The 72,089-nt window shown below is 36.8% G+C and overlaps 1 protein-coding gene and 1 long non-coding RNA gene across 2 annotated transcripts in view; both read left to right on the top strand.

The window, feature by feature from the left end:
• LOC140145946 (uncharacterized) overlaps nucleotides 1-7,872 on the top strand; it is a 40,024-nt gene extending 32,152 nt beyond the window's left edge. The window contains exons 2-3 of the long non-coding RNA XR_011858154.1: nucleotides 6,055-6,243; nucleotides 7,738-7,872. This is a non-coding gene — a long non-coding RNA (uncharacterized lncRNA). The remainder of the gene's footprint in view (nucleotides 1-6,054; nucleotides 6,244-7,737) is intronic.
• A 5,413-nt stretch (nucleotides 7,873-13,285) lies between these two features.
• On the top strand, nucleotides 13,286-63,824 carry LOC140138548 (gamma-aminobutyric acid type B receptor subunit 2-like). Its single transcript, XM_072160376.1, has 19 exons — nucleotides 13,286-13,642; nucleotides 33,501-33,638; nucleotides 35,489-35,659; nucleotides 38,166-38,270; nucleotides 39,940-40,005; nucleotides 41,325-41,522; nucleotides 42,873-43,118; nucleotides 43,531-43,591; nucleotides 44,928-45,126; nucleotides 47,412-47,605; nucleotides 48,275-48,358; nucleotides 51,635-51,800; nucleotides 60,399-60,531; nucleotides 60,760-60,867; nucleotides 61,757-61,879; nucleotides 62,083-62,229; nucleotides 62,892-63,080; nucleotides 63,394-63,537; nucleotides 63,684-63,824. Exons 1-19 carry the CDS (start codon nucleotides 13,286-13,288, stop codon nucleotides 63,822-63,824), a joined length of 2,970 nt encoding a protein of 989 aa, XP_072016477.1.
• Nucleotides 63,825-72,089: the final 8,265 nt, after the last annotated feature.

The following is a 72,089-nucleotide window of genomic DNA, read 5'->3' as shown; positions in this document are numbered from 1 at the left end:
GAAAAACTAGAAGGGGATAAATAATCGGATTTGTCAGCTGTCGTGTGTGTGCTTCATTATAAACGTTTACCGACCTTCTGAGTAATTGGAGTCCAAATTGATTTATTCGAAGGTAACTTTTAACGTTTTCGCCAAGGTTACCTACGAATACCATTGACGAAAACGACTGTTCTCACTGTCTCATCTAGACAACACCGTGATAGACCCTGGTATAATGCCCTAAAACGAAAGGCTACAAGACGCAACCGACTCCAAGATGGACTTCACATGTCTGTAATAACGATATAAAGCGATTTGTGTGTAATCAAGCAATTAGATTTGATTCTACCAAAAGTCTAATTGTTACCTTCACATACTGAAATGTTACTTACGAATACAGCATAAATACACGGCATTGTGTAATGAAGTGTCCCTACGAATGGAAATTAATTGTCAAAAACTTTAAGTGGTACCTCGGACAATATTATTCCCCATATACGGATTCATTCAACAATTATTTATTACGTAAATTTGCTGCTTGACTATTTGTATATACAAAATCTTGCTAAATGCATCAACATTTTTGTGACCTACGGTAATAACATTGAATCATTTGGACGTACCATCTAAAACAGATCTAAAACTTACCATTTTATCAATTCAGTAACATAATAGCAAAATTTGAACCTCTAAACTCAATATAGATATTGTTAAATCGATCATGTTACCTACGAATAGCTTAGTAGTTTCTACACTTATCATTGTATAAAGCGTTAGGTGTATGCTTATAGTTCCTAATATTCCAGAAAACAGATATCCCACTCTTTCTTATATACAACATGTAAATTGCTTCATACATGTTGATTACCTCAATTTCATTTTCAAAAATAAACTAGCATGAATTGAATAAGATGATATTGTTCGCGTTATAAAAATGAAAACAATTATTTTCTGGTTGAGCTAGCATTTTCCTGATACTCAGTAGTCTACAATACACGAAAAAAGCATCAATGGAAATATACCATTTGTTTTAGATTCATTAGTATTGCGATTGTTAAAGCATCCTATTGGTACTCATAAGTAACATTCATTCATTCATTCATTCATTCATTCACTCATTCATTCATTCATTCATTCATTCATTCATTCATTCATTCATTCATTCATTTATTCATTTATTCATTCATATAAAATTATACAACTACATCAAAATATATAAATTACAATAAAGTACAAAAGAAACACAATATGGCGGAAAAAGCAGGAAGGCCAATAAGTCATGAGAATTGCCTTTCCCTGACGAAAAAAACAAAACAAAGATTATGAATTCAACAAATATAAATAAAAATGACTAACAGACATGACAAATTACAGTGCTCGACTCGAGAATGGCCTAATTGTACTTAGAGATAAGATTTTGTTTCAGCTGTTTGTTCAGCTATCTAGAGAGTTCCAAAGCATGGGTCCGCTCGTTCGAATGGAATGGTCGAAAAAAAACTCTTTTATTTTTTGTTAACTGGAGATCATTATTTCGTCTTGTCCGGTAGTCATGGATGTCAGAACGTTTTGTAAAATACTCATACTCAATGAATTAACATTGGGTTATGATGTCATATTTAAGGGCGTGTGCAATAATTATGGGAGTCAAATTTCCAATTTACCAAAAAATGCGTGCCCCTCCCTCCTCTTGGCCTGGCAAATATATGAACCACCAGGGTTCATATTTATTGCACAGTCCCTAAAAAATAAGCGCGTGAAGAGTGTCTCGTAGCAGCCTGCACAATGCCGCTCGCGGATTATTTTCGGGGCCACCTTTCTAACCATTTCCTTACACTATTCTATATACGTCGTATATGATTCTCTGAACGTTGAACAATTTAATATATTTCGATATATTATTTAATCATAATAGCTGATCTTTTTGCTCACCGGTAGACAATCGACTTATTTTTACGTGTATTTCAATGAGTGGTTTATTTAGTAGTGTACCCCTGCTAATGTCCAATCATATTGGGTCGGAGATTTGAGGCTGTTATTTTCTGTCTGATTATGTTTTAAATTATTATGATTATGACTCTCCAGGTAATATAAAACCCGGGAAAGATAACAACAGAAAGGTGGTCCACGGGTCTGAGTGGTATTATTTGCCCTTCGTTCTCTATCGATCACATCACAGACCCTATCAGATACCTTCCACACCGACATCGCCTGGCTAATAATTACTTGGCACAGCAGATATACTAAAATCAATATCCGGGATCGATACGCGTGAATGTGCTATGCACGATTTTGATATTCAGACGAAAATCTTTGGATACCGGGGTAGAAAATGATGAATATCTCCCGTCATTGATTTAGTCTAAAGAAGCCAGGTGTGGTTCCTTGCACTTGAATATATTTGTTGAACAGATATGATAGTCGTTAGCTTGCGTCTTGAACTCAAAAACTGACAATAATTTTGATATTATATGTGCCGAACTATATAGCACAGTATATAGGCCAATCGTGGAGGTAGTCTAAAAGCAGATGACCTATGGCGTACCATGCTCACTCACACACAGCGAGGTCAGTCACCGGACTATTGTCAGTAGCCTTAGTCAGATGTCCTTCGGCCCATTATGCGTCTCAAAACTATTAAACACGTCGGAACAAAATGACCATGCGTGGCGGTGGATTCAACCTACCATGGCGATTTCTGCCATGAAGATATCGGGCGATGACACTGTGCCTTATCATACATGATATTGTATAGGTTACGAGCTGCTAATAGTCGTCAAGGTATTTTTGTGATCTTTCTCCAATTTGCGATAGCGTCCACCACTAATTTTGGTCAATCTTGGACGTGTAAGAAATTCTTACGCGTCTAAAATCTTAGGCTTCTAGGATTTCATTGGTCAATAGTTTAAAATGCTTAATATGATTGGTTGTTTGGGATTTCTGGACTTGTGATTCGTTGACTCGAGTTTACCGCGAAATTCTTAGACGTTTAAGAATGCATCTTAGACGTCTAAGATTATTATTAGAAAGCAAAATTATACTACGCTACTCAAATTTTGTACACTCACCGGAGCGCTTTCACCTGGTCAACCGGCGTCTTCAGCGGATGTTATTGCTCTGATGATTGTCGTTGCTAGTGATGTAGTACTAGGACACCACCGATGACGTCACATATGTTGATGACGTCAAACTTGAAGATGTTGTGCCGCCCCCTTGGTTCCGGGGGGTCAGGAGGTTCTCACAGACAAGGTCGATGTCTAACCCTTTGTCACGGTTCAGTCTGGTTCTTTTAGTTCTAATATGGATTGTTTCCAAGACCCTGCGAGGGAAGTCCATGGATTCCCTCTCTAACACTTTTACGTTCTCCCAGTCAATCTTGTGCCCCTTGCTCCTGTCGATGTGTTTCTTAATCGCTGACTTCGAACTAGCCGCTTTGGATTTATGTTCTGTTAGCCTCTTTTCGAGCTTGCGTCCAGACTCACCAATGTATAGGCCGGGGGGGGGGGGGGGTCACTCTCACACAAAAGTACTACCCACCCGCGTCCGACCACCTCTGAAATGCACCCTTAATGGCGAATTTTCACATAACCAAATTGCACCCAATGGCGAAACACATGCATAATCCTACCCTAAAATGGCGTAGCACATGCAATAACCATACCCTAAACATGCTAAATGGCGTCAACTGACCAATATCTAATTTATACCCTAACCCAGCAAACACAAAACGTTTTCGACATCATTCGCAAAAGGTTATAAAAGGTTGTCAGAAAACGTTTAAATGTCGGGTTATATAAAGGGTATATTCAGAGTATAAAATGTTTTCATAACCTTAAAAACATTTTTGATAATCTACTGCTCAGCAAACAAAAATGTTTTACAGAAAACGTTTAAATGTCGGGTTATATAAAGGGTATAAAAGGTTTTAATAACATTCAAAAAACATTCATGAAAACGTTATACAAAACATTCTAAACAGAATGTTATTTTGGGGTTGAATAAATATTTTGCGAAAAATGTTTGCCCAAAATATTTTCAATAACGTTTTAAAAACGTTTTTATGACCTTTTATAACCCGACATTTAAATGTTATTAAAAGGTTTTGAAAAAAACATTTTAAGAACATTTCTGTGTTTGCTGGATTCAAACATTTTAACATAATGTTATTTAAGTATTGACACAATATTTGGCAAAAATGTTTGTAAAAATAGTTTACAATAACATTTTGTGAAAACATTTAAAAATATTGTCGTAGTGTGTTTTCATACAAAACGTTTTAAAACGTTATCATGACCTTTATATAACCCGACATTTTAATGTTATTAAAACGTTTTTACCTAAACCAAAAGCCAAAATATAACTTATTTAAAACGTTTTTAAAACGTTTTTGTGTTTGCTGGGAAGTGGCATAAACAGGAAAATCAACTAATTTGATACCCAATGTGTCTTTTTGATGTTGCAGACCTATCGATACTAAAGAAAACATGCACAAAGGTAACACGAATCAATTAAAAAGTGGTAATTTTTATCAAATTAGTGCAATCCCACTCAAACATAATATTACTAACCCTAAACGTCTAAGGATTTGGCTGAAAAAAGACCTCTAAATGGCGATACCTTCTGAAAAAGTACCCCTTTTTCAAAAAGACGTCGACGACGCTGTGTGGTGAAAAACATACCCTTTTAGACGTTTTTCTTGGACGCGGGTGCGTAGCAAGTCAAGTAGTGAGTGTTTTGTCCTTTGGGGAGACAAGAGATCTGCGCAGAGTATTCTGAGGTTTGAAAGCAGTGCTAACATCTGCAGAGTTGAAAGCCCTGCACAGCCGTTTCGAAAGTCCTGTTCTTTCTGTTTTGGACGAGCCCTGAACAATGTCCAGTCTTGATAGCAGCTCTCGTGTAGCACCTCCTTTACATGTCTTATCTCCTTAGATTTGTCGTCATGATCAGTAACAACTGTCTCCGCTCTATATAACAGGGTTCTTACAATACTCAGTTTGTGTTCCAGCGGATGGTGCGGTTTTAAGTTCAAATACTGATCCGTCTGAGTAGGCTTACGCTATACTTGGATTTTCACCGATCCGTCTTGTTTTCGTAAGATTGGCGTTTCGAGGAAAGGAGTTACCCGTCTCCCTCTTCCTCACGCGTGAATTTGATATTGGGTTTTGACTGTTTATGTGATCTGTGAACTCTTCCACATGCGCCGATTTATTTACGCAGAAGGTGTCATCCACATAACGATACCACGTACGCGGTGGGTGAGGAGCCGACGCTAGAGCCATACGTTCAAAGTGCTCCATGTACGCATTTGCTGCCAACGAGCTACAAGGGCTGCCCATCGCACACCCATCTTTTTGCTGGTAATTTTGGCCCCTAAACACAAAGTACGTAGTATTAAGACAGAAGCTTAATAGCTGGATAACTTGATCAACACTAAGGTTTTCAGCACTGTCCACTTTCCAGCTTTATCACTTTCAAGCAATTGTTCGATCACATTCAGGGTATCCTTGACTGGGATGGATGTAAACAGCGCAGTGACATCAAAGGATATCAGGGACTCATCCGCACGTACAACCAGATCCCTAACCTGATCAACAAAAGTCTGAGTGTTCTTTATATCATGCACTGTTTGGCCGATAAGAGGCGAAATTATGTCATCGACAAATCGTGCTAATTCATATGTCACCAATCCTATGCTAGAAACGATAGGTCTCAATGGAGCACCGGCTTTATGAACCTTGATCAAGCCATAAAATTTGGGTATGTCACATACTGCTGGATATAATTTCCAGTATATTTTACTGTCAATCGCTCCACAGTCTTTCAGTTCTTCAAGTTTGACGTCATCAACATGTGATGTTATCGGAGGTGTCGTAGTACTACATCAGTAGCAACAACAATCTTCAGAGCAATAACCATGATAACATGCGCTGAAGACGCCGGTTGATCCGGTGAAAGCGCTTCGGTGATTGTACCAAATTTGAGTAGCGTTGAAGTATAATTTTGCTTTCTATTTACGTTTACCGCTACGTATGAACATACATCATTATATCATTATTATTATTATCATTTGCCTACCAGGTGACCATATCTGCACTGAATGACAGCAAACTTATCGGCATTAGTGTGTATAACGTGATAGTTCTATGTACCATTGGGGTATCCGTCAGTTTCGTCATTAATAATGATCCAGCCATACTCTATATCTTTACCAGCTGTGTTCTGCTATTTTGTACAACGATTACGTTAATAATTGTATTTGTCCCAAAGGTAGGTTCTAATGTTGCCTTTCCCTATAAAACAAAAAGAAAAAAAAGCGCAATGATTTTTTTAAATGGTGCATAAGCCCACAGGCCTCCGCACGCTTTACAGGAATTCCGTGGCCCAAGACACACTACAGCCTGTCTACATGGACAGCCCTCTTCCCTAGTAAAAGTGGCACAATTGTGATTTTACCCTTTCGCTGTTAAGTAAGCATATCTCGAGATTAAAACAAGCAAATTGAACAGAGCAAACGGTATTTGAGAGCTAAGACTGGGCCCGTGACGTTGATGTAAGCATTATGTCACAACGGTATTTTCTAATTGCCAAAGAGGGCGCTTTTTACTTGCACAATTTTTTTGACACAGGCTGTATGTTACATGATCAAGGGGAATGAGTCACATGTCGACCCTGGTTGAACATGAATTTTGTTTCTGAAGAGGACATTTAGAGATTTCATAAACTGAAAACCCCGTGTTGCGAAGTTACGTCAATTTATCAATCGCTGAAAATAATATAAAACTAAAGAATTTGAACACTTTCTTTGCCCATATCTCAAAATCAATATTACCGACATCCGACTCATTTCCCTTGATCGTGTCACATATATAAATCATTTAGAAACATTTAAGAACTTACAGCTGAGCAGCGCACACCCTATGTAAACCACGAGCAACCATCGCAGCCAGAATCAGCTACCCGGCCGAGTTCAATAAGTAATTCTATTACCTCCACGACCCATTATTCAAAATCGCGCTCTGTGATTTGTTGAAACGCGTCACGTGAGAGCCCATTATTCTGCAATAATGGGTCAAGCGCCGTAACACATTCTATTCACAGCATTACGCTTGGTTACGCGTGCAATAATTCCGCGATACGCGCTGTCACTTACGCGTACGCGCTCCACCTTGAAGTAAACAACTTAAAATATTTGTGCCAAAAATTGATATTTTCTCTTTAAATCGCACTATTTTCTGGTAATAGAATAGAAATAAAGGGTGCAGCATTATCCTTTACACGCAAATAATGTGTCCTCGGCAGTAAAACGTTTAAATAATGGGTTCAGCTGCGCCTCACCCATTATTTACGTTTTTACTGCCTTGGACACATTATTTGCGTGTAAAGGATAAAGCATTACCCTTTATTTCTTAATTATAGCTCCTTGCCCCGGGGAATTTCAAAACAAAATAACTTCAGGCTATTTTAGCACCCAAAGAAAGTGAATTTTTTGGATTTTTTGATGGACCAGTGAAAAAGCGCAAAATTTTACAATTTTACCATATTTTGGCCCTAAAACAAAGGAAAATTTTTGCTAAAAAAGAATTTGCCAGGGCAATTCATTTGTCTACTATTGTGAAAGTTGGACTCTAATTGGGTGCCCCTATGACACTACGCCACTGGGTTGTGCTACTGACTAATAGTAACACCTCTTGACAGTAAACCTGATTCCCAGCGCAAAAACAATATCATCATTTGATTTGATTTGCTCTTAAATCATTTCAGATCATTTCAGTCTATAAATACCCAGACGGCCCACCAACGCTAACCACGGGTAATACGACCAAATCGTGCAATAAGGTGAACAGCCAGGGTCAGGTAGCAGCTCTCCAGGAAGAAAATAACGCACTTAAGCAGAAATTGGCCGAGGTGAGTATTAACACTTACATCCATACAGCTTTGGGTTGTCTTCTACGAAATACAAAATTGTTTTCAAACAATATAAGTTTGGTCAAAACGTTTTAAAGGCATTTATGTCGGATTATATAAAGGTCAGGAAAACATTCTTGAAACGTTTTATATAAAAAAAACACTACAACAATATTTTTTTTAATGTTGCCATAATGTTATTGTGAAATTTTATTTTTCGGGAATATTTTTTATTTGGCCAACCCTAAGCCTATAATATATCATAACATTATGTTAGAATGTTCTGCAGCTAGGTTTTTAATGTTATTACTACGTTTTTTTTACCCTTTATATATCCCGAGATTTAAACGTTTCATGTAAGACATTTACTGGGATAGTTTGGCTTAAAATAAAAAACCCGAATTTTATTTTAACCCACAATTCTCTTTATGAATCCTTTGGGAATGAACAATTTGCCACAACTTTCACGAAAATCGGATCGACTTTTTTAAAACTATTTTTGAACCTGTGCAACATGGAAATTGACCCTTGACCAGTTGTGGCACATAACTTCTGAGTTATATGCTACATTCAGAAAAAAACCAATATTGAGAGCGAATAATATTTGACCCCTTTGAACCTTATCGGGTAGTTTATTTTAAAAGGGTTAAGGGTGCCACAATGTCATTACACATATTCTTAATCTGTAGGTCTCAGAGATACGAAAAACGCACAAAACATTGTTTGGACTATACTACGAGGGTCATTCAAAAGTGTTACTTCCATTGTCCCATCTCTGTTATCCAGGAAATTACCCATGGTTATACTTTTAAATCTTGGTTACTAAATAAATAGATTTTGTACATCTGAAACGGTCTGAAAAGAAAGGCTAATTTTGATTAAAAGGTCGCCAACATCAATGTGCAAATCATTACAGATTTATTTTACAATAAAACCGATACATGTTCAGAATAGAATTCACATTGAACCCTTTCCATAGGTTGTTAACTTCAATCGGGTGAGCACTTGTTGGTTCAAGTCGTATTAATTGGTTCACAAGTTAAAATCAAATATGTCGTATGCACATTGCACAGTTTTTGTATTCTGTAAGTATATACAAGGTTATTAACAAACATCCATTGCTTAAAGTAAGGACGTAATTACCAATTACCCTTAAACGTAGTCTAGTCGAAATCTGGCAAATTTGTTATTAACTAACTATTCATCTTATTTCCACGTCAAGATGCGTACATTGCCCTTAAAATAAGGACGTAATTACCAATTACCTTTAAACGTAGTCTAGTCGAAATCTGGCAAATTTTACTAACATTTGTGGGTCTGTTAAACCCTTCGATGTTTTTTGTCTCTTATAAAATATGTTTTATTTTGTTTTAAAGTCCCAGTTCATGTCAAGGATCTCCAATAGGAACAAAATATTTACATATTGAAAATACCTTCTCATTTGCCTGTTGCACTTTCCAGTGCTCAACATAGCACGGTACCTGACACAAGAAAACGGGTTCATACTGTGCCAAAATCATTCTTAAATCTTGAGGTAACAATCTGGTACGCTCGATAAATAATAATTATTTTGTTATGTCTACTCTTAGTATTATTACCAAATAGTTACCAGAAAGTTCAAGAGTTGCAAATATGGATTTAAGCACCACACGTATGAAATATTTGCTATGGCAAAGAGAGTCAATAGTAATTTCACCCATTTTTCACTCTTTACCCTTTATCCTGGCACATAAACAGAGATGTGATAATGGAGGTAGAACTTTTTGAATGACAAACGTACCTGTACCTTTTAGGTTTCACGTTCAGAATCTCTCGAAGAACTGTACGGTTGTATAATTATCATTGTAATGTTTATTTTATTCTAGTAATTGGGGAAGGAGTGGGTGTGCTTGGCGTATGCGGGTACAGTGCCCCACCCCGCGAGCGGCATTTGATCACGTCAAGTTATATCAGAATATGTCATATTAAAGATATTGTATATTATATCTTGTGATTACAGGTGGAAGATGAAGTCAAATCTGAAAGAATCACGCCCTCTTTCGGAAGGCGTCATCGATGCTTGTTTAACCAGTCGGTCAGGCCAGACACGGGCTTGGGTCCAGATGGAACCAGGATCAAGCAAAATCACGCCATGCTGAAAAACTTATTTTTGCATGAAAATGGAAAGAAAAAGAATTGAAGAAAAAGAGCAAGAAAAAGAAAGGTCACTCCGAACAAATCAAGTGTACACTATTTTGATTTTATCCTCGGGTCGAGAAATTGATAAATATTGGGATTTTTTCCATGGCCCGATGCAAGGGCTTCAGCAAATAATTGATCCATAAATTATAGTACATAACGTTACGCTCGAAAAATTGAAGCTCTGGGAGATCGATAAGCAGGGAAACGGATGAATGAGCCGAGAAATGAGTCAATGAGCAGTCAACTGAGCACATGAGCAGTGAAGTGAACAAATTAGTAGGGAAATGAGTCAATGAGAGTGAACTGGACAAATGAGTCAATGAAAGTGAACTGAGCAAATGAGCAGGGAAATGCGTCAATGAGCAGTGAATTGCAGAATAAATAATTATATAAACATAAGTATTCATTCTCTTATTTTTGCTAGACACTTCTAGACCCATCCGCCGATACCCAAAAAATACGCGAAATACCGTGTTAGCAAGGTAACAAAGCACATGAGATATGGCAAAATATTCTTTTTTTATTCAATGTTTTTGCAAGCGGAACAATATGAGACCATTTTTATCAAAATCAGATAATTTTTCAATTTGTGTCCCCCTTTAGAATCCAAATTTTGACATTTGACCTTTATCTATAACTCAAGAAGTGTTCATCGGAGATAGGTCAACCTATGCCTTTTAGAAATACATTGGTGTGGTTTTTAGCAAGATTTGACCAATTTTGAAAATTTCACACCCTGCATAAGCGCCCATTTTTGATTTATGCAAATTAGGCACTGTTCCTCTACTTAGATTTTGGGGACTTTTGATATGTTTTTGTGTGAGCCTTTGGTAGATGGACGCATGTAAAATGGACTCTGCTGTAATTAGTGGTGTTTTTTTTTAAAATTATATGACCGGCCTAGAAGTAGTGTGGTTGGTGCTATTGACTACGAGGCCGAGGGTGCCACTGTCCGGAACTTTTCCATATGAGAGTGTTAACTGTCATGGTGGTTAAAGGGTGTCAGGATGGTTAAATGGGTGTCAGAGTGGGTCAAGGAAGGTCAGAGTGATTGGTTCAATGATGTCTACTTTGCATTTGGGGTCATAAACCTAATAGTTTTAAAGTTATAAGAAGACTCATAACTTCTGGGTCCTTATTTTCAAGGTTATCCATTTCTCTAATGCTTTTAAGCAATAAAATAATAGGTCACTCATAGGTCAATTTGAAAACGCCAGTTATTGATAAAAATTCCCTTAAAAGGGAATTGTAACTTTCATCTTAGATCCTAGGTTCTAAAGTGCCATGAAAAGGGGTGCAGGACGTATTACACCAAATCACTGCGCGAAAGGTGATGAGGTCCCAGGCGGCATAGGTCACGCGACACGTGACGTACGAGGCTGACGAAGATACAAGGCTGACAGCCCCATTCAAAATAGACAGTTAGCAGTTACAAATTGAAAAACAACATACTTAGAGTGGGGTACTTTGTCTAACCCCAACGGTTTTAGAATAACATAATTGTTCTTTGACACCACATAACAAATTTAGAATTGTTTGTGAAGATTTCATGATTATGTGTTAATCCAATGGCGACGTCAAAAATTGCGAAAAGTATATGGCTACTGGAGACAATGTGGTGTCCTTATGGACCATGTTCTTCATGAGGTTGACATGTTCTGATTTAAATGAAAGATGCTAACCTATCAATGACTAAAATATATAGATATGAAATTGCAAGAGGATGTCTTGGTGTGTCAAGGGGTGTCGACTATCAGGGTGCGTCAAGTGGTGTCAAACTGGTTCAAGGGATGTCTGAATGGGTCAATGGGGTATCATGGTAGGTGTCATGGTGGGTCAAATGGTGCCATGGTGGGTCAAGTGGTATCACGAAGAGGGAGAGAAAGTAGGTGTCATGGTGCGTCAATGGCTGTCATGAAGGGGTCAAGGGGTGTCATGGTAGGTCAAGGGACATCATGATGGTCATGGGGTGTCATGGTGTGGCAATGGCTAATATGGTTGGTTAAGGGTTTTATGGTGGGTCCGTGGTTTCTAGTTTGACCCACAGGGTGGTATCAAATGAATAAGAATAACATTTGAACACAATAAGAAACAATTGGGGGGAAATACACCTAATAGTTTTAACGTCATAAAAACATATCAATTTGTTTTGCTTAGTGTGGCAGAAAACCCTGATTTTCGTGTATTGGAAAATATCGATAGGTCGAGAAAACTCGTGTCCCGATACCCAATAGCTAAAAACAGTAAACCAACGGACCGATCCTGCTTTGGGGCTCTAAGGGCATTGCAGTTTTTTAGGCCTTAGCAGTAAATAGCACATACATTATTTTAAGAAACAGCAGGTGCTTTTAGCTGTGGTCGGATTCTACCTGTGAGGCACTACGTCTAAGATGTGATTCTTGGGGTCACTCTTCTTTGCCATGCGTTCCAAACATGGCTGTTTGATAGCATGCAAAACTGAGTCATTTTAAAGAAAAGTTGAACAATGATGGCGCTATTTATCTAAAATCTTGTTTGCATCTACAAGGGGTAGACATTAGTAAAATGATATTAGAACATCAGCAAACAGACTACTTAATGACTAGGGAATTATCAAAAAAACTTTTTATCATAAAATGTATATATCATATTATTTGGCTTAATTCAATTAAAAATATATGTAAATAGCGCCCTCAATTTGCACACAGATGTACAGTTTATAGAAATAAAATTACCACAAAAAAGCAGAGATAGATGAATAATTTGATATAATACAAACGAAAGTCTATGTTGAAAGTTGTACAAAATATATGTGTCTATTCAGTTTATTAGTGTGATAGCTGTTGGTATTATTCACTCTAGAATTGAACATTATAATAATGTTTTGTTAGATTAATAAATGATCACATCAAACAACCGTGCAAAGAGGTAGTGCACCCTCAAGGATTTTACCATGTTACTGGCAAATGCATTAGATTCATATGGAGGCGTTTAGTCATGCCATGTCGAATCCTCTGTGTGCATGGCTCTGCATGATCAATGCCCAGATAGTGATATTCATCTCCTAAGTATGATGTTCACTGCGCTTGAAGCACCTTGTTCTTGAATTAACGTTTCAGTACATTTTGATGATACAATAGCAGAAATCATTCTGATGGAAGAAAATTGAGCTGTTTTCACATTGGTACATACAGCATTTTGTTTTCTGATTGATGACATCCTACATAACATAATAACATTGACAATGAAAATTCAAGTACTGTTAGTGTTGGATTGTATCCTCTTTTTATCGGTCAGCTTTACATTCGGTACGAACACTAGCTCTAATACTGCTGTTCCTGGTAGTATACAAGTGACAACGCAGGCGATATCATTCAATGCTTCTCAATCAGAAACAAACAGTGAAACCAATAGAGGAATTGCAAACAACATCACAAGTGATGGCAAAATTCCCATTTATCTTGGCGGGTTCTTTTCACATGGCGGTGTATGGGATTCCAGTGGGATTTTACCAGCAGTGGCGATGGCACTTGATCATATAAATGCCAGACCAGACATTTTACCTGAATACGATCTCAAAATGGTGTGGAATGACACAAAGGTGAGTTAGATGTAAATGAATGAAAGGAGGAAGAAGAATAGTATATGGCCTAGTTAGTGCAGTCCAATTCCACGGTAGTCCGACGAGTAGTACCCTTTTTCTATGTTACCAGACTATATTCAGCTCAAGCTATGATCGCTATAATTCGCACATACGTCACTACCAAACTTAAGATGAACCAAAATATGTGATGCGATCAAGCAAAATCAGTCGGAACTCGGAAATATTAAATTTTCGGTTTCTTATAGGATATTGAAAAAAATTTACAAAGCTGCATTTAGCAGAAACCCGCATTGAAATTGAACAACCAGTTCCAAAGATATGAATAGTTAAAGAGTTTCCAAAACAATAGGAAACAAAAGGAAATATCCCCTTTGTTTGGCTATATCTCAGAATCAATATTTCCGAGTTCCGACTGATTTGGCTTGATCGCATCACATATATCTCTCATGGCGCAAGATAGACGAATCACGAAAATCCAGTGAACGCGCCGCCCGAAAAGAATCTGGTTAGTGGATTTTTGTGGTTAAATCTTTCTTGAGCGATTAGAGTCAGAATATAGTTGGTAACTAAGAAAAACTCGTCGGACTATCCCACGGAAGCAACCAGTAGTCTTGTACTCGGTGTTTATGAAAGATTGGTACCACAACTAGTTGGTTTCCTTGGCTTACATCATGATGCAGTTTTGTCTACAGTAGAATTCACCATGACCTTTGCAGGACTTAAACCCCATTAAAAGCTATTAAACCAAGATAACACTCATGAAAACCGCTCAACTATGTTAAATCAGATCTTCTTTGGTTAAATCCACACTACACATGTTTCTGTTTTACCTGTGCGATATTGCAATGAGCTGGTATTATAGTTTCAGTTGGGTGAACGATTATAAAGCAAACGAAAGGTAACAATACTATGTGGGCGTTTGTTTCCGAAAAGAAACAATAGTCTGCATATTGTTAAGCAAAATTCTTGAAAAAACCCAGGTTAAATAATAAATAAATAAATAAATAAATAAATAAATAAATAAATACTTAGATAAACAAATAAATAAATAAATAAATAAATAAATAAATATACAAAAAATGTCTTGCAGGTTCGTTTAGCAAAAATATCGTGAAATTTGAACTACGTTCTGGTACACCAGACCAAATTACAACACTGGCCTAGCAAACGCAAAGTCTGAATCAAGTGAAATGTTGGGAGTAAGCTTTTTCGTTGATATCTACTGAAAATGTCATAAAAAGAGGATGCTAGGATCACGAAATATTTCTTTAAAAGAAATAATAAAATGAGAAATACAATACCAAATACGCGGTTACATGGATATACATTTTACCCACGAACTCACATGATCCATTGGATACCGAATTACACTTGGCCCCTTTTTAATGTTTTCCTGGCGGAAGAATTGGTGACCATTGTGATTCAAAATCAAACTATATCCATTTTTTGGACCAACATTGACATTTATGCCCTGTATTCGCCGTAGAAGTAATGCAATAATCGGAATAACTACCATAGCAATAGATGAATACAATATATGAATATATTCCATGTTACTACAAGCAAGTTGCACTTATCTCCTGTGTCTGTCTGCAATCTTAGATTGAATACAATCCACTCTTTTTAAAGATACTAATCTTACAGGTGCGAGTGATCAGCATGATATGAATATTCTATATAATTACGATCTAGGTCTTTATCCCTGCTTGTGATATCTATGGTTCAATGCATAGGTACCGCATGAACGTGCAGGGCGATATATTCAAAATTGTATTCATCTATTGCTATGATATAATCCGATTAATTACGTCACTTCTACGGCGAACAAGTACGGTAGCCGTTTTAGTTTTATATAACTTGTTACCCCGCTTCATTTTCTCTCCTTTTTTATTATGTTGTTGGGGATATCCTTTTGAGATACCTACAACAAAAGACATTAAGTTACAAATTGTTTCCAGGTATACCTATTGTTTTCTCTACAATTTAAGAGACTATGATAATTTTTATGAGCGGGGGTAGGGGCTGGACCCTTTTTAAGGCATCCCGTGGAGGGACAGTGAGTCACCCCTCCCCCTTTCCATAGACTTGGGGGGGGGGGCAGTGCCCTGGGCAAGCAATGGGTACCCCTTAGCATCCCTTGCTAGGGTTACGGCAAGGACCAACGGCGGATCTAACGAGCCAGCATTAGTAGTTAGCATCGGTAGTGAAGGCGGATGAGTTACGACCTCCAAAGTCAACGGCAGTCCACTGGCGGATGAACAGAGGAGAAAGGTAATGGTGGTCATCCTTAGTCCACACAAGGTTGTAAGATCATGAGCTTTCTCATTTATCCTCTATCCCACTCATTGCGGCCCTAAACGTGCATAGTGTGCTGTGGTTCGGAGAGTCACGTAAAATGGTTGTACCAGAAGAGCAATATCTGGACATGTAAATATTGCAGGCCTTTTCGTAAAGAGCAAGGGATCAGATCGGGCCTGTTGTCTGTCACACTCAGCATTGAGGTCAACTTGCGCTGCCTTTAGGGGCTTAAAATTATTATTATTATTATTATTATTATTATTATTATATTTAAGGTATGCAATTTCATACCGCGTATTCTTGTTTACATGTGCAACTTTTAAAATCGCATCAAATTCCATTAAACCATGAATTTCTCGAATATTCCGATTTCGTTTACACTTGTGCGTTGATTCCCGAAAATACCAATATTATGCTACTTGATACTTGACCGGGGTGGGGTATTTAATCGTCCAGGGACGATTTTCACATGAATGTTGATCTGAATCAGAAATTCTGCCCGACAACAGATATTTCAAAAGAATGATAAAAACGACTTTCCGATATAAAAGTAAAAAACCGTCTCTGGGGAGACATACTACATAATTAATCCGTGAATCCAATGGACAAAATGAAACCTTTGAAATTTGTCTACCAAAATAATAGATATTAAAATAACATATTTATATAAGACGATGCGAGTTCCATAGAACCATTGTGTAGAGCATTGAGTGATGCTAGTAAGTAATTTATTAAATTCCTTCATGAACAATAACATTGTTGTCACATTCATTAATGTTGAGAATGTTTTGCATGTTACAATGATAACTGGTATTGTTGTTCTCTATTATTATGTCCGATTGGTGAATCTCAAATCTCCGACTCAGACTATGCATCAAACATTGTAATATTGTTAATGTGGGAGTAACTTAACATGACCTTGTCAGTAAGTTTCCCGATAAAATCATTAATTTATTAAAACATGTAAAAGGTGACAAGAAATGTCTTTAAAAAGACAATGCCACGGATGAAGACCATGTTTCATAATTTGCATTGATAGTCCATGATAATGCTGGTAATTTGTTTTATGTGTAAATTAATTTCCGGATGGGACATATGGGTATTTATTGGTAAATACCACCAAGGATATAGGAAATACAAATTTACTCTTAAAATGTGTGCTAAGCATATCTAATTCAGAATTGTATAACAAAAATCTCCATGCATATCAATCCAAGCAAGTTTCCTGACAATCCGACAATCAATATTCAGTTGACCTCAGATAACCTGGAAAATGTTCCCCACTGAAAGATGATAACACCCACCAAGTTTCATTACCGTCCAACAATCCAACAGCAGACCTCAGATGACCTTGACATGACCTTGAATATGTTTGGCGCTTCATGGTGATCACATCCACCACATTTCATGAAATGCTCAATTAACCACATAGATTGTGGGCGCTCCGATTGTAAATACCATCAAGTAAAGTTTCACGACAATATATGACATTTTTCGCGATTTCATCTACCATTTTTCATGACAGTCCAAAAGGTTATCAATAATGGGACAAACATAAACTCCTATCCTAAAAGTTTCTGTCAACTCTCTAATTTATAACTCCAATTTGTTCTGTCTTTTCATTTTTTGTCTTTTACTAATGTTTAATATAGTATTAATGTTAAATTGTATTTTCTATCTTTTATCAATGTTTAATAGTATTAAACATGTTTAAGAAGTACACTGTGACTTTTTCTAGTTTGTATCTAGTTGTATTTTTATAATATAAGTCATAGAAAAATAGGAAAAACTTGATCATGTTTATTTCAAACCCGTTTTAAAAAAAAATAATTATAGAAAAGACAAAATTAATGTTAAAAGTATCATTTGGTTCAATTACATTTTGAGGCTACTTTTAACCAGCCGAATCACATGAATGTTCTATTCTCTGTCGTAGTGCACGTTAGTAACCATTGGTTACTGCTCCAAGCCTGGGCTCATACACCTGTTCCGAATTTTGATATGCCATAGGCTTTGTGTTGTGATCATTTCGATCAGTGGTTCGTAACAAAGAAAGCGTGATCCAGTTGGCCTAGCAACGGTCATATTGTAACGTGCACTACGACAGCGAATTATAAGATGTTTTGCTTAAATCTTGTTGGACCAAGGTCATTTTTAATTAATGAATAAATAAACTATTAAATTAATAAAATAATGCAATAATTTATTTATTTACCTTCCTATCTATAAGTACAAGTCAAATGGGGGTACATTTGTTCAATATTATAGCCTACGTGTATAAATTATGCCCATGTCATAACTATGCCCTAAAAACTTTATTTTGCATGGGATTTTTCCTGTTGAAAAGACAAAACTGATGTTTAAGATATCGATTGTTTTATCAATAACATTTTGAGTCCTTTTTTATCCATAAAACGATAAAGGATAGGAGATTTACTGACTCCCACATGGTCCATACTAAGATTTTAATTCTATATACAATATTAGATCTATTATCAACATGATCACAACCAACATTACTTCAGAAAATATAATATTTTCATCTAAATGTTAACAATTTGAACGTGTTTGGTGTCAATCTGAACTGAAATTAAGTCATGCACCAGATTTTGTTGATTATAGCCAAATTTATCCACAAACAAAACACATATCCAGCACATTTAATAACTGCCTAAATTATTCTTGTTAAACAAAGTTATCGCTACTACTCCTAATCTTCTATGTATACAAAACTGCTGGCGAACATTGTTTATCTGGATCTCATGGCCATCATGCATTAGATAAGATTTAACCCAATAGTCAGTGAATCCCATGGAGTGCTAGACTATGCCATAGTCGAATTTTATTAAAAATATGTTATTATTAGTCATGATGAACCCATTTTGTTGAACTCAAAATTATACTGATGTTTATTAAAATTAAAGTATTCAATAGTAAAATGGTAAAGAGTTAAAAATATAAGATAATTAGTGACAATAAAAGTAACTGAATGCAACATTATCTTGCATAATTATAATGGCTCACTTTAATACTGAACAATTCTGATTTTGGAATCTACCAGTTTATTGATAGCGAACCCCGAAAATCCGACTATGGACTTTGAATTTTAAGCAGAACTTTACCCCGGGACTTTGCTCTCTAAAAACACACAGTCAAGCATACTTGTTTATCAGTCCATTAACCACAAGTACTAAGCATGGTATAGTACAAGACGCGCTAGATGTTTGATGAGAGATTAACTTTCGCGTCAACACAAAAGCGCCGCAAATACCACAGACAGTTGTGAAGATTTAAACAATAGCGATATATGGGCGACCAATCACAAGGCAGATCCATTTAAAGATGCATTACATCATGGCCAATTTTAGTTAGGCCAGAAATTGGCCTAACTCTCAATAGAGTCCCGTGTTAAAAATCTTAACCGCAAGGCAAAGTCAGTAATCCACTTGGGAAGCTAACAAACAGAGGGAGAGCGGTGACTGAAAAGATCAGATACAGATGTGAAAATCTATCAGTTGCACACAAATCAATATAAATCAGAGTTTTATGCTTAAATGTAATGGCCAGAGTATGCAAAATGGGCAAGTGGACTAAGGAGAAGTCTAATGGAGTGCATGCATGTGGTTGAATAGAACTCAGGACGAAGCATATAGGTACAAACATAGGAGCCAAGCTTGTCAACTAACATGAATTCAATTTCATGCATAAGCAAATTAAGCTAATTCCCATGCTAATCTGGCAACATTATAATTCAATAGCAGTATGAGCCCAAATTAAAGACATGAATTCCAACATTGGGTGTAATAAATAAAGTAATTAAAAGATTTAGAGACCTACATAGCACCCAATTGGGCTATTTTTAAGTGGAAATTCCGTATTATAGCCACTGCCGTGGCACAAATCGCAGTTCAACAACAAGTAACATTATAATGAAAGCGATTATGGGGGATTATTGTATCATTATGTCTGACACTTAAGGGGGTACTACACCCCTGGCTAATTGTATGCCTATTTTTGCATTTTTCTCAAAAATTATAGCACATTAGTGACAAGTAAGATATGTATATAGGGGCAAGGACTACAACTCAAAGCAAGTAGTTATTGATTTATTGATCAAATATTGGTTTTCTCTCATTTTTGACTGTTACCCCACAATTGTTGTCTGTACTGAAATGAAATTTACAGTGCAGTATAGTCTTTGCCCCTATTATATACATATCTTACTTGTCCCCAATGCGCTATAATTAATTTTTAAGAAAAATGCAAAAATAGGCACAAATTTGGGCAGGGGTGTAGTACCCCCTTAAACATTTTTTGTGGTGTCCCAAAATCATAGGCACTTTAATATTGCTCATGCTCTTTTTGACAGATAACCCGAAGAATTGCATAACATGGAAAAACACATAGTGCAGTGTCGTCCACGGCATATTCACCGTGACCTTTCCAGCCATAAACCCGCTTATTGAAGATTAAACCGATATATGCAGTACTAAACCATTATATAGTAATCTATTGTCCAATGCAAATTTATTACCCCCTGATAATATTGATCCAATGAGCGACCGAATTGTCCGCTACGGACGACTAATCCAATCGATAATGACACTATTGACATGTACGAGCGGAGCTCCACTGACCGAGTTTTCGGGTATTTTTCACTGGTTTGCAGCTGTTTGCTGTCATTTACTCATCAAGGCGGACCACCGTTATTATAAGGACTATGCCAATTATTTAAAGATTGACATGTAGAGAATAAGCCATAATTTATTGACAGAAAGTACTAAATTTGTACCTATGACGGTTTTATGACACCAATCTTCCAAATACGACCAAAAAAATGGCTGCCCGGTGAAGCAAAATGTGCATTGGAATAACACGGCGAGTTTGGATAGATGGTAGGATTTCTTTTTAATAAAATGTATGTCCCCCCGTTATTAAAGCTTTTACCGGGTTGAAGATTCAGATATTTGGAAAAGAATAAGTAATTGAAACATAGAGCAAGTACTAAAATCATAGCTTTTTATACTTTTTGATATATGATGCTAACTAGTTCATCCCATATAGCTACAACACAGCGCTACCAGTAGTGTTCAATTGCCTATTGTGAGTGCCCCTGTGTTGTGTGCATACATGTAGTTAACAATAACTGCATGATGAGTGGCATGATCGACGGGAATTCGATTCATGGGTTCGATTCCCAGGCGGGATCACTTTTTCTACGTGTCTACTTGCATACCTGGTGAAAAATTATGTCTAGAGTTGCATATTGGCGATTACCGAAAAAAAGGAAATAACTTTTTGAAAAGCGTTGCCACTTGGAATCACTGTCCGTAATTGTAATTTATAAGCTATATAATTATGCTTGTAATTTTTCATTCATTTTTTTTCATTCATTTTTTTAAAATTTTGTTAATTCGTTTCAAATGAAACGGTATGGGCAAATCAAGCCAACAAATAATATTATATTTGGGTAATTGTCTTTTCATTTTCATATCCCCAAATCGCGTGTATCCCTTTAAATTGGATTTCTTGTAATTTTCAGTCAATCAATTATCTCCGTCAGCCAATTAGCGCGCCGTACGTATTCAATCAATTATCTCCGTATCCAATCAGAGCGCGCTTTGGCTGGGCTCTGTCAGTCTTCCACGCGGTAATCTTTCTTTTACTCGGTGGATCCGTTTGATAGGCAAGTTCTTGAGATTCGCTGTTAAAAATTCTGATATTTCACATAAATCGCGGTTTGGGGGAATTTGAGTGATATTAGACTGTCAGGAATATGTTATAGATCCTTCAGATGAGTTATTTTGGATGTGGTCTAGTTGCAAAATGTGTAATTTGATGATTATTTTTGTTTGGATTTTGTCAGAATTGCTTCTTGCAGTTCGCACATGGTTTCTATGTGTGAGTTCGTGGTTTCTCAAAATTCTAAAGATTTCGTCTTCCGTTTTTCTCTTTAAAGTCATCCTGTGCACGTAATATTGTTGAATTTTTGGGCTCATACGGATCAGCAAATATTCCTGACCAGTTGATATCATTGTTGCATTTGGGGCGTTCAGACTGGCCAAGGGGAAGGTATTTTTAAATATTTTGGCGATATAAAATTATGAAAATAGTCGCATGTTTTGAGTCAAAATCACTACGCGCTGAGTGCATGAGTGCGCGTATGCATGTACCATCTGATTAACCTGGGGATGTTTATTTTATATTATTGGAGCGTGATGGCACAAATGTTTATGTGACATTTAATTGCTGAGATTATTTTCTTCAGGTAATCCTTCCCTTTCGCCATCTTATTAATTGCAATGCGCTGCATTTATTTATGTCATGTCGCCTTGCTCAAGTTTTTCTCAGATATTTATGTAAACTTTTTGAGATTATATACAGGCAGTTTGGTCATGTTCGAACGTCCTGCATCTTAATCTTTTAAATAAATACATGCATGTCATATGTAAACAAAGAATATTGACGTTCTATAAAACATGTAAAAACAATATAAATTTTGGATTATTATTATCGGTCACACCCATACCAAATATTCTAATTGTCATGTAAGTCACTTTTATTTTATTTCTGCTTTGGAGAAAGATACTTAAAATGTCATATGATTTTATTTATGCATTGGTGAAAGTATACCTAGATTGTCATGTTCAGGGCCTATGATCCTATTTAGGCCTATGCGTTGTGTGAAAAAGTATTTAAATATTCATATCTTTTTATGTGAATGTTCAGCGTTCACGGAAAGACGTGGTAAGTGATGGGCAGTATTTATTATTTATTTTTATTGATTCAAGCGGACTTTGTGCATATGTTGCTTTTTGTAGGATATACTTAGGCCTACAGGCCTGAGTGGATTATCAACCAATGTGGAGAAGTAGGGATTAACGCCGGCCCTGCGAGAAGACCGGGGTTAATCCTGAGTGGATTATCAACCAATATGGAGAAGTAGGGATTAACGACGGCCCTGCGAGAAGCCCGGGGTTAATCCTGAGTGGATTATCAACCAATGTGGAGAAGTAGGGATTAACGCCGGCCCTGCGAGAAGCCCGGGGTTAATCCTGAGTGGATTATCAACCAATGTGGAGAAGTAGGGATTAACGCCGGCCCTGCGAGAAGTCCGGGGTTAATCCTGAGTGGATTATCAACCAATATGGAGAAGTAGGGATTAACGCCGGCCCTGCGAGAAGCCCGGGGTTAATCCTGAGTGGATTATCAACCAATGTGGAGAAGTAGGGATTAACGCCGGCCCTGCTAGAAGCCCGGGGTTAATCCTGAGTGGATTATCAACCAATGTGGAGAAGTAGGATTAACGCCGGCCCTGCGAGAAGTCCGGGGTTAATCCTGAGTAGATTATCAACCAATGTGGAGAAGTAGGGATTAACGCCGGCCCTGCGAGAAGTCCGGGGTTAATCCTGAGTGGATTATCGACCAATGTGGAGAAGTAGGGATTAACGCCGGCCCTGCGAGAAGTCCGGGGTTAATCCTGAGTGGATTATCAACCAATATGGAGAAGTAGGGATTAACGCCGGCCCTGTGAGAAGTCCGGGGTTAATCCTGAGTGGATTATCAACCAATGTGGAGAAGTAGGGATTAACGCCGGCCCTGCGAGAAGTCCGGGGTTAATCCTGAGTGGATTATCAACCAATGTGGAGAAGTAGGGATTAACGCCGGCCCTGCGAGAAGTCCGGGGTTAATCCTGAGTGGAGTATCAACTAAATAGAGTAGTGTTCCTTAGAGTTACATCAACTAAGTCCGAGGAGTACTGTGCGTTTGGGAGGAGGTTATTTTGGTGAGTTATATTTTTATGAGTAAGGGAGGAGGCTATTTTGGTGAGTTATATATTTTATGAGTAAGGGAGGAGGCTATTTTGGTGAGTTATATATTTTATGAGTAAGGGAGGAGGCTATTTTGGTGAGTTATCTGTTTTATGAGTTGGGAGGAGGTTATTTTGGTGAGTTGTATATTTTATGAGTGAGGGGGGAGACAAATTGTGAGCCAAATTATTTACAGTGGGGGAGACGAGTTTTATTTTATAGTAGAGGGAGGTGAGGATATTTTATAGGGAAGAGGCATGGACAAATGTGACTCCTCGCCACAACTGAGCCCGGATGTCGCCAATCATCATTTTTGAGATATTCAACCAAAATATTCTGCTTGAAATTAGCTTTAAAATGATGTATATCATGTCTATAGTACTTGACATTTAAGTAGTGAAAATCAATAAAACAGTCAATAAATCCTTTCTTTCCTATTGTTTATTGTTAAGTTCGATGGAGCATATCTCAATAGTGGCACTGGCGACATCCGGGCTCAGTTGTGGCGAGGAGTCACAAATGTTATATACAAAATTTACCCCCTTTTTATTTTTGTGAGTGCAGTAAGTTGAGATAATTTATTTTTTTACATGGTACATATTTTATTATGTTATGTGGTGATAGGCACAGTCTGTTGGAATCATATTGTTTATTATGTGTATATGAGATTATGATGATACCTTACTAATACATGCTTGCATGTGTTCGTAAGTGTCGTCACTATTAGCATGCGCTGAGCGGAGCCATACTGCCCAAATTTTCATTTTGTGCCAAATAACTTAGTTTTTTTTGTATGTCTGATATGTGTAATCACATGTAACGCTTTTAACGTTCTTATATGCTTTCTTTTACTCGGTGGATCCGTGTGATAGGTGAGGGAGGGTGCTAGCTGAGTAGTATGACCGGAACCATTGTAGGAGTGGGATGCTTTGTATAGGGGTGTGACTGAATCCTGTACGTTGTAGTCTGGAGTTATGTAAATAAAATATTGTTGAAGATAAAGAAGACAAATACTACGTGATATTATTTAGATGCACTTCTACTTGTAAAAGATATCGAAGGTGGGGTTCTGCCCCCACGACTTGCCCACGTCTCACCACAAGGCTTTTCGTGTTCCCATTTTGGGAACTGGTGTCAACCCGACCACCTGACTTTCAGAATCAACTTATAGTCCAACCAGGTATCCATTTAAACACACATTGAGACAATTCAGCATCGAAGTGGTTACGTAATTCTCTTGGTTACCGGATCACGCTACTTTGGTATGCCTTCGAGTGCCATATACTTTATGTGGTGATCATTTCGATCGTGGTTCATTACTCTAGCGCGTGATCCCGTTGACATAGTAACATTACGTAACTTCGATACTGAATCGTGTTGCTCTTGGCAATCGGCCGTCCCGCCACACAAATAACAAAGCCATTTAGAACCTTAGGCTCTCACACAAAGACATAGGGCCTGCACTTACCCTCGTTTCATCTTTTCTGTTTCGGGAGCTCTATTGTTCAGAAACGAACACGCAAGGGATTAAGTAGGATGGTGTGTAAGTTGACTTCATTGTTACGTTTGGGGCATCATGCTTCTCATTTGAAGAGGTAATAATAGGTGCTGTCAATCACACTTATGTCTGTCAATAAAGGTTGGATAAGTCAATTAGGGGGCTTATATGCAACACTGGCGTCTCAAGTGGGCAATCTTACTCATGTCATAGGCCTACATCAGGTCCGAACGCAAATTTGGTGTCATTATGGTCCATATTACTATGACATTTAAAGAAAAAGGACCCCTGCCTCTTCTCCTCTCGCTTTCTTCTCTTTCTAGTCTGTCTGTCTGTCTCTCCCCCTCCCTAACTCACACCTGTGCCATCTCTTGAATTATGAGGATATCTGAATTATATTGGATGTTGTATTTCCTTTACCCCTCCCTCCCTCCCCCCCCCCTCCTCTCCTCTCCTCTCTTCTCTTCTCTTCTCCTCTCCTCTCTCCTCTCCTCTCCTCTCCTCTCCTCTCCTCCCCTCCCCTCCCCTCCCCTCCACCAGATCATCTCCGCGTCTCATCATCCCCACTCTCTCAAATAATATACATTTAAAATAGATTTGAGTCTGGCAATTTTGCCTGAAGCAATTATCAGATTACCAATTCCAATGAAAGAAATCCTATTAGTTTCACTTCAACGCACTTCTCTGGTGTTGCATATTACCAAGTTTTAAGGTGTATTTGGGACGAAAATAATTCCCCATTTAATCGCTACATAATCATAATATGACCGATTTTTTTTGCGCGATTACACGAACAATTTATATTAATCATGTTAATGTATATTTCTACGCTGGGCTATTTTCACGAGCCTACTCCCGCTTAGGCTGGAGTACCTATACACCCAACGCAAGTCAATTGAAGCCGTACAATTTATCGCGAATTTACGACCGTAAAATTTAGACACTTTTGTCTAGATTAGCATCAACCCTCTCATCTCACGTTTTTCATGTCAGAAATTAACATAACTCCCGAAACCGAAACAGAAGTTATCTTCGTTCAACTTTTCTGTAGTCAACAAAAGACTAGAATAAAAGGATTGTTCACACGTACCATGCTAACACTTCAAAATAACAATGAGATCCGAAACCGAAACCGGAAACCGAAACCGAAACAGAAAAGTTGAAAGGACCCTTAGTCGCCGCTTTTGTAATTTCGAATGCAAATATTTCGATGGTCTATATTTTTTCACAGGTGAAATAGCCTAGGCTTATTCGATTTTGTAAACCACGTCTTTCAATGTAGATTACCATGCTCAATTTCTCTCCTCGTGAATATTGCACTGCGAAATTTAAACATTTCTTTTGTATACTTAGAGTAGGTAACTTCAAATCAAATAATTTTCTTCGTCACACCACTTATAAGAAACTGAAACCAAAACCGAAACTGCCTGTCACAAATGTTTAGTTTTTAACAAAAGGTAGAAACAATGAGCTCGATATGATTAGGCAGGACAATAGGAAACCACGTGACCAAAACCAAAACCAAAACTAAAACTAAACATTTGAAATGAGGCACTGCCATTATGTGATTTTTTTTCTTTCTAAAACCATACTGACGTTTGTATAAAATATGACATGCACCTGTTAAAGACAAGACGTTCCAGAATCTTTGAAAAAAAGGTAAAACAGACACTGGGCGATAATTTGAAAACAAAATTTTCATCCATTTATACAGCGGGATTACCGTGGCTACTTTAAAACTGTCAGGTATTTTACCAGTGCAAATAGACTCGTGAAAAATGTTCTCTTTTTTATATTATGAATGAACCCAGACCATCATGCCCCGGACTTTTGTTGGAGTCCAGTCCAATGATTATTTTAAGAATTTCGTGCTCATTGATGGGTGTAAAAAGCAAACTTTTGCTTGACTGATAGGGCCGCTACAGACTCCGACTATTCGACGTATAATAGTTGATGTAACAAATCTACGTTATTTAATCTAGGCCCATTCTATTTCCAGTAATGTTTAAGTTCTAACGAATGTTTGATGATTATATGTTACGTATAATATCTGGTATAAATATATTATCGATTTCACGTCATCAAACATTCGTTATAACTTAAACATTACTGGAAATAGAATGGGACTAAATTAAATAACGCAGTAGATATGTAACATCAAATATTTTACGTCGAATACAAAGTCTGTAGGGTCACTATAGTGCTCATCAATACCAGGAATACTTTCAATCTGTGAAGCCAAAGTTGACCTGTAGTCGTGACTTATTACCGGTAATAGGCGACTTATTACCGGTAATAGTGACTTCTTACCTAAGGAGCGAATTTATTTTATTTCTGTATATTTTATACCGTTCTTGTTTGGCAGTCATACGTTGTTTCAGAAAAGATATATACATTATTTATCTTTATGGTTAATTGATTTTAAAAGTCCTTTTGTTATCCCTCGAGAATGTGGCTCTTTATTCTACGATTTATTTTTATTCGGTACGCATTTATCATACAAGTCATTGATTTTAGATCTGAAATTAGTATAGATTCACTTCGTCATTTTGTACCTCATTTCAATTAACTAATGAAAGTCTTGATCAATAACAAATTTATATTATCATTCGTAACTTGTCTTTTATATTCAGTTTGAGTTTTGCTTGCTGTAGTATTATTTCCATCTATTTTAATATTAGTGTTAGTAAAAATGTGAAAATGATCACTGATATCTGCTATAAAAATTCCAGATTGGTGAATGGCATAACAATTCGTAATGATATTGTCAATAATAGTTTCAGATGTTCTGGTAATACGAGTCGGTTTATCAATTTTTAGGTAAAAAGCATACGAATAGATTGTACTCAAGTAATCACTAATATGTTTATTGCTCTTTTCTTTAAGTAAATCAATATTGTAATTATATCACTCAAGAGATAGGTGAACAAATACAAAGAATTAATATTGGTTATACGTGTACGCACATGAGTTGTGATAATTATTGGTATGGTATCGGTGTTTTGGTTTTGTCCGTTATTTGTATGTTATTTCATTGTTTGATAAATTCCATTGATATATTATTAAGTTCCTCTCCGCGCGCCATTCCATGTCTCAAGTTTAATATTTGCATTTCAGTATGATGCTTTCTTAATGTAATGCTTTCAGTTGATTCGCAAATGATTTTGCAACAACTTTTGCATCAAAAACACCTTTCTATTCGTATTCATATACGGTCGGACATAAGCCCCATCATGCTTATTACCTGTAATAAGTCACTATTACCGGTAATTTGCTCCATTGTGTTGATTTAGTGTGTTTCTTGCACTTGCCTAAAAGTAAACCTATGGCGAGATTTCATAGGACAATATTGAAAGGTCAGGTCACTAACGTCTGTTCAAATAGCTTAGATTATTGGTTTTTTTAAAGATATTTGAAAAAATAAAATTTAGTTGAAACCCCATTTCTTCTCAATTTTGCCTCATTTTATGCAGTTGCTTGGGTCCACCACAAGGGCTCACGACCTTTTCACAAATCGAGTGGGACGGTTCATTCTCAACAATAGGCATAAACCCCACACCTCCTCAGACCCAATAAATAAATAAATAAATACACAAATAAATAAATAAATAAATAAATAAATAAAGAAAGAAAGTAAAGAAAGAAAGAAAGAAAGAAGAAAGAAAAAAAGAAAGAAATAGAAAGAAAGAAAGAAAGAAAGAAAGAAAGAAAGAAAGAAAGAAAGAAAGAAATAAATAAATAAATAAATAAATAAATAAATAAATAAATAAATAAATAAATAAATATATTATTATTAGTGAAATTACCACATCGCAATACAAATTTGTTTCGTATGGATGGTTTGACCCATCCACACTCGTCAGTTGCAATGTGTAAAATGACAAAGAATATGTCTTGAGTTTTGATGCGCGCGCAAGAGGAATTAACGCAACCGCGTATCTTAAAGTTGCGCAACACAATACGCGTCTTAAGTGCGTATCCATGTCTGGGCCTACTTATTGCTAAACATGTTAAAAGAGCGACTTATTTATAGTTACACAGTAAATGTTTTTTTTTTTTTTTTCAGCCACTTGCTAGTTCGTTTCTGTGGTTCAAGGTTGACATTTGTGGTTTAGTTATAATAAAGTATTTCTCAGTAATGCATAGATTGCATTTTTTGCTGCTGGTAGAGTACGATTTACTTCGAGCAATAATTCTCCATTTGATGGAATATGATACTTTCTTGTCATTAAGGTTCCAGATGTAGTTGCTCAGGGCGGTGGCGTATCTTTGATTTACATTTTGAAGGTACTGTTATGGACATTGAATCTTGACCTTTTAAATGGGCCTTCTGTAAGTCCAACATATGTCTCTTCCTTGCGGTTGTCTGCCCTTGTGACCGTCGCTTGATATATTACTCCCGATATCAGGCAATTTCCATCAAGAGGGCACAATTTGTTTTTGCAGTTGCAATTAGTGGTGTTTTGTGTCGAAGCCAAAGATGTTTTCGCAGATTGCAGCACATATTTGTTGTGTCCTGATATAAGTTGCTGCATGTTGGGCATGCAACTATAACTGATCTTTACGGTGTTTCTATTTAGAATCTTGTTGAGCTGGTGATCTGGAGGGAAACATTTATCTAGTAGGCTGAGAAACTTCTTTCCAACATTGGTAGAAACGGTATCGCTGTACGGCGGATTGAACCATGTAATGTTCCGTTTACGTCTGTGTTTATTTGTTTGCTGATTGCTGATTGCTATTTTGGCCAGCAGGGTTGTATTTCAATTCGTAATTGTATCCACTCTTCTTTAAGGCTTCCTGGTATGGTGGAGTTGCGGCGTTCAAAAGATATCTTCGGTGGACGATATATTTGACAATCTTTTGCTGATGCTTTCGGGATATTCCTTATTACAGAAGGTGGGTGATTACTTTCTTTGTGGACGTATAAGATGGTGTTGTTAGGTTTCATATAAGGTTTGTAGGTACATACTGCAGTTACTGTCCGTTTTCCTATACACAATACACAGTGCTCTTTCCCATTGACGCGTGACCTTTGCAAATAGCCCTACGTTAACAGTATGGGGATATGACTAGTTAACGTCGCTGTGTGAAAAATAACCGGCCAATATTAAAAGTACTCTTCTAAAGTTCTAGAAAATATAGATTTTTTAACATGTCCTAAATTTTTAGCTAATTTAGATGTTTGGAAATATTCGTACTTTGGTGTTTTAGTTAATGTTATAGGTAATAGTACATTGCCTAGTTAACGTCGCTGTGTAAAAAATAACCGGCCAATATTAAAAGTACTCTTCTAAAATTCTAGACAATATAGTTTTGTAACATGTCCTAAATTTTTAGCTAATTTAGGTGTTTGGAGAGGGTCGTAATTTTGTGTTTTAGGAAGGACATGTAAACGACAGATAACACCAAAAAATATGAAGAAATTATTTCCAAACCGTGTTTAGTCAAAAATCATTATGTTGCTCATTTTCAAGAATGCTGGTTTACAAAAAGCACGACATTGTCTGATTTCGTGAACAAAGCCACACATAACATTGTTTCCTTTCGTTTCCTTTATAATCGGTTACTCAACTGAAGCTATGAATACCAGCTTTATTGCGATATCGCACATGTAAACAGTCACTTGTGCACAACCAGAGAAGATCCGATTTAATCAGTTGAGCTGTTTCAATGAGTGTTATCTTGGTTTAATAGCTTTTAATGGGGTTAAGTCCTGCAAAGGTCGAGATGAATTCTACTGCAGACATGACTGCATCATGACTTGTTCTTAGGTCCATTGTGATGTCTAAATAGTCGACGGATTTCTTGTTGGCTTCGATGGTGATTTTAAGGCCATTGTTTGCAAAGATTTTGCATATCTCTTTCTTGATTAGTTCAACCTGTCGGGATGTTTTTGAGCAGGTTGCTAGGCCATCGTCTCTATATAGTCCGACTTCGATATCTAGATGTTGCAGTTGGGATAAAATGTATAATCCTACTAGCTCACATGTTTCTGCACCATCGAAGCTACCCATTGTAACATCGAATTTAGTGTTACTTCGTTTGCACCAAGGGATTTTGTCGTCATACAGTAGTGATTCTTTAGCATGAAGGATGATATTCTTATCCTGTTGTGTAATGCTAACGTAAGTAGAGGCAAATTCGATGGCTTTCAATAATAAGTCTTTGGTGATGGAAGGGTAGAATTCGCAAATGTCAAAGCATATAAATGATTTGTTGTTCTTATCATCTATGTTATTGAACCATTCGGTCACCTCGTTGGTATTCTTCCATTGGTTAAGTGGGCACTTACTTAGAACTTTCTGGTTGATTCCTTCCAGGATTTGTTTACTTATCTTTCCAAGTTCCGATTTAGTGGGATTGATAAGTCTGCATGTTGGTTTATTAGAGAATATTGGCTTATGGTCTTTTAAAGATATAAAAGCTTGGTTTTGTGCCGTAACATCGATGCGGTTGTCGAGGTCTAATTCAGTAGCGATCTTTTTGTCCTTCATGATGATGTTATGTTTGGTAACTGCATTTGATTTTTTATATGACTTTGTAATGTTTTCTTCCAAAAGCTTGTTATAAATATATATAAAATAAATAAATAAATAAATATAAAATAAATAAATAAATAAATAAATAAATAAATAAATAAATAAATAAATAAATAAATAAATAAATAAATAAATGTCTAGTACTTCCATGATTTAAATAAACTGGGAATATGTGTTCTGAAACCCTTAGTTCATCTTCACATTTTATAGCAACGTAATGATTCAACAGTCAACACGAATTACTCTAGCTATTTTGCTAGACAATACTTCCTGATGCGGATGGTCAAATAAATAATCACAGCGCATCTAATTACTAGTACTATTATGACATTTGTCCCCATTGCACTAAATTGATTGATTCAAGATAGTTTATGGTACCCGACGTTCTACAGCTTTTTATAAAAAAAATATCGCGGGAAAAGACTAAAATCGAAAAGAAATGGGGTTTCAAATTGAACTTTGGAATTTGAAAAGTATAAATCACGTTGGGTCTAAGGGTGTGCCAACACTTTTCTTTGAATATGGTATTTACTGTAAAACACGATTTACTTGTTAGGGTACGTTTACTTATATTTACCGTATTCATCGTCTTGTACCGGCAGCTGCGATTCTGGTAATATATTACCGTAAAAACAGTTTATGAAGCACAGGATCGATTATTAATTTTCCACTACACTCAAATTCCCGAAGATAAAATGACACTGCTTTTCAAGAGGGAAAGTTTACAAATTATTCAATACATGTTTTTTGTCTTTAACTGGGTTGCTTAATACTCTGAAATGGAATGAAACTGATGCTTTTAAACTCATGTGGGAAGAGAGCCCTAGTTAAGCGGTGACAACTCTCTAGACCGAAAGCTCCCTAGTCCGAAGGCTCCTTTGTCCAAACACGTAATTTACCATTCGCTAGTCCGAATTCTGAAAAAGGTTCGCTAGTCCGAATAACGGGGTATCTAGTCTGAGGGTTCACTAGTCCGAATAATAAATGTGACGTGTCATGTCAAAAGGAGACACTTTTGGGCAGGTTATCAAATTTGAGGTTTTTACATATCTTAAAATAATATAGAGATATTTTGCTCCACAACGCCGTTTTCGCCAATGAAATCTGACATTCCTAAGCGAAGATATTGAGTTCGTAAGTTATGGTATTATAAAATTGGAAATTGAGATATCGACCTTTAAAAATATTATTGACAATGTTGAGAGTAGGAATTACCTTGAAAAATGTCTCAAAAAATACAAGATGCCAGTTTTATTCTGGTCTGAAACTATCAGATAATATTTTTAACATTAATAACATCACAAATTCGCAACAAACCCAAATTGTGGAAATATTACCCCCGGGCAGATTTTTGGCTATATCTCCATTTACGATCCTGCCCAAAAGTGTCTCCTTTTGACATGACACGTCACAAATAAGGTTCTCTAGTTCAAATATAGAATAAGGCTCGCCAACCCTTAACCTAACCCTAAACCCTAACACTAAGCCTAAACCCTAACACCAAACCCTAACACTAAGCCTAATCCTAACCCTAACCCTAACACTAACCCTTATTCTATATTCGGACTAGAGAACCTTCGGATTAGAGAACTTTCGGACTAGCGACCCTTCGGACTAAAGAGAAGTCACGAGTTAAGCAACACAGAGTTAAGAAAGTTTATAATTCTTGGCGAATTAGAGTATACTATTCTTCTTCTATAATTCAACAGTGTACAGGTGCTATAGGAACACGGGTATTGTTTCACCAGTTATTCCATGAGCCCCAGAAGCTAATTCTTATTGGAGATGGTTGCGCAACGTCAACACAAGCTATTGCCGGCACTTCGTACCACTGGAATCTTAATATGGTAAGATGTTATTTGCTTAATGAAGCACTATAATAGATACATCCAAAAATGAAAGTCACCTCTACTTTAAGGGTCTATTAATTTGAATACAATTAACTTAAATCAAAAAATGGAGAATTTTGTTAGCTGTAAATATGAAATCAGACAACACGATATCGGAATGAAATTAATGATTGAATAGAATATGGTTCAAAGTTGCAGCGTTGAATAGACCGTCTTCAGAGATCGACGAAACGCTGACCACCTCACTTCAAGGTGAGTGGAACATGTTACGTTACATGCAATTTTACACAACGTAATCTGTTAAATTTGCATTTTTTCGAATCATATTGAATTCCACTCCAATCGTATATCTATCGCTAATCGCGTTTTTGTTTTGTTCTCAAACTGAAGATAATAGTATCCTCAAAAATATGTGTAAAAAATATGTGTACTTCTGAATAAGCAGGGTGACTCAGGCAAGAGATAAGTCACTTAGAAATGTCGGAGCATTACGTGCACACTTTGTACAGTAAACATTATAGGGAAAACTGTATTAATTAGCTTATTAAGATTTAATTAAATTTGGTCAACCAGACATACCTATTTTTGACGGACGAATAGGTATTTCTGGTTGACCAGATTTAAATTAAATCTTAATTTCAACTTACCCAGATGAATGAGAGTCTATACCGTTTGTCTTAATTAGCATTTAATTACAGTTGATCTACTTTGAGGTATATCTACAATCCAGGATGATATATGTGCAATTTGTGGCCCATGCTACTTATAGCTAAAGAAAGCATACTGTTAGAGGATAAAGCAAACATAATTATGGTACAAACGTGTGCACCATGAATCAATGTTTTAGCTGAGAGTTAATAAAAACAGTTTACAACTCTATTCAATTACCCCCCCCCCCATCCCCCATAAATTCCGTGCCATATAGCACGAAATTGCTTAATATGCTTGTAAAAAATATTTACACAAATAAGGTCTTATCTTTTGAACAGTTTTGATAATTTATCACTTCTCTTTCAACAAAAAACTTTTTTCCTAATATAACTACCATTTAAACATCACAAAATGGTTTAAAATATTGGAAACTTGCATATTTTTAGGCCAAATGTCCATAAACTTTTTAAATATAGTCCAAATTAACTCGGATTTCCTTTTATTATGTAGAAACACGGTAGTGTATTTAAAACTACATGAAAATGCCAAATGAGCTCATTAATTATTCATGAGCAAATTTGCATAAAATGTGTATAATTAATTATTGAACTTGTTTTTCTAAAAGCTTCAAGTCCAAGCTTGCCAATGGTATGCCACTTATTGGTTTTTACCCAACCGATAACACTGTAACGCAGTAGTTAATATGATACCTCCACACCAGTCAAATATACCACTTTTGTGGGGGTAATAGAACAGGGTTAAAAATAACCATTTATTCTATTTGCATGGAAATGAACGGAATTTTTCGGAGTGGCCTGCAAGTTCACCATATTGAAGGATTAACATTGCTATAAATACGTGCACTAGAATATATTTTGATCCACCCAACCAACATTTAATGGTTCAATGACTTGAGTATCTTTTTAGGGAGTGATTCTGCATTTTTTTTCCATTCAAGATGGCTTGACACCATGGCAACCAATTTTGCGCTTTCCATACAAATGAGTTATCAAATTTTGGATAACTAAAATGAGTTTCTTTTGGTATTTCAGTTTTTAAATTGGATGCATTGATTTTGAGTCATTGCTGCGTAATAAAGGGGGTAATTCGTCTAATTTGGTCCTGTAGAATTTTCATGATTGGTCCATTTTTGCCTAAATCTAAATTCTGTAAACATTTGCGTGTTGATATAACAGGTGTCCTACGCAGCAGCATCGCCAACTCTTTCCAACCGTATAGACTACCCGTACTTCTACAGAACCATAATGCCGGATACTATGTTTAACTCAGCTAGGATACATCTCCTGAAAGAATTTGGATGGAACAAAGTTGGTACAATTCATGGAAAACATGAAATATTCTCACTGGTAAGAACAGTTGCAACCAACCCTCATCTCCATTAGCTCTCCTGTGCGTGGCCATCGTTAGACCATTTTCTTAGCAGAGAAATCATTTTGCTGGTGTTAATAATGTGTCAAGCGAGAAATGTAAGCTCAAACGGGTAATGTCCAAGGGCCACGCTTTGGTCCGCTCACAGTGGGGTCCATGGGAATACCTTGGCCAGCGAGCAACGGAGGTAAAATTTCCCCATCGTACTGCTGACCCGCTACTAAAAATACTTTACAAGGACAAATAACGTGAATCGAGCAGAAATATAGGCCCCCTAGCATTTTAACATTTTTTAATGCTAAATCGCTCAAAATATGATTATTTCTTCTTGCATTTATTTGGTTCACGAGTTCTTTTATAAACTTCCCTGAGGTCAGTATGCATCGACTATATTATAAATACATACTTATAAATACGCACGTGACCACCTCCGCGCTGCCATAACAGCTTGCAGATAGTCTGGAAGTAACCTTCCCCTATCCATGTCAATGACATGAGGATTTGGTCACGCTTGCTGGTCTTGGTATGTCGTGCCCATGGGTCACGTGCGTATTTATATATACGTATTTATAAATATAATGAGAGGTACATTAGCTATGAACTATATAATTTCATGTGAAAGGTCCATGGTTCGTCAAGTTCTCCGTGAGTTTTCTCCACGACCCTATCACCACATATGTATTTGATTTTCGTATATTGTATTTTTAAAATTATTTTTGCTAAAATAAAATCATATGAAAGTAGTTTAGATTTATTTATTTATTCTGAAATGCGCCTATCGTTATCTTAGGCAATGGCCAAAAATTGCCCTAAAAGCGGCGGAAGTGGCAACAATCTGGTATTGTGTGCCCCCGCCCAAATATTCCATAATATAAATTAAAAGTTATGTATTTTGTCATTAGACATTAATTTTTACTTGTTCTAATATTTATCGCCATTGGTTTGTACATAGAATGTTCTGGAAATTCTGGAAAATGCTAGTACACGGTCATATTCAATGGAAACTACCAGAATAATCATGATTGCCACACAAATAGTAGTGGCGCTATTGCAGTAACCATGTATTAATACGGATTAATGATTCTGACTGCATTGTGTTGAGATAATATATTTAGAAAGGCCATAAATAGTTAAGATTATTCTAGAATGGTAAGAAATGATATATAAAGCCTGGATAGGAAATGATAGCGGGAGCAGTTTATAGTTCTAAGAGGGATCAAAAGTTACCAATAATTGAAGTCTTCAAACTTCGGTTCGCGGTTCTTGTATGTTCATGGTGTTGGAGAGCCTAAAAACGCAAAAGGCGGTAGTAAAGCCAATAGTGCTCGATTGTTGTATCGACAGTGCTCTCATCATTGACGTGTGACCTCTACAAACAGTGTATGTTAGAGGTATAGAACATTGCCTAGTTAACGTCACTGTGTGAAAAATAACCGGCCAATATTTTTTGTACTCTCTGAAATTCTAGAAAATATAGTTTTGTAACATGTCCTAAATTTTTAGCTAATTTAGATATTTGAAAATATTCGCACTTTGGTGTTTTAGTAAGGAAGGGCACGGCATGGCCTGAAAAATTCCCTATGTAAATCGAATGCAACTTTTAGTGACTATAACTCACTTGTGTACCGCTCTCTTCCGAAGGGCATTTAAAGCTACACCACTTGACGGATATATTTTGTACTTGCTGTCAATCAAGAATAATGTATACATTACATGTAGGCTAAAAACTGAGTAAGTGGGGCATCTGTAAATGTTCGTACCTCCCTAATACGTAAATGACAGATAACAGCAAAAACAGCTCCCATATATATGTCCATAACTTTGGTCAGTGCAGCGAGTCAGGGGATTTCAAGTGGATGATTATTGATTGGCAAGTGCCATATTTGGGCATAAGTGCAGTCCACCATTCAATGTGGAGGATAGACTAGACTTTATCGATTGATTTTGCTGGAGTTATTTCCTGTTAACCAGGTTTAAGTACTGTCGAATCATGTTTGCTGTGCAGCATAACTGCACTATGTAACAGAGATAGTTGACATCATGGGCTGCACAAAAATGCATGACAGCAATTGAACCGGAGTAGCTTTTTGCGGGAAAAGTTCATCGAACATTACACAGGGTCAAATTTCAAGGTTGCTCAAATTGTGTTCCACTAGTCACAAGGATTCAGAAAACGTATAGTTTGACCTATTTAGGACGTACCGTTCTTGAGTTATAACCGAAAAGGTCAAATGTCACGGTTTTTCAAAAATATCAAAGTGCTCCGATTTTGCCAAAAGGGGTGTCAAATTGTTCGTTTTGATAAAACAATTCCAATAAGGATATGATTACGCCATCTAGGATGTTTCATAACCGAGCTAACACAGCAATATGGGTCAAGTACCATTGAGGCATATAATTGACCTCGACCTATCATTTTATGAAAAGTTGTCTCAAATTCTTCTACCTCGGCTCGTAATTTACTTTCTTCCAATTGATTTTTAGACGATTGACCATCTCATTGGAGGACTACACGAAGCCAATATCACGATCCTTACATCAGAAACCTTCGCTTCGGATGATCCTTCACATCAAATTCAAAATTTGAAGGTAAGCTCTAAGGGGGATGTCATTTTCTTTGGAAGGGCGTCAGGAATATGTCGGTGACCGGAGTCAATTTTTATGACCCCCTGTCGCCTCCCACTTAAGATTTAAGACAAATTATTCATTGAGAGCGCGCAAAAATTTTAATTGCAAGTATAAAGAACGTGCATGGATCGCGTTAAAATTGATCAAATATATCTTGATATGTAGAGAAACCTTGAATTGTTAGCATTAATAAACCGAAAAAAAATATTTCAATCGGCTTTTTTATTGTTTAGTCCAAATATTTCTCAACAACTTGATATACATATGAATTATTGTAAGATCACAACTTACTAATATATAAAAAAAGAAGCGGCTAATTGTATCCATATGTTTAAAAACCATTAAATTTGTAACACTTGATAAGACTTTTTTAACACTCTGAGAACAACAACAGTATACGTTCTGTGCATTGAGAGCGTTTACAGTCCCTTCTCTCAAAGCAGGCACATCTCATTTCATGACGTCAATTTTTTTTCTAGGTCAAATCTGTCTCGTTCGAAGGAACTCACCGTTTAAGTTGGTATTTGCGGAATATCAATTTTAAACGTCTTATTTTCTCAAAAAAAGGAGTCATTTTCATTGTCTTCATAATATTAGCTTGTCACTGATATGATGTTGTCCGAGCAATATATATGACCTTTGAGTATCAATAATATTTGAGTGTGGGATTGGACTTCTTTTGCTATACTTGCAATTAGTTTTTTTTTTTCTTGGTTATTTATGCCTTTTTGTTTTATTACTCGTATGTTTCTTACTTTCTTATTTTGTTGTTTCTTGCCTTCGTTTTATTTACAACATAAGTCATTATTCTTTGGGGGATAGAAGGTATAGCCCTAAAACGGATTGTTTGGTTTGTCTTTGGTTCTTCTGAGATGAGTTTACTGTGTCGCTCCGCCCTCTACTTGGTTACCTCCTTGACGAATACAGGTTTCAGCCTTGGTCCTCATTCCATCAATTACGTTGCGTACCATCCTTGTGCAAATACAGCAATGATACGTTTGCGAAGATCTTGGAGGCTAGCTGGTGGTCCTTGCTCATAGACGTCGCTTTGGATTGTGCCCCTAAGAAAGAAATCAAGTAGTGTGAGGTCTGGTGATATTGCAGGTCATTCCAAAGCATGACCCATCCCCACCACTCTGTTTGGACAGCGTGAAAACGGGTACATTTCTTTGAGAGCATATCTTCAAAATGTTTTAAGCCTATTGAAATAATTGTTTTGGTTTATTAAAGCTTACCATTTCAGATTTCTGCACATATCAAATTATATTTGATCAACTTTTCAAGAAGAGGGAAAAAAGAGGGCGCAATGAGGGTTCTGTTTCTTTGGGGTGCACCCTGGTATATAAATTATAGATTGTGCACATATTTTGATTGTAAGCTAAAATGTTTGTTACTATTTGTATTATATCGCAAATTTCAAAATATTAAAATTATTTGTTATCAGAAGGACATTCCTCGTCTTCAGAATTCAATTCATTATGTCTGGTGTACTCTCAGCTCCCACAGAAAAATACTGTGCAAACGTTAATATCCGATTCCTTAAAAGCAAGATTATTGCAAGAAGTTAAAAAATACCAAACTTTGGTCCATGACTGTACTAACACTTTCTTTTTCTTTTTGTTTTTTACAGGCTGTTGATGCCAAGATTATAGCATCAAATATGTATGCTACAAAAGCAAGACGAGTTTTATGTGAGGTAAATAATAATAATACGTTATTCTTAGCAAGCGCATTTCATCAAAGATCTCAAGGTGATACATGTATGTATACAATTTTAAAATAAAATAAAATACATGAACACAATATTAATTTAAAAATACATTAAAAAATTAAAATATAAAGACAATTACCTAATGGAGATTGCACAGTACGGAATGCATTGCAAAAACGCGAACGAACTGTGGAATATACATCAAATTAATAACATGAATTGTGTATTGCATGGTGATTAACGGCTGCAAGATGGAGCAAGTCTTCTATATCAACGGTACAAATGTGACTCTTGGAAGGTTAAAAATTCGCATCCCCGATGCGACTAGTCTCTTTAACAGAGCCCTACACAGGGCTGTATGTTCCTTCTCATTACACCGTAAGAAGCTAGACCTGACCGGTGTACGGTTTTATCAATGAATGTGTCTAAAGGCAGCGTAAAAACCTGACGTCACCAATCCATATTTGGCAATATTGACCCCTGTTTAGTTTCTTACACGGAATAAATCGTATACCCGAATCAGCGAAAAGGCATGTGACGTCAGGTTTTTCCGCTGCCTTAAGTAGGTTTCTTTATCAATATGCCTTCATGTTTTACCAAGCGGCCATTTTGTGACTCGATGATCTCCAAATCGGTCAGGGAAATCGGTATTGGCAATTTGTTCAGAGTGCCGTGGCCAGCTATTAGTCTTGTTGCCACTGGTTTGACTTTGGTTTGGTGTCCATAGTTTTGTTTTTGATAGATTGTGCTTCTCATGACCTCAATATTTTAGATATGGAGTGTAAAAGTTTATACAGAGGTCAAAATTCAAACCTATTCAAATGCAGGTTTTTTCAGGTTTTAATCCATGTGAAGGTCCAATTGCGACCATTGACCTTTTTCTTATTACTCCAGAAGGGTATGTCACAGATTGGTAAAAGTATACATTTTCTGGACCATTATCATATTATGAATTTTGACCTCTGTATGAACTTTGACCCGCCATATCTTAAAATATTCAAAGCTGAGTCTCTATTGGAAGGCTGGATTTTGAATCATACCCCAAAATATACCAAATTTGAGGGACGAGAGACCCGAGAACATACTAATTTTCTATTATTTCTGCTCAAGATGTTGCTAAGATTTTAACAAATTTTGGTGAAAATTTCTAAACCTGAAAACTATACCAAAAAGGCTGAGAGCGCTCCCCAAATCTACGATACTTCCCGTACCCAAAACGTTTCTACTAAGAACCACCAGAAGTCAATCACTTGTTATAGTTACTGTAATAAATTTATAATTTTATTGTTGACAAACTTGAATAGGCTTACAAAAACAACATGGTTGGCGAAGGTTACGTGTGGCTGTTTGTAGGATGGTACGCAGCCAAATGGTGGGAAGAACAAGACGACTTCGTGGATTGCACCTTGGAAGAAATGCGTAAAATTGTTCAAAGTTCATACTATATCTCTACAGAGACTTTGCAACTAAGTACCAGTCCCGAAGTGACTGTTGCAAATATTGTGAGTAACTCATCCTGTATCTGGAAGCTTAACACTAAAACCCATAAAGCTCCATAATATATCGACGATGCACTTTATAGGGTAAAATGGACATTTTATTTCATATTAGCAGAGAATCCTGTGAAAATCGCATGTTCTTGGGATTTGCAGCCGTAAATAAGTTTTGACTATGCTTTTGTACGTAACCAGAATATCCCAATTTTAGCCAGGTGGTGGCCGCATTGCATTATCTAAATTCGGTAAATTTTCATCGTCAACCGTGTAATTGAATGGGATTATTTTGAAATTTTAAAACGCTTGAAATATCACAAACAAATAGGCATATCTTGATAAATAATATAAATACAAGCTAAAACCGTTGGGGTTCGATAATGAACCCCACAAAACTAACCGACTCATTGGAAAATGCCATACGGCCGGGCGGTTTCACAAGTTACCGGCTCGATCATGTCATCCGCCGCCTGATTTTAGCTTAATTTTACGAGGGCGCGCTCACTTTATGACGTGATAGTGACATTACGTGAGGTATGTTTATACTTATATTGTTATCACTGGGTATATGCCGATTTGAAGCGTATGGCTATATAGGAGTATAGTGGAATATGGAACAGTTCACATAAAGTGATTATATATATGTGACTCCTCGCCACAACTGAGCCCGGATGTCGCCAGTGCCACTATTGAGATATGCTCCATCGAACTTAACAGTAAACAATAGGAAAGAAAGGATTTATTGACTGTTTTATTGATTTTTCACTACTTAAATGTCAAGTACTATAGACATGATATACATCATTTTAAAGCTAATTTCAAGCAGAATATTTTGGTTGAATATCTCAAAATGATGATTGGCGACATCCGGGCGAGTTGTGGCGAGGAGTCACATATATCATTGCATAAATAAGCAGGCAATAACTACCCATAACAAATTCTTTTTCAGCCGTTGAATTGTACAAAATACTCAACGGCTCAAATCAATGTCATCGTTATATAATATCAAATAAAAGAGCATATGACGTCTAATACAGAAACATACCGTAGTAGGACGATGGAATAATTTTATAGCTTTGGGGTAGATTATTCATTAAATGTTAATCAATTTGGGATAAAACACTTGATGAAACAAATTGTTTTATTATTACAAAATGTAAGGTAAAATAATGATAGATATACTTGGGCAAAAAGTACAACTCGTGAAATATGGCATTGAGTATCATTATTCTCATAATTTTTCATTTAATTCCACATAGGCTTATACAGGTATATTCATGTTTTCGTTTCCTTCTTTCTGAGGTTCTGAGGTACCTCAAATAATTTTTTTACCTGTTTACCATACCTCTTTCTTAATAGACGGCTGCACAATACGTAGAGATGCTAAGTGACTACATGAAGGCTCCAAAATGGTCCAACTATGTATGGCATCGCGATAATCCATTAGGTTACGACGCTGCCTGGGCTATTGCACTGATGCTTGATAAAGCTGTGCCAATTCTTAAAACAAAAGGACTTGGATTGGAAGATTTCACCTATGATGACACAGAAATGGGGAGAATCTTCTTTGAATTGCTGAATGAAACAAGATTTACTGGAGTATCGGTATGACATTTTGTCCAGGGGTACTCGGATATATTGGCACGCGTCATGTTTACTGTCAATATACCCCTTTTTTGTAAATCTGCCACCCAATGACCCCTTTTTTTCAAAACCTTACACCCAATCCCATTATAATGCATGGAAGCTAAACCCAATGAGGCCCTTTTATTTTCATTATGACTGGAAAATTGTTATGTCATAATAGCCATCTCAGGAATCACCTTGTAGGCCATCGTTCCGCCCCCCCCCCCTCTCGCCCGCGAAAAATTACTTGGTGTATCTGGTTTTCAATCGTTTTAACGATTTTAACACCAAAATTCACTTTAGGTGTAACTTTAGGTACAGATGGCTCTTTCTATCCACCCTGAACATTAACATGGTGCTCTCATAATTTATCATGTGTTTATTTCCGCAGGGTCCTGTGAGTTTTCGCGATGGTGACCGTGTAGGAATAGCACAAATCCGACAATTACAAGGTAACTTTGAGCACAGTTATTTTAAAGCAATAACTTTCATATTAACGCTGGGCGAATTGTTTGATATCACAGTGTGCACAACAAAATTCAGAAGTTGCAAATTCAAACATAATTGCACGGTTTGAAATTGCATACCGTAACATATTTCACTCACTCGAAGTAAGTGGCGGTCAGCATGTGTCTCAGATCGGCAAGAGCCGTTTCTGATTGCGGTCTATTCAATTTGAAGAGCATCATGCATTATTGATACACAGAAATAATGTAAATGTTCACCTCTATATTTCAATCACTATCTCGATCATTCCGAGTTCATTTTACACCATGTAGCATTTGAACATGACCCCACAGGTATAGTGAGGGAAGAGTTCGAAAATCAAGGTTACAACAATGTGTGCAATTATGTTCTCTTACCTTTGAGATATTGAGTGACGACAAATAATGCAGAAATCAAGTTTTGAAACAAACACCGATGGAAGGTGTTGAATGGATTCAAGCTGATTCAACCATTATTGCACTTTCCGAAACGTTGACCGTAGCAGGCCCCAAATCATGAGGGCACATCACATATAGCTACAAAAATATTGTTAATAATATTACTCAATCAAGTGCATGCATACTAGGGGGGTTACTATTCCCATACGTCGTGATCGTAAATGGCCGTCTAATTATTCAAAAACACTCTTATGTGACGATGCCATCTCGCTTACTTAGCCAGGATTGAAGATTCTGTACGTAGGAAATGGACGCGTGGACAGCGCACAAAATGCATAAAATTTGTCCGTTTTACAATATGTTAAAGACAGTCAAGAATATTGAACATACGAAAGAATGTCTAATTATTAATATATTTTTGTTTATAATAAATAATTATAATAAAGTAACAAGTGAAAATCGTAATCCATTCATCTTTGATACAACATTCCACGTGTAACGCACGGAGGACGTTGAAATTGATAGTTTCGTACTGCGTCACGCGGTTCATGCAACGCGACTGCCGAAATATTTGTTATCTGGCAACCATAATAAATAGGGAAGCAATGAAATATATAATTAATTTTAAGCGGCATCTTATTGTCAAAATCAAAAGAATGCTGAATCAAATGTAGACACGGGGAAAGTAGACAGTTAAATATTTTGTTTTCTAAAATTTCAAATTAAAGAGAATTAAAAAGTATAATTATGTTGCGCTCATTTAGACCACTTTGACTGTGTGTGTCGTGTTTAAAAGCTGGCACCTTATTCTATATGTACTTTAATTATTAAGTAAAGTATACCAGTTCTGACGGCGCCATTTGACCATGTTCAGATCATGTTTTTTCGTGTTTCTATCTTGTAGCGGGTTGTGCTAATTCGTCCTGGATATTGCATGAAGAAGAGTGTTTCTTATTTGTAAACCAATTTCTCACATATTCGCATGCGGCTGAACATTGTAATAATATTGGGTCGGTCATAGTCGCTATTGTAAACGAAACGGAGTATGACTTTATAACAGAAACGTTACAGAGAAGCAGCGATAACATTGAAAGACACAAATGGTACGTGTTATTTAAAAAAATTCCCAGGACAAATTCATATGTCAAGCATATCAAGGCATTAAAGGAGTATTTCGTGATCCTAGCATCCTCTTTTTATGACATTTGTCAGTACATATCCACGAAAAAAGCATATTCCCAAAATTTCAGTTGATTCCGATATTTCGTTTGCGAGTTATGCATGATTATGTGTATTACACTGCTCCATAGACAATACGTTGTAATTTCGTTCTGGTGCACCAGAACGAAATTCAAATTTCACGATATCTTTGCTAAACGAATTAATCTGCAAGAAATATTTTGTACATAAACATTATGTAGCCAGAGGTTTCCAGTGATATAAAAATCTCAACTTTTTTGAGAAAAGTGGGGGATGAGGCTGTGGATCACGAAATGCCCCTTTAACAGCTGAAATCAGGGCGATAACGCTGACGAAACATCGGCCAGGCATAATTGACCTGAAGAAGGGGGTCGCCGTAGATAGCTGGTCGGTACTTTTTTACAGGACATACAAATGTAGCCAGCAATCGGGCGTGTTACCCTAATCTGAACCGACTTAACTTAACTTATCATGGGTCACCTGTCCCGCCTTTACCAGATGAGCTACGGGGAGAGCGGATTTAATTTTTGTGGTCTTTGATCGAGATGCGATCCTGGGACCTCGGAAATCTCAGCACATTTTTATGAATTCGGTGACCACTGTGACACATCATATTAGAAGGAATCAGGGACTCAGTTACAGCTAAGAAGCACACATCCTATGCTTGTATATACCATGTATACCACAATAAACCATCACAGCCAAGATTAACTCCCGAGTTCTCGTACGGGTAATCGAGGGAATACTAGAGAGGTTGCTATTTCTAAACGTACGTATCGTACGCCCGTATATCTATTCAAAATCACTCTCCTGTGAGTTTTGAATATATATAAATAACCCTGGATGAAGTCAAATTTGACCACCATAGGGGTCATTTTCAGTTGTTGACATCATATTATTAAATTGACCCCTAAAAGGGTCATATTTAAATGACCCCAAATATAGTCATTTTTTGACCCACGTTCCGGGGTCATTTTCAAACCGGGACCCCTGAATGTAGTCATTTCAACTACGTTAGGGGTAATTTTCTAATCATGATCCACGGATATAGTCATTTTTTGACACTAATAGGGTTATTTTTCAACTGACTCTGTTAGGGGTCAAATCATTTTTTGACCCTAAATGTAGTCATTTTTAACTACAATTTGGGTCAAATTATTGACTTCATGTACCGGGTCAAAAATGACTTCAATGGGTGAGGTGCATAGTTGATCCTGCATATGGGGTCAAAAATGACTACTTTAGGGTCATTTTTGACTACCTATTTTTAAGTGTGTAGCAAACACAAATGTTTTACAGAAAACAATTAAATGTCGGGTTATATAAAGGGTATAAAAACGTTTTAATAACATTCCAACAACATTTTTGAAAACTTGGTACAAATCATTCTAAACAGAATGTTATTTTGGGGTTGAAATAATATTTTGCAAAAAATGTTTTCCCAAAATATTTACAATAACGTTTTTAAAATGTTTTCACGACCTTTATATAACCCGACATTTAAATGTTATTAAAACGTTTTGTAAAAAACATTTTAAAAACATTTCTGTGTTTGCTGGATGCAAATATTTTAAAATAATGTTAGATAAGTGTTGACAAAATATTTGGCCAAAAATGTTTGCAAAAATAGTTTACAATGACATTTCGAAAACATTTTAAAAATATTGTTGTAGTGTGTTTTCATACAAAACGTTTTAAAACGATTTCATGACCTTTATATAACCCGACATGTTAATGTTATTAAAACGTTTTTACCTAAACCAAAACCCAAAATATAACTTATTTAAAACGTTTTAAAAACGTTTTTGTGTTTGCTGGGGTGGTATTAATTTTTTTTAAATCAAACTGGCGGGGGAGTCATGCCGATAAATCGGACAAAAATGTCCACTTTTCATGGTTCCCTTTTCTATTTTTATAATGAATTAGTAAGAAACAAAACATATCAAACTGTTCAAAGGTTAAAAAGGTCCACATTTTGGAAATTCAGCATCCCCCCCCCCCGCAAAACAATCATGAATACAGGCTTGCTCGCCAGCCAACAATTTGTGCACATTTCTTTGTTACATTATATTATAGGCCTGTGTTGTGTTAAATACTAGTAATATGACTATATAAAGGGTATTTGACTCCACAACTAAATCTCATCTTTAAGGTCAGTCTTAAAAAAGAGCGTGTTAATCTATTGCAGGTTTATTGGTCTGACAAAGATTGATCAAATCTACGAATGGGAAGACCCAAGATTTGGTGATAGAATGTGGATACCCTCTGGAAGTGAACTTAACGGTGCTGGTGAATGTGTTTTCATGACTGCTGACGCCGCCAACGGTTGGAAAACATTATCATGCGATACACCTTTGCCATTTATCTGTAGGATGGAAGGAGGTACAGTGAGAAAGATGTACACTTGTATTGGGACACGTCATGAGTACGCGTACAGGGCTGGGCCCCGGGCTATGAGTACGGGTAAGGGTAAGGGTCCCAATCAGTACGGACATGGGTACGTCTCCCAGCTCTGTTAATATGGGTATGCGTCCGGAGCCATGGGTACGGGTACGAGTTCGTAAACTGGAACTCGAGTACAGGTGTGAGTACGGGTACTAAAGGTCTGGAGAGATGTATTCTGTCATTTTGAATTTTAGTTTGACAATTTGTAGTCATCATAAAAATAGTGTTATGTTTGCGTATTATATCACCAACTGGACCAGCGTAAATTGACAAATAAATTGAGTCGAGAACACTATATAAAAGAGGCACTGGTAGCGATTTGGCATTCTGAATACTATAGCATGCTTACGATCAGTTAACCGTAAGTACTGCACAGGACCGCCAGCATTGGTACTACACTCGTACTACATTGGTGCTACACTGGTACTCCCCTGGTACTGCACAGTGCCAATCAAAGCTAATCCAGTACGTTTGCGACGGTGCACCTGTGTCTCGCAAGTATGACGCGTTCCATTATACATAAAACCAGAGGGTTTGACACAGGACGATATATTAATGTATCAACATCCAAGTTGGAATTCAGATCTATTTACACTATTCTTTCAGAATTCCTAGAGAGGCCTGTGGCATTGTTCACAGATAACGAAGAAGGTGGTGTTTTGGAGATGGTAGGAAACTTTATTTGGCCAGGTATGTTTGACATGTCTATTTGGGAGTACCCTTAACCCTAGAACTAGTGGACCATATTTTGTAACACCGACTACGAAGAGGGGTTGTTGCAACACCCCCCCCGCTAATTTTCAATTATAAACGTTATAATCCGTTATTTGGTACCAATGTATGGCTATGGGTTTCCTCTATCCAATGATACCAAAATAAGTACAAACATTCCCCCACATAATGTCGTAACGTCATAATGTGAGGGCGCCCGTGCAATATGTATAAAAGTATAGGCAAAATTGATTTTCTGCTAGAAATTCTACAAAAATGCGATACAAAAATATATAAGGAAATGACTCTTTTCACCTATAAACTAACAAGTAAAAAGGCAGTAACTCTTAGAATAATTTCACAAGAGCGAAATGAAATTCATTGGGGCCTCACCAACCACCCTATGGTCTTCTTTAATGGGCGGTCCTACCCCGGGTAAGGTGCTGGGGTAAAAAAGTTATCACTAAAATGAGCGCAAAGGATGTATATATCTACCAAAAAACGTTTCAAAACGTAAAAAGGGGCCACAGTTTAAAAAATCTTTCCTGTGTGGCTGTTCACCCTTTTTAAACTTGGTCCCATTTATGAAAGTTTCTAAAGACCCATACGAAGTCATCTTTAGGCTACTTGTTTCTTTTCTTAGTTGTCAGTGTTCATTTTGTAGAGTAAATGAATTAATGTTCGTTGTTCTTCCGTAAAGACGTTATAATGTATTTTGATTTAAGCAAAAGTAGCAAATACTCACCTTGTTAAATTCTTCATCGTCTTGTGCGATTCTGCGCCTATGTACAGATGTAGGGCCTATATATAGCAGGTTGACAGACAGTCAATTTGCTAAGTATATATAATACTCTATTACTCTTTATGAACACGCAAGATAATAAAATATAAACCTTCAAATGTTTTTGATAATACATAGCCTTCGTCATATTGTACCGCTTTCGAACAGTCTTAAACCTAATTGTTGCATGTAGAAATTAGGACTCGTTCTTCATGTTATTACTACTTTACTGAATGGGACCAAGTTTAAAAAAGGGTGAAAAGCCACACAGGACTATATATAGCCTAGAGTGTATTCAATAAACCCAAGCGGAACGAGATCTGGAAAGTAACCGCTATCCGAACCATAAACACATGCATGATCAGACAACGAGTGTTCAATTTCCTCATAGTTTCCCACGTTGTACACACGTCAGTCGAATTTGGCGGTGTTGGTTTGTTAGCCCTCCAAGTTATAACATCGTTCACTTTGTGTTGAACATTGTATGTGGGCCTCACTGTAATAACATAAAGATCAGTCTGATCAGTGTGATATCATTTCAAGAGATAAGAGGTCACTTCACATGATTAAGCTAAACAGCCTAATTCGGCCCTGATTTGGTAAAATGATCTAACTTGAAATCAAAATCGCTGTTTCTAGAAAAAGAGCTTTAAAGTTTGAACACTTGACGTTTTTCTTTTTAAATTAAATAAATTATTAAACTTAGAAAATATATAAATCTCTTTATTTGGTGCAGAAAAAAGTTAAGAGTCTCACGTAACATCGCATGGTAAAAAGTGAAAAGTAATTGAACAAAATGGTGTTGTTCAACGATGTTTTAATATAAAATTATACACTGACGTTTCGTACAAAAATACTTTATCAAAGTGAGCAAAAACAACCATGACAGTCCCATCACGCGCCACTACAACGATATTCCCCATATTCCGTCTGATCTTAGAGTCACTGGCCTTCTCCAAAGCTCAGGTTCAGATCACTAGCGTTGGTTGAAGGAACAACATACTATATACCATTACGGCACCCTTGCTGGCCCTAGCCTGATAGCATCGGATTTAATGTCCAATTTTCTGCATTCAAACTTTAATTTCCTTTTGGTCACGCCCTGCCCATTTGGTAGATCTTCATTCTCTCCATTATAGCAGTTTTTTGTATTAATTTCCTGTGTTTTCTAATTTTCTTTTTTTTTTCTTTCTTTCTTTCTTTCTCTCTTTCTTTCTTTCTTTCCTTCATTCTTTCTTTCTCTCTTTTTTTTTTTTTTTTCCTTCCTTTCTTTCTTTCCTCATTTATTTCTTTTTTTTTACTACATCTTCTCTGCTATAGGCCTATAGATTGCCGAGAAGGCATTGATGCAAACACCATGCATGTGAAATGTTCCAAAGGTTAATGAACGAGAATGAAAAGAACAGATTAACTTTATCATGTTTGTCTCCCTATGCATGAGTGCGTATATTTATGGCCTTTACAATATTTCCTTATGTTCTTGTTAGGTATGGGGTATTATAATTAAAAATAATTAAAAAAATAGTTATATTAAATGAAATCCTGGCACAAATAAATCGTCTTCATTCAATTGTGCTCTCTATATAAAGCAAGTAGAAATAGCTTGTACACTTTCAACATGGGAACACGTTTTGACGTATCTATAATTAGTAAAAAGATGTAGCTCAGCGGCCAGCCAACAAAAAGAAAATGTCTATAGTAGGCCCTTAGCTGGCCCTATACGTGAAACAAGATTTTCTCTCTGAATTGGCCGTATTTTACGTGTAAGAAAATCAATCGCATTATCGTGTTCACTCAAAAAAAATTTAGAAAATAAATGGGCACTTCTGGGTTGGGTATCTATAGAATTAAAGTATGATATATTTTCGATGGTAAATATATTTCACTTTCAAAGTTTGTAGTTTTCATAATTGCAATTTCTGAATATGATATAAAAAGCGGTAAAAAGTCTATAAATGTAAGAGTATCGGATCATTTTGAATGTTAATAAATGCGAAACGCCGTCGGTAGACACCAGCAATATCAGGGATTGCCGCGATTCTTGCAGTAGCTTTTATGAATAGAATACAATAGTGGATACAATAGCGGATACAATAGCGGAACAATAGAGCTCTAATACGGGCAAATAAACCTCGTCGCGTTTTGCTAAATTTCACTCTTTTTCATGAACTAACCGTTATTTTTTTAAACTTGTGGCAAACTTCGACCGAAGTTTTTAAGCTACGATTAGCTTAGGTTGTTTGGGCGTGAGGTTTTTTTTATGACGGATAAAAAATCTTAGGGGATTGGTACAATCCCCTCCCTTCGTAGTTCTAGGGTTAAATATGTAAATGTACGTCACAATCACATTTCATAAATGATAGTCCTCTTCACTCTAATCCGATCATTGTCACTTCATGTTGTTTTGGCTCAATATCAAACTTTTAAACTTTTAAAATAACATTTGTTTTATTTCCTTTATTTCATTTCATCAGGCGGACAAGTACCGTTAGATCACACCCCTAAGGTTATCATAAACGTTATACATGTACATAACGGAATCAGTGTAGCACTGTATGCAGCCGTGTGTATATTGGCTAGTATAGGAATCCTGCTGGCGATCTTCTTTTTAGCTTTGAACTTGAAAAACAGAAAACAGAGGTAGGTTTGATTGTTTGATTCACGTCTGTTATCTACAATTTGTAACGCGCAGACAAAGAAACCTCGGACATTTTCCAAGAACCAGGAGCTCCATGGACAAGGAGCAGTGCGGGCCCTTTTAACATCTCCTTCATCAGCCCCTTATTTCATTATCGATTTTGCTCGGGGCCCCTCAATTCTCGGGCCCCCTGGACTTCGTCCAACCTGTCCACCCGCTTGCTACGCCCGTGACATTTTCGTTAAGTTCATGTAAACCTAATTCAATTAATGGTATTCCTGCACTGATCTTGCTGATACGCATGATCAGCTCTTAATAGGCGACAATTATTATTCATTTTTTGTCACTTTTAAAACTGGACTTTCATCTAATCAAATGCTTGTAACTTTACTTCTGGATGTTACAATGGAATCAGTAGTGTCATAACGTGCATGATTAGATGGTACATCTACAGTATTAACAAAATCAATTTACCCAAATGGTTTAGTTTTAAAATTAGGATTTTTTTCAAGTGTGAGGATACTTTCTGGGCGCAGTACATAATTAGGTTGGTTTTACGTACGTTAATACGGTGTTAAATATTGTTACAAGCCGACGACGAACGTCGGCTTGTTCTGTCTTCTTCCAATTCTTTCTTTCTTTCTTTCTTTCTTCTTCTTCTTTCTTCTGGCAACCAATCATGCAACTGCATCTAGCTCCGCAAGGGATTGACAGATTTCAACCAAACTTGACCCAAAAGACCACTGGGCTAGGCCAAACCTTCCATTTGACTTTGACCTTGCTGTGACCTTTGACCTAGCTATAATGGTCAAAAATGTGATTTCACAAAAATGCTACTCCTTCCACAAATTTCATGCAATGATCATGTGACTCATGCATATGAATCAACATGTGGCAGTGCTTAAAACTTCCTAAAAAGAATTGAGGTCAAAGGTCATTAAAGGGGTCATTTCCGGTCTGAAAGCTAAAAATATTCAAAAAATCACTGTCTTTACAAAATATATAGCAGAGAGTCGCCATTAGCACACATGCATTGCTACTAGCCAGGGTCTTTAGGATGCCTACAGGTTTGGGGTCAAAGGTCATTAAGGGGTTACTTCTGGTCAAAAACCAAAATAAAAAAAAAAATTTTATCTCAAAATGTAAACAGACCAGAGTAATATAACCATCATACATGAATCAGTGTTCCCTGATGTATGCATGGTATTTTTATGTTGGGGGTCAAAGGTCATTAAGGGGTCACTTCCTGTTTTTAGCTGAATAACTTTAAGAATTTTTATCTCAAGAACTAAACCTGTTAGAATTTTTTAATTAAAATTAAAACAATGCATTTTGTCGGTGTACATAAGGTTTTTTTTTCATTTTGAGGTCAAAGGTCATTAAGGGGGTCAAAAGGTCAATCAAAAATCAAAATCCATGTATAAGTTCCGATTAAGCTGAAATTCACCAGGAATATTTCTTATGACATCCTAAGCACAATGCAAGAGCAGTTGACCCCATCCGTGACCCAAGGGTCAAGTTATAGGGGTCAAAGGTCAAATTTCGAAATTGGTCCAATCGAGCTCAAATTCAACAGGAATTATTCTTACGACATTCTAAACATGTTAAAAATATAATAATATTTATGACCCCAAAGGTCAAAGTTTAGGGGTCAAAGGTCAACTGCGGCGGCTTGTACTCAGAATCTGTTGACTCTAGTTATATACTTCATTAATATATTCTTGTTCATTGATTGGTTAAAAGTGTATCACATGACCAAAAATAAACACACTATTCTGTAAGGAAGTGCAAAAAGTACTATTTACGTCCGTAAATAGTACATCCAAGCCGTAAATAGTATTTCTGAATATTTACTATAATACGGATAGCAGAATGAAGTCAATCCAAGCCATTCGATTCGGACTGCAGCGTCATTTTCTATCTCAGTGAGGTGTAGACATCGTCAAGAGTCAGGAGTTTTCACTTTTCTGTGTCTAGCAAGGCATTCAAAGCTTTATTGGTGACACTGAAACAACCAGGGAAAGCAGTAGTAAACAAGCATCCACCAGTCAGCAAGCCCGATATGGATCGCATTCTAGCTAGCGCTAGCCTAAATACAACTACAGCCAGTGGTTTACAGAACAAGGTATTCATAGACATCATGGTCTATTTCGCAAACAGAGGGATGGAGAATTTGAGGGTAATGAAACCCGAGGATTTTCTGTTACAGACAGAAGCGGAGAGTGGTAGGGAGTTCTACAGTCTGAAAGACTTTGGCACTAAAAACCACGCGATGGATGACACTGCGAGCCACGGAGGAAGAATGTATGATATCCAGGGCAATCCTCGCGGCCCAGTCGCAACTTTGAAGAAGTACTTAGATAAGTTGAATCCACAATGTCAATGGATGTGGCAACGACCAAAGAAGATGGTCACAGAAGATGTCAGTGTATGGTATGACAACTCGCCTCTTGGCAGAGACACGCTACAAAACATGATGAAGAAGATCAGCGCACAGTGTCAACAGCCAGTGTTATAAAAATAAACTTAATACTCCGTTGGTGTGCGACGCGACGGGCGATTGGTATTTCACCGAACGCAAGAAAAGGAGGCCTACCATATCTGATTGGCTAGAAATCGATCGCTTTGTCACTCAGAGGTGTAGTACAAACTCAAAATGGAGACATGTATATTCAATTCGATTGAACCGATATTCTATTATTGACGCAGATAAAGAAAGTCGATAAATGTACATTGTATTATAGATACAGCACCTGGGTTTTACACGGGTTCCTTTGTATAATTCATTTCTCAAACAGTTGAAAATATCACAATTTTTACTTTGGATTTCAAAATCTTTCCTTATAAAATGCAGTTAAAGATATCCACAGCAAACTGCAAGGCCCCGCTAATTAGTGTATTGCTTTTCGAGTTAGTGTACTGGAAACAAAACCTGCGTTTTACCTGAAAACAAATCGAATTTTCTATAATAGTAACACCATATGTGGTACTGATCATGCGCAAATCGTAGAATAGAAACTAAGCGGCAGGCTCTATAGCAGGGCTATGGTATCTCATATCATGTAAATGGTATGCTTAGCCTGAGTCGCTCGGCCTATCTCGAACAAAATCGTCATGCGTAGCTTTTGAAAAATGAGAGGATTCATGGTACTATCACGGCAATTTTTGACACGAAGATATAGGGATGATGACGCAGTGCAGCGTGGCTGCGGGTTGTACAAAAGTATACACCAACCACTGCCTCCGAGCAACTACGGTTACTCTCCTTGATCATGCCGGTTGTGTCAACCGTGACATCATGACGGTATCTGGCCACCGATCGGAGACTTCCATCAAACACTATGTAAGTACAAGTGAGGGCAAAAAAGAGCAGATGTCAGACATAATATCAGCTACGCTCAACCATCCTGGTCCATCTGAAAGTACGCGCAACATGCCACGTCCATCTGATAATAAGCTTAACAAATCAAGTCCATCTGATGGTGATATTTTGCCTTCTGAAGGTACAGAGCCTATGATTTGAGCCAAGTGGACCAGATTATGAATAGCATAGCCAATAGTCCCAATGTGCTTCAGGATGTCAGCAACACTGTTTGCAATGTGAGCAATCAGAATCCATCAGCTTTCAATTTCCATGGTTGTATGGTCAATATTTACAACAAGTAAATACTAGTATATGAAACCCAGAATGTAAATATGTTGGAGTTATTATTGAAACTGTTAAAACTTGTCAGAACCGACTTGGAATTTTTACTGTTGGAACATTGCGAACGTTGGAACTTTTGAAACATTTAACAATATGTTGGAGTTACGAAACTGTTAAAACTTGTTGAAAGCGACTTCGAATTTTTACTGTTGGAACATTTAAATAATTACTGCTTGCCGGTGGTGTTGGAACTTTTGTTTATCAACATGTTTGTTGGACTTGAACTATTTTGATGCAAGCAGGGAATGTCAAGGTCTAGAGCATCAGGAATGGCTGGTAAGTTTTCACTAAATCTTTTAATTTTTTCTCAAGAAAACCTTTTCACCAATCAACAAACAAAGAATATATTAATGAAGTATATAAAACAAATATATACTGCCTTTATTCGAGGTTCTGGATCGGGCCCATAGTTTTAACCAGAACCTCTCATAATATACTAGTCTCGGCTCCAACTGGATTGAGCTCATTCGTCACGAAGGAGAACAAGTCGGCTGTAATAAAGACTATAAATCAGTAGTTAAGGTAGACTTTTTTCGAGTTGAGGTCAAAGGTCACGATGACGTCACTTCCGGGTCAAAGGTCAAGCGAGGTCAAAGGTCATGGGTCAAAGGTCACGATGACGTCACTTCCGGGTCAAAGGTCAACCGAGGTCAAAGGTTACGATGACGTCACTTCCGTGTCAAAGGTCATCAGGGGTCAAAGGTCGATTTGCATATTCATGAGCTGGGCGTGGCTAATTAGCGTATATGAATATTCACGAGATGGGCGTGGCTAATTAGCATATATGAATATTCATGAGGTGGGCGTGGTTAATTAGCATATATGAATATTCATGAGATGGGCGTGGCTAATTAGCATAGATGAATAGTCATGAGATGGGCGTGGCTAATTAGCATAGATGAATAAAATTTTGAAAAAAGTTGAACAAAAATGAACAAAATTTCAAAATAAAATTTCAAAAAAAAAATTTAAAAAAAAAAAATTAAAAAAAAATTAAAAAAACAAAATTTAAAAAAAATTTGGACAAAATAAAAAACAAAAAAAAAAAAATTTCAAAAAATTTTCAAAAAAAAAAAAAATCAAGAAAAAGTTTCAAAAAAAAAATTTAAAAAAATTTTACAAAAAATTATAAAAAAATTTGAAAAAAAAATGAAAAAGAAATAGAATTTTTTCAGAGTGACCCTTGAACCGGAAGTGACCTTTAACCCGAAATGACCGTTTTTGTTCTAGAAACACCGAAATTGTTACAAATAAGGGAAAAATTTGCTCTAAAATAACGCTGGTCGTATCTGTCGTATTACGGAGGGTATCGGCTTCAAACTCGATATATACGTGCCGGAACGAGTCGATGAGCGAGGAATGAGCCGATGAGCGTGTAAATGAGGGAATGAGTGGTGGAATGAGTCAATGAGCGAGTAAATGAGTCAATGAGCGCATAAATGAATAAGGAATGTCGATGAGCGGAGCATCGCGATAAAGAACTGGATAAAACTAGAGAAAAAATTCTCCTATCACCTCCTCCCACCACCATCACATACGACAAAATACATCAATGCGTCAAAATGCGTCGATCGCGTAACGAAATGCGTCAAAGCGTAACGAAATGCGTCGATTGCGTAATGAAATGCGTCAAAGCGTAACGAAATGCGTCATTCCGTAATGAAATGCGTCAAAATGCGTCATTGCGTCCTAAAATTGCGTCAAAGCGTAACAAATTGCTTAAATTGCGTAACAAATTATTTCAAAATGCGTAAAAAATAGACATCAATTCCGGTACAAAATGCCGCACTTCCGATACAAAATGGTGGAACTTAAATTTCAAAATGCACTTCCGGTTGACCTTTGACCCGGAAGTGACACTTGACCCATTAATTGCGTCTTTACGTAACAAATTGCTTCAAATTGCATCGATGGCGCGACGAAATGCGTAACTTGCGCGAAAGGGAGGTTTAAAATTGGGGTAATAACGACTAAAAGAGGCGATATTTTGTTTCTCTACTTTTTATTATCTTTAAAAATATTGGCGGGTTAATCTTCGTCATCCTCTCCCATGGCAGATTCCGAGACATTATCATCTTCATCATACTGGAACAGCCCGTCAAATTTGGAGCGATGTTTAGCCATCGTTCTCTTCACGGCTTTGTCCACCCCAGCACCATTCTCCATTTTCTCCTCGAGATCATCCGCGATCTCCGCGTAAACTCCGTCGTCTTTGAGAAGCGCGTGACTCCGCAGAAACGTGCTATACCGCTCGAAAAAGTCGCGTTTTACGGCCCATACCGTTTTCAAATGGGCCTTTTCCCTCGCCATCTCCGGATCCATGCCGTCTTTGATGTACTTTTCGTATTTTTCCCTCCTCATATCTTCCGTAGCTTCTTTAGCTCCCTCGTACCATTCCCGATAAGCCTCGTTGTCTTCCAGTTCGTCGCCGGATTCTCTGTCCGAAACAACCTCATCCTCGATTTCCGAGTCGGAATCCTCCTCCTCGTCTTCATCATCATCCTCTTCTTCTTCTTCAAGGTGTACGTGTCGCTTGTGTCTCTCGAGATCGTACTTGCGCGAGAACGTCCTGCCGCACACGGAGCAAGGATAAGATTTAAAGGTATTCATGTCTCTTCAGAAGTTCCGAAATGATCGATAGGTTTAAAATGACCGATTTATATACTAAACTTTTGCGTTACGCTAATCATTACGCAATTTACGCAAATAGTTACGCAATTTACAGCAATTTATTACGCTGTGACGCATTTTATTACGCAATCGATGCACTTTGACGCATTTCAATACGCAATTGACGCAATTAGTTACACGATCGACGCATTTCTTTACGCTTTGACGCATTTCATTACGCGATCGACGCATTTTGACGCATTGGTGTATTTTGCTGTATGTGGGGTGGTAGTGGGAGGTGGTAGGAATCGGTTTTATCCGGTTCTAACTGGTTTTAATCCAGTTCTATGTCACGCCGATAATAAGTCATTTTTATACGAGTACATGGACATGTAGGGATCAAAGTTCGTCAAAGGGTCGCTCCGGGTCAAGCATCACTTCTCGGTCGAGGGTCGCTTCCGTGTAGCATGGTGAGGGAGTTTTACCTCGATACGTAGTATAGAACGAAAAATACGATATTTCCCTAGACAAAATTAATTTTTAAGAGCATCGACCTTTCGTCCCTAGACCACCGCGGGTAGCTCGTAATTCAACCCTTACCGTATATATCGAGTTTGAAGCCGATACCCTCCGTAATACGACAGATACGACGCGTTATTTTAGGCAAATTTTTCCCTTATTTGTAACAATTTCGGTGTTTCTAGAACAAAAACGGGTCATTTCGGGTTAAAGGTCACTTCCGGTTCAAGGGTCACTCTGAAAAAAATTCTATTTCTTTTTCATTTTTTTTTTCAAATTTTTTTTTATAATTTTTGTAAAATTTTTTTAAATTTTTTTTTTTGAAACTTTTTCTTGATTTTTTTTTTTGAAAATTTTTGTGAAATTTTTTTGAAATTTTTTTGAAATTTTTTTTTGAATTTTAAAAAAAAATTTTTTTTTTTTTAATTTTTTTTTTTAATTTTTTTTTAAATTTTTTTTTTTTTTTTTTGAAATTTTATTTTGAAATTTTGTTCATTTTTGTTCAACTTTTTTCAAAATTTTATTCATCTATGCTAATTAGCCACGCCCATCTCATGACTATTCATCTATGCTAATTAGCCACGCCCATCTCATGAATATTCATATATGCTAATTAACCACGCCCACCTCATGAATATTCATATATGCTAATTAGCCACGCCCATCTCGTGAATATTCATATACGCTAATTAGCCACGCCCAGCTCATGAATATGCAAATCGACCTTTGACCCCTGATGACCTTTTGACACGGAAGTGACGTCATCGTAACCTTTGACCTCGGTTGACCTTTTGACCCGGAAGTGACGTCATCGTGACCTTTGACCCATGACCTTTGACCTCGCTTGACCTTTGACCCGGAAGTGACGTCATCGTGACCTTTGACCTCAACTCGAAAAAAGTCTACCTTAACTACTTAAATCTGATCTAATCTAATCTAGGTCGATAGAGGGCATAGTGATTGAAAAAATAACAGTAAGCGTAGTCTCTGCCTAATTCAAACAGCCCGCTTTTGATTTTGACTAAAATTTTGACTTAACATGCTGCTTAAACTTAATTGTATTTTTGTGCTCCCCAAATATTATAGTTGCCCAAAAACATATAGGTTGGTAGATTAAAGATCATTACATCCATATATCATGACTTTACTTTCAAAATGAGACTTTTTTCGTCCTAAAAATTGGGCGCGATGCATGAACTTCGACATGAGGTAAAATCAGCATATTTGTTACAAACAAAAAGGATCATAATAGTAATTAGACTTTCCTTCGTATGTTCATTATCATTGAATGTGTCATGTCTTTAACATAATTTGTGAAATGGACAAATTTTGTGCATTTTCAACGATGTATCTACGTTATTTCGGACGTGGAAAATCTTCAAAACTGGCTAAATACGTGACCTCGCTTCGTGACCTCAACGTACGTCCGATACCTATGTTTGGAAATCGCAATCTCTGTATTAATTGATCTCGTATGCTGGTGTGCTGTGTGTTGTTTGTACTGTTTACCCTAACTGCTTATTATCCATAAGTACGAGACTTGAGCCCTGTTTATCAAGGACAGTCTATGTAGCTCAGTAGTTAGTGCGTCCGCCCGAGAAACGAACGTTCTGGGGCAGGTATGTCCGGAATTTTTTATCCAGCTTATCTGCCTATGCATCTTATGTTTCCATTGTAATATCATGTTAACTTGTGCTAGTGTGTGATGTGTGGTTCTTCTTTCCCCCGTAAATTTAACTGCATCAATTTACCAATTTTTATCCAGATTTGTGAAAATGTCCAGTCCGAATCTTAACAACCTGATCATACTGGGGAGTGTTTTGGTGTATGCGACTATTTTTGTCGGCGGTGTTGATTCCAATCTAGTTTCAGAGGCAGTTGTAACTCAATTTTGTCAGGTAGAATCTTACGTTTGGGTAACTGCGTTGTACTTCGTCAAAATATTTAGTCATAGAAAACAAACTAGTTGAAAGGTGCAGGGTGATTTAAAAAATGTGTTACAATTTTAAAGTATTTTTTGCATGATTCATGAACTGTTAACTTATTTTTGTGTGTGTTGCCAGCAGTTGCTTTTTGTGTTAAGTGCATATCCTTGTGCTGGTATTCTCGTTATGTGATATTTCCAGCTCCGAGTGTGGCTCCTATCGCTGGGGTTTGTCTTAGCTTTCGGATCAATGTTCTCCAAAACATGGCGAGTGCACAAGATTGCGGCATTTAAAAACCCCAAAAGAGTGGTACGTATATAGATGGCAATTAATGCTTCCTTCTAGTCTAAAGCAAGTAGACAAAGAAACAATACCAATTTTTGTTCAAATATATTTGTTGTACAACTGACAAATGCAAGTTTCAAACAAAAGTAATGCTCTTTATTTTGTTTCAAATCGGAGTATTATATTATTTGTAGCAATACATTGCCGCACTGTTTACGAAGCACTGCATAATTCCGCTAAACGACTCTAGTTATTGCCGCTATACATGCTATAGACTATAGCGGTCTCTAAAGGCAGGTCTCGCAAATTAAAAAAAAATCCAAATTATTTGATATCAGAAGGACATTTCACGTATTCAGAATTCTATTCGATATGTCTGATGTGCTCTCATGTCCCACTAAAAATACTTTCGAAACGTTCATACCCGACCCATAAGAAATTACCTTGATGACCAAGTAGAATTCAATACAATCAATAAGTTCCATGTTTGCCTAATACTGTTTTCTAAATTGTATAAAACTTTTTGGTTACAACCTGTAAATTGGTACCAAATATAACAGTTTAATATAATAATAATATAATAATAAATATGGGTTTTGTGTTGCAAGAAACGGCCTAGGTTATATGAGTTGACCTCAATGTTAATCAACAAAGGCAAGGGAATGATATATCGATATGCTTGAGCGAATTGCATGCAACCATTACATTGTTCAATAGCCTTATTGTGATGTGGTGGGAGTTGTAAAAGCACGGGCCCTGAACAAATCATGATGCGCGCACATACTACCAGGCAAGGAACAACGGGAATTATGATGATGCGCGCGCATACTGCAGGCATTGACACCGCAAGTCACCTAATCTATAGGACAACGGTTAAGATACAATCCCAATTTTTTTCATGTCAACATTACAGATTATAAAAGACCAGCAACTATTCCTCATTGTTTTTGTGTTATTACTTATCGATGTCTGTGTTCTTGCCGCGTGGCATATAATCGATCCTATGGAAGTCAACACGCGTGAACTCTATGAAATTGTAAGTTCGACGGATAAATTTTCCTTTCAATTTATTTTTTCTATTTTAAGTAATAAATGATTATTTACGGACTTTTGAAGCTTGGTTCCTTTATCTCATCCACAAAAAGTAGTTTCTGCAAAGGCCCCAAAGGCGACAATGAAATAACCTTCTTGGAGCTAGCCTACTGAATTAAAGTATAATTATGCACCTCTTATACACAGGACGATCCACACGTACCAAATCAGCGATTGATACCATACTACACATTCTGTTCTTGTAAGCGCCAAATCTACTGGTTGGCAACATTATACAGCTATAAAGCTTTATTGCTGATATTTGGGGCGTTTCTGGCTTGGGAAACGCGGCAGGTATGTGTTTGTAACGTTATTTAGAGAGGTTGTGAATATTCCATGCACCTTACGCTGTATGTACGTTTATACGTGCGTATATACCGCTAGTCTGGATTATGCTCCTTCGACACGAAGAAGCACAATCCGAAGGGACCGAGACCAACACTTGTGCAGAAGACATCTGGCTACAGAACGGCGACTAAAAAGGTATTTAACGTCTAGGGCTAATGCACAGGCCTCGTGTTTATTTTTATTCAGGATACTTTTTTTTTTGCTATAACCAGGACTAACATGTCGCTTAAATTTAATTTTATTGCAGTGCTTCCCGAATACTAAGTATTATGGTTGCTAAAGAAAACAAATATTTCTGTAGATTAAGGACCAATGCATGCATATATGACTTTATTTTTATAATGATACTTTTTTTTGTCGAACATTAGTCGCGTTGCATAAACCCCGTGCCGCAGTACGAACCTGTCAATTCCACCGTCTTTCGGGCGTTACAAGTAGACGTGTTTTTCAAAGATGCAAATCGCAACCCCGTTATTACACGGGCAATCTCACACAATCGATCATTTCAATGGACAATCTGCGTGTATGAACCGCACGTAACCGTTCGTAGTATCATTATCAATTCATTATCATTTATATCATCATTATTATTATCATTTGCCTACCAGGTGACCATATCTGCACTGAATGACAGCAAGCTTATCGGCATTAGTGTGTATAACGTGATAGTTCTATGTACCATTGGGGTATCCGTCAGTTTCGTCATTAATAATGATCCAGCCATACTCTATATCTTTACCAGTTGTGTTCTGCTATTTTGTACAACGATTACATTGCTAATTGTATTTGTACCAAAGGTAGGTTCTAATTTTGCCACTCCTAACGCGTAATTTTCCGGAAAGAGAGCGGGCGGGGGAAAATCGGTATATTTGTCTATGGGGGAAAAATAAGGGGAAAGCCCAATGTGTTTTGTTTTGGGAGAGAGGCAAGTTCGGTTTCTTTTTGATGGAATTTGTAAGGGTTTGACTCTAATTGGGTCCTCCTATGACACTACGCCACTGGGTTGTGCTACTGACCGATAGTAACAGCTCTTGACACCTGATTCCCAGTGCAAAAACAATATCATCATTTAATTTGATTTGATTATGATTTTCTCTTAAATCATTTCAGATCATTTCAGTCTATAAATACCCAGACGGTCCACCGACGCTAACCACGGGTAATACGACCAAATCGTGCAATAAGGCGAACAGCCAGTGTCAGATGGAAGCTCTTCAGGAAGAAAACAATGCACTTAAGCAGAAATTGGCCGAGGTGAGTATTAGCACTGTCTTACATCCATACAGCTTCGGGTTGTTTTCTCAGAAAACACAAAAATGTTTCAAAACGTCATGTTAACATTTTAATAACATTTTAAATATCATGTTAAAGTTATTCTATGTTATATCTTGTGATTACAGGTGGAAGATGAAGTCAAACATCTGAAAGAATCACGCCCTCTTTCGGAAGACGTCGTCGATGCTTGTGTAACCAGTCGGTCAGGGCTGACACGCGCTTGGGTCCAGATGGAACCAGGATCAAGCAAAGTCACGCCAAGCTGAAAAGTTTATTATTAGCATGCTGATCTGTACCTGTATCAAGAAAATGGAAAGAAACAGAATTGAAGAAAAAGAGCAAGGAAAAGAAAGGCCACTCCAAACAAATCAAGTGTACAAATATTGTCCTTGGGTCAAGAAATTTATAAGAAATTGGTATTCTTTTTTCCATGGCCCGATGCAAAGGCTTCAGCAAATAATACCAGCTTAGTAATAAACTAGGCACTTCCTATCGATAAATCAATAATCGTGCGATAGATCGATAATCGATCGATACATTTATAATCAACTGATAAATGAATAATTGATCCATAAATCATAGTAATAACATTTCGATCAAAATATTGAAGCTCTCGGATCCATCGATAAGGAAGGAAATGGATGAATGAGTAGGGAAATAAGTCAATGAGCAGTGAACTGAGCACATGAACAGGAAAATGAGTCAATGAGCAGTGAACTGAGCACATGAACAGGGAAATAAGTCAATGAGCAGTGAACTGAGCACATGAACAGGGAAATGAGTCAATGAGCAGTGAACTGAGCACATGAACAGGGAAATAAGTCAATGAGCAGTGAACTGAGCACATGAACAGGGAAATGAGTCAATTAGCAGTGAACTGGGTAAATGAGCAGGGAAATTAGTCAATTAGCAGTGAACTGAGCGAATGAGCAGAAAATGAGTCAATGAGCAGTGATCTGAACAAATGAGCAGGGAAATGAGTCAATGAACAGTGACCTGAGCAAATGAGCAGGGAAATGAGTCAATGAGCACTGAGCAGTGAAATGAGCAAATGAGCAGGTCAATGAGTCAATGACCAGTGAACTGGGTAAATGAGCAGGGAAATGGGTTAATATGAGCAGTGAAAAGGCATTAAAAGCTACAATTATTTAATGATTCATTCAACATTAAAGCAATTGTAATCTGATTAAACTCTCTCTACGCGGTTGTCGACTGCAGACGACAAATTAAAAAAAAATCAAATTCAAAAATTTCAGAATTGTAACTTTTTATGACCATATTTCGTTTCATCATGAAAAATGCATTAAAATGAGTACAAACAAGCCTATTATTGGTGCAGTGGTTCTTGATATTTTAGTAAATATCTATAAACTGGGACTCTTTATGTTGAAGCCCATGGCTAGTACAGAGCATTAAAATGGTAAACAAAGGGTTGATTCATACTCAATACATTCGACGTTCAATCTATTTCATTTTTTCTTCTGTCGAATGTATTATTCTATTTGACGTCGAATATCTCATAGGAAAACATATCATCGATTTTACACCAACAAATATTCGTTAGAAGTTATACAGTACATAACTGGAAAAATAATGAAAATATATTGAATAACGAATACTTGTTGCATCAAAAATTCGATTTTGAATAAAAATTATGAACCGGGTCTTTAAACTACTGACTACCGTCTCATTCTGTCAACAACAGAAAACATACATGACATATAGCACATAATTTATGTAAACAAGGAAGCATACTGTGCTATCAGCAGTAAATAGCACATAAATTATGTCAACAATAGAAAACATACTGTGTTATCAGCAGTAGATATCACATAAATTATGTAAACAATAGAAAACATACTGTGCTATCAGCAGTAGATATCACATAAATTATGTCAACAATAGAAAACATATTACGGTATTCTATCAGCAGTATATACCAGATACATTATGTAAACAATATGGAACATACTGTACTATCAGCAGTAGATAGCACATCTTTTGGTCATCCTCCATTGTAATAGCGTATGTTTTGATTTATATGATTTTTGTTAAATAAACTGAAACTGAAACTGAAACATAAATTATGTAAACAACAGAAAACATACACCATACTGTACTACCAGCAGTAGATAGAACATAAATTCTGTCAACAACAGAAAACATACTATGCTATCAGCAGTATATAGTAGATAAATCATGTAAACAATAGAAAACATACTGTGTTATCAGCAGTGGATAGCACATAAATTATGTAAACAACAGAAAACATACACCATACTGTACTAACTATTATATATATATCAGCAGCAGATAGCACATAAATTCTGTCAACAATGGAAAACATACTTTTTTATTAGCAGTAGATAGCAGTCAAGTTAGCTCAATTGATAAGGCGTTCGACTATGGTTCGAGAGGTTGCGGGTTCGAACCCCGGTAGTGCCTAATATGCTCTCGTGGAAAAATAGAGTCAGTTTTAAATTCCCCTGGACAAGGAACTTACTGCTAATTTGTCTCGTTGTAACCCGTGCGAAACTCGGGGAGCTGATCCTGGTTGCGAAGGTTATTTGTGGAATGTCTAGGGTGTGCGTTCTTGAGTTGTTGTTAAATGATTTATGGAATGATGTGGAGCCATAGTGGTCAGCGACAACCTGTAAAGTGTGCTGAGGCTTGTGGATCAACGTCTAGGTGTTGTGCCTGTGCGTAGCGCACTATAAATCACTGCACTGCACAGATAAATTATGAAAACAATAGAAAACATACTGTGCTATTAGCAGTAGAACAGGAAATATACTATGCTATCAGTCCTATATTGGACATCAAGTACGAAACCTACTGTGCTATCATCAGTAGATGCACATAAAATTATGTAAAGAATAGAAAACATACTGTGTTATCAGCAATAGAAAGCATATAAATTATGTAAACAAAAGAATACATACTGTGCTATCAGCAGTAGATAGCACATAAAAAAGAGACACTTTTGGGCAGGTTATCAATTGTGAGTGTTTTACATATCTTAAATAAATATAGAGATATTTTGCTCCACAACGCCGTTTCCCCCAATGAAATCGAACATTCCTAAGCGAAGATATTAAGTTCGTATGAGGAAATATGATGCTATCAGTACTATATAGGATATACATTATGTCAAAAATACGAAACACTCTGTGCTATCAGCAGTATGATATAAATATGTACATTGAAAAAAGTCTGAAAAAAAGAAAAAAAAGATGCCAGTTATATTCCGGTCTGACACTATCAGACAATAATTTAAACACTATTAACATCACTTGCAAATTCGCAACACACCCAAATTGTGAAAAAATCACCCACGGGCATAATTTTTGCTATTTCTCCATTTACGATCCTGCCCAAAAGTGTCTCCTTTCGATATATCAGGTCACAATTATGTAAACAATAGAAAACATACTGTGCTATCAGCAGTAGGTAGCACAGAAATTATGTAAACAATAGGAAACATACTGTGCTATCAGCAGTAGATAACACATAAACTACGTCAAAAACTAGGAAACATACTATTCTATCGGCAGTCGATGATAGCACATAATTTATGCAAACAATAAAAAACATACTATTCTATTAGCAGAATATAGCAGATAAAATCTGAAAAATATGAAACATACTGTGCTATCAGCAGTAGATAGCACATAAATTATGTTAACAATAAGAAACACACTATGCTATCAGCAGAAGATAGCACAAAAGTTATGTCAAAAATCCGAAACATATTGTGCTATCAGCAGAAGATTACACATAAATTACCGGTATGTAAACAACAGAAAACATACTGTGCTATCAACAGTAGATAGCACATAAATTATGAAAAATAGGCAACATACTATGGTTTCAGCAGTAGATAGCCCATAAATTATGTTAACAATACGAAGCATACTATTCTATAAGCAGTAGATAGCATAAAAGTAGGAAATATGATGCTATCAATACTATATAGGACATCAATTATGTCAAAAATATGAGACATATACTGTGCTATCAGCAGTAGATAGCATATAAATTATGTAAACAATAAGAAACATAGGGTATGCTATCAGCAGTACGGTAGATAGCACATACATTATGTAAACAATAAGAAACATGCTATCAGCAGTAGATAGCACATACAATAGCAATAGGAAACATAATGTGCTATCAGCAGCAGATAGGCCTAGCATATAGATTATGTAAGCAATAGAAAACATATTTATTTACGGAAAACAGAAAACATGCTGTGCTATCAGCAGTAGATAGCACATAAACTACGGTATGTAAAAATAGGGAACATGTTACGCTATCACTATCAGCAGTACACTGCACAATGCACATAATATTATGCTAACAATAGAAAACATACTGTGTTATCAGCAGTAGATAGCACATAAATTATGTCAACAATAGAAAACAACAGGAAACTAGATCTGGTTACAGATCTGGACCTAGCCGGGCCGGAAATGCCAGTCTTAACTTAAAGTTTGACCTTTGACCGGCTATTATGGACATCTCACACCATTAATGGTGCATCACTGTAACATGTAGGGGCTTTATCCGTCTTCCATATGCTGAGATACAGCTACTTTTCCGTAATTTTAATTTTTTTTGTGCAAATTTGACGTTTTGACCTCCTTAATGACCTTTGAAAAAAAAAAAAAAAAAAACCTCATTTACACCGAGAAAATGCATTGTTACAGTTTAAATTAAAAAATCTACTATGTTTAGTTATGGAGATAAAAATTCTTGAAGTTATTTAGCTTAAAACCGGAAATGACGTCTAAATGACCTTTGACCAAAAAAATAAAAATACTGTGCATACATCGGGTAACACTAATGCATATATGAAGTTTATGTCACTCTGGTCTGGTTACGTTTTGAGATATAAAAAAATTAACATATTTGATGATTTTTGGGTTTTGACCAGAAGCGACCCCTTAATGACCTTTGACCCCAAAACTGTAGACACCCCAAAGACCCTGGTTAGTAGCAATGCATGTGTGCTAATGACAGCACTCTGCTATGTAATTTGTAAAAACAGTGATTTTTTGAATATTTTTAGCTCTCAGACCAGAAATGACCCCTTAATGACCTTTGACCCAAATTCTGTGAATAAATTATAGACACCGACGAAAGTCAAGTCACATGACCTAAGCATGTCACCATCACATGTTATTTGTGGAAGAAGAAGCATTTTAGAGTAAAAATCACATTTCTGCCATTGTGAGCAGGTCAAAGGTCAAATGGAGTTCAATGTCATGTCGCATGTGGGGACATGGTCAGTGGTGTTTGTGACCAAGTATGGTCAAAAACTGTCAAAGCATAACAGAGCTAGGGCGAAACGTGGCAAGTCACGCACGTGTTACCAGAAAGAAAGAAAGACTAGATCTGGTTACAGATCTGGACCTAGCCGGAGCCGGAAATGCCAGTCTTAAAGTTTATGGACATCTCACACCATTAATGGTGCATCACTGTTGCATGTAGGGGCTTTATCCGTCTTCCATAGGCTGAGATATAGCTACTTTTCCGCAATTTTAAACATTTTTTGCAAATTTGACGTTTTGACCTCCTTAATGACCTTAGACCCCAATACAAAAAAACCACATATACACCACGGAAATGGATTGTTACAGTTTAAATTAAAAAATCTACTATGCTTAGTTATGGAGATAAAAATTCTTGAAGTTATTTAGCTTAAAACCGGAAATGACGTCTAAATGACCTTTGACCAAAAAATTAAAATACCGTGCACACATCGGGTAACACTAATGCATATATGAAGTTTATGCAACTCTGGTCTGGTTACGTTTTGAGATAAAAAAAAATGAACATATTTGATGATTTTTGGTTTTTGACCGGAAGCGACCCCTTAATGACCTTTGACCCCAAAACTGTAGACACCCCAAAGACCCTAGTTGGTAGCAATGCATGTGTGCTAATGACAACACTCTGCTATGTAATTTGTAAAAACAGTGATTTTTGAATATTTTTAGCTTTCAGACCGGAAATGACCCCTTAATGACCTTTGACCCAAATTCTGTGAATAATTTATAAGCACTGGATATAGCCGATACATATGTGTAAGTGACGTCATTGTAGGATGTAACATGTAGGAGAAGAAGCATTTTGAAATTTGTTGCCAGAAGAAAGAAAGAAAGAAAGAAGAACTAGATCTGGTTACAGATCTGGACCTAGCTGGGGCCGGAAATGCCAGTCTTAACTTAAAGTTTGACCTTTGACCGGCTATTACGGACATCTCACACCATTAATGGTGCTTCACTGTAGCATGTAGGGGCTTTATCCGTCTTCCATAGGCTGAGATACAGCTACTGTTCCGTAATTTTAAACATTCTTTTGCAAATTTGACGTTTTGACCTCCTTAATGACCTTTGACCCCAATATAAAAAAATCCTCATATTCACCGCGAAAATGCATTGTTACAGTTTAAATTAAAAAATCTGCTATGCTTAGTTATGGAGATAAAAATTCTTGAAGTTATTTAGCTTAAAACCGGAAATGACGTCTAAATGACCTTTGACAAAAAAAAAAAAAAATATCGTGCATACATTGGGTAACACTAATGCATATTTGAAGTTTATGTCACTCTGGTCTGTTTACATTTTGAGATAAAATTTTTTGAACATTTTTGATAATTTTGGTTTTTGACAGGAAGTAACCCTTAATGACCTTTGACCCCAGAACTGTAGGCATCCTAAAGACCCTGGCTAGTAGCGATGCATGTGTGCTAATGGCGACTCTCTGCTATATAATTTGTAAAGACAGTGATTTTTTGAATATTTTTTACAAGTTTTTCAGACTTTTACCGGAAATGACCCCTTAATGACCTTTGACCTCAATTTTTTAAAATAAGTTTTAAGCACTGCCACATGTTGATTCATATGCATGAGTCACATGATCATTGCATGTAATTTGTGGAAAGAGAAGCATTTTTGTGAAATCAACATTTTGACCATAAGGTCAAGGTCAAAGGTCACAGTCAGGTTAAAGTCAAATGTAAGGTTTGGCCTAGTCCAGTGGTCATTTGGCTCAAGTATGGTTGAAATCTGTCAAAGCATAAGAGAGCTAGGGCGAAACGTGGCAAGTCACGCAAAATGTCACGCTTTGTTGCCAGAAGAAGAAAGAAAGATCCGATAGCATCACAAGACCTAGCCGGTGTCCCGGCTAGGTAAAGATCCGATAGCATCACAAGACCTAGCCGGTGTCCCGGCTAGGTAAAGAAAGAAAGAATTGGAACTAGATCTGGTTACAGATCTGGACCTAGCCGGGGCCGGAAATGCCAGTCTTAAAGTTTATGGACATCTCATACCATTAATGGTGCATCACTACAAAGCATGTAGGGGCTTTATCCGTCTTCCATAGGCTGAGATATAGTTACTTTTCCGTAATTTTAAACATTTTTTGCAAATTTGACATTTTGACCTCCTTAATGACCTTTGACCCCAATACAAAAAAAACCTAATATACACCACGAAAATGCATTGTTACAGTTTAAATTAAAAAAATCTGCTATGCTTAGTTATGGAGATAAAATTCTTGAAGTTATTTAGCTTAAAACCGGAAATGACGTCTAAATGACCTTTGACCAAAAAAATAAAAATACCATGCACACATCGGGTAACACTAATGCATATATGAAGTTTATGTAACTCTGGTCTGGTTACGTTTTGAGATTAAAACAAATGAACATATTTGATAATTTTTGGTTTTTGACCGGAAGCGACCCCTTAATGACCTTTGACCCCAAAACTGTAGACACCCCAAAGACCCTGGTTGGTAGCAATGCATGTGTGCTAATGACAACACTCTGCTATGTAATTTGTAAAAACAGTGATTTTTTGAATATTTTTAGCTTTCAGACCGGAAATGACCCCCTTAATGACCTTTGACCCCGATTCTGTGAATAATTTATAGGCACTGGATATAGGCGATGCATATGTGCAAGTGACGTCATTGTAGGATGTAACATGTAGGAGAAGAAGCATTTTGAAGATATTTGGTTTTATACCGGAAATGACCCCTTAATGACCTTTGACCCCAAATTTGTGAATATCCTATGGACACTGGATATAGCCGATGCATATGTGCAAGTGACGTCATTGTAGGATGTAACATGTAGGAGAAGAAGCATTTTGACATTTGTTGCCAGAAGAAGAAAGAAGAAGAACTAGATCTGGCTACAGATCTGGACCTAGCCGGGGCCGGAAATGCCAGTCTTAAAGTTTGATCTTTAAACGCTAAACTTTGACCTTTCATCTTAAACTTAACATTTGACCCCTAGACCTTTGGGGTCATAATTTTTTTCATGTTTAGAATGTCGTAATAATCATTCCTGTATCACCACCTTAATCCCTCCTTCTTTCTCCCCCCTCCTTCCCCCAACTCAACCCTCCGTTTCTCATGATCTCCCCTCCCTCTCTTAAATTTCAAATAATTACTCTGTTTTGTACCAATCGGCACCTTAATCGCTCCTCTCCCCTCCTCTCTCTTAAATTTCAAATCAT

The sequence above is a fragment of the Amphiura filiformis genome, chromosome 2, assembly GCF_039555335.1.
Source record: "Amphiura filiformis chromosome 2, Afil_fr2py, whole genome shotgun sequence".
NCBI classification, from domain to species: domain Eukaryota; kingdom Metazoa; phylum Echinodermata; class Ophiuroidea; order Amphilepidida; family Amphiuridae; genus Amphiura; species Amphiura filiformis.
This window is presented reverse-complemented; position numbering and strand designations above follow the sequence as displayed.

What these genes read in the sequence shown, in the direction of transcription:
- LOC140138548 (XM_072160376.1), top strand. Translation starts at nt 13,286, where the DNA reads ATGAAAATTCAAGTACTGTTAGTGTTGGATTGTATCCTCTTTTTATCG. An exon ending in AGGAAACTTTATTTGGCCAG is followed by an intron (nt 48,359 to 51,634) that starts GTATGTTTGACA and finishes TCATTTCATCAG; the next exon opens with GCGGACAAGTACCGTTAGAT. An exon ending in CGCGTGAACTCTATGAAATT is followed by an intron (nt 61,880 to 62,082) that starts GTAAGTTCGACG and finishes TCTTATACACAG; the next exon opens with GACGATCCACACGTACCAAA.